At 49.8% G+C, this 72,089-nt stretch overlaps 1 protein-coding gene and 2 pseudogenes across 1 annotated transcript; 2 read left to right on the top strand and 1 right to left on the bottom strand.

Moving 5' to 3' along the window:
* Positions 1 to 12,421: 12,421 nt before the first annotated feature.
* Positions 12,422 to 14,172, bottom strand: LOC136546631 (3-ketoacyl-CoA synthase 4-like). Its single transcript, XM_066538595.1, has one exon. It carries the CDS (start codon positions 14,012 to 14,014, stop codon positions 12,554 to 12,556), a length of 1,461 nt encoding a protein of 486 aa, XP_066394692.1. The 5' UTR covers positions 14,015 to 14,172; the 3' UTR covers positions 12,422 to 12,553.
* An 18,827-nt stretch (positions 14,173 to 32,999) lies between these two features.
* LOC136546630 (protein ALP1-like) lies at positions 33,000 to 34,338 on the top strand (annotated as a pseudogene).
* A 16,133-nt stretch (positions 34,339 to 50,471) lies between these two features.
* LOC136546629 (uncharacterized) lies at positions 50,472 to 53,181 on the top strand (annotated as a pseudogene).
* Positions 53,182 to 72,089: the final 18,908 nt, after the last annotated feature.

The following is a 72,089-nucleotide window of genomic DNA, read 5'->3' as shown; positions in this document are numbered from 1 at the left end:
GCGACTCCTCACATGCCTCTAGGCATCAAACAGTATTTGCAGGTACCGACGTCCACTATCCCTAAAAAAGGCAGCGCGACCTCCCGTGTGCATCTGACATTCTACAGCAACAGCAACAATGTTGTAGGCGCCTACCACTATCTTGTACCCACCGGTGTGGGCAACAAGGCTCGGTAGGCGTGGACAACAAGGCTCGGCAACATACGTACCCTCACCCTCTCACTTGTAAAGCCACCCCCTTCCTCTATAAAAGGGGGTGCACTTCCTCCAACAAAGAAGACCGAATGATCCAAGCTCAGTTCCTTTAGATTCATTAGTCCAATAGCTCACAACCACAGAACCGCCAGGTTCAGACCTCAAGCACACGCTTGAACACTTAGCTCATAGCGGAGTCCCCGTCGCTCTCGGCCCTTCCGACCGGAGCCAACCGGGCCTCTTGTACACCCCATCTTTCTCCTTCTCGTTTGTAACTCTACAGCAAACTTTGAGCACCTGGGCTCGGGAATAAAAGTCACCGACCGACCCCGACTGGACGTAGGTCATGTTGCCCGAACCAGTATAAATCCTGTGTCATTGAGTGCTAGGCCACCTCCAATCATAACGTACAACAAAACTACAAATATTCACTAGTTGGTCACTTTCTGTACCGACAAGTTCACTATAACTCCTATACCAGTTTTTGAACTATTTCTTCCCCTAATGCCACTTACAATTTGAAACAGGGGAGTAGTTTACTAATTTAAGTGTCATTTTTTCAAATTAGTTAGGATGTTACTTTGTTTCAATTCTTTTGGCGCAAACATGCATAATTAATTTAATTTATTAGTGTAGGTTACCTCTATGGTAGGCACTGTACTTCGCTAATCTACATTCCCGGTTGAATTCTTTGGACAGTCAAATTTTGTCCAGCCAACATAAAAGTCCACATCAAGAATCATCACATGTTGAAGAAACTAGTTACAGATACTATTATTGGACCAAATATTTCAGAACAATAATTCACGCTATAGCTTGCTAAAACTAAAAGCAAATAGAGACAACTCTCGAGACATAACTACTACCTTAAATTTCTGAGATAACACTGACAAAGACATGACAAACTACTGACTGATTCTTCCTTGATGATGGATTCCTTTGCCCCCCCCCCCCCCCCCCCCCCCCCCCCCTATGCAAGTTAACTTGGGGGAACATTTTTACAAATTATGCAGTGACAACGGCCCTTGATCCCTCCTTTCACACACTTATGTTCCTTGACTGTTTCTGGACGTACATTCTTTTGAAACCAGCATGCTGACTTGCACATCCATTTTTTACAAAATGGAATATTCAAAGTTACATTGATGCAGATCTCTGCAAATAAATAAATAAACATGTACATGTCCACATGTTATTTGTGATCTTGATCACATGACAATATTCAACACAACTTTAGAAAAAAAGGAAGGTTTACTAATGTGAGTTTGTCCATATATGTAAAAAGATTAGAAGACCATTTTACTCGAGTAGAAAAAAGAACAGAGAATAAGATAAGTGAAAACAAGAAACGGAATTGCACTCCTATCCTGGATCATATCATCATCGAATGAATAAACTAGAACACAACAGAAAAGAGATATATGAAGAACACAAACCAGCAGCCGAGGTTTAATCTGCGTGTAGCATGAGTGTCACTAAAAGAAGGCAGCAAAGAGTAGCTTGTTTGAGATTCATCTTGGCCTGTAACGTGTATCTTTAGCTGACAGTATAGTAGTAATATATATATATAGGCTAATCAAAGAGATAAAAAGCGAACCTTATCCATCTTAACGGACCATGAGTCAAATTTGTAGCTGCTTTTGTGTATGCATCCCTGATTCTTTTTTAGAAAAGGGTATGCATCCCTGATTTACCGAGTCATAGTGACTGCATCTGATCTTTTCGTGGCCCTATATCCCAGCAAACTGAAATCTAGATGCTTTGACGGGGTTCATGCATGGAAACATGCAGGATCATGAGTTGCTCTCTCTCACCGGTCGCCACTCGCCATAGCAATAGCTGTATAAGGAAGGAGGAAATTAGTTAACGTATCATGGAGTTTTTATGTAAACGGATTCACGCATCTTTAACACTACACCACAACACTAAATCACGATAGAGGGCCCCATCATATCATACGAACAATCAGTTGAGCAAATCCAGTTCCTCGCTTTGGTTACAGGCCACAACTCACCGAAATTCAATGGATCGGTTCAGAATGGGTGCTGATGCCCTTTGTCCGCACATAAAGTTTGAATTCAAATTTAACTTGTGCGTGACGAGGTAAAAAAACAAAAAAAAAATCACTCCGGCTTTTTTTTTTGTTGAGAAATCACAAATCACTCCGGCTGTGCTCTTCTCCCGGAAGCGCTTGGACATCTACTGCTGGGTTGCGCCGCCTACAGTCCACAGTCCAGTGGCGATTTTTTTCCTGCGAAAGGACGACAAAAGCTTTGCCACGGGTTTTATTAGACGATATAAAAAGAAAAAGAGCAATTATAACTCCCTAATTACACCCAGTAGCAAACAGTAGAAAAAACAACTGCTCGCAAGAAATAGGTAAAAAGACTGAGACTAGGAAACACGCCGAAAACAAGAACCCTGACCCAACTGGAGAAGAAACCCAAACTAACAGAGGTCTACTGCTAGTTTGTCGTATTATGAATTGGAGCCGTCGCTAAAGAAAACTGACTTATATCATCTTTGCACAAACTTGCGACTTGTCTTGGGCTCGAAATTTTTTGTTGGAAAGTTCGCCTATTCCTCTCTTTCCAGATGTTCCACCAAAAATAGATTATGATCCTGTCAAAGCGTCATCTTTGATTTTTGTCAACTTTTCTCCTACATCTTCGCCAGTAATTATGAAGCGACCCAGTTGTGTTTATGGAGCTGAGGTCAGTTAAACCGAATGTAATACCCCATGTTTTAAGGGCTATTTGCCGTGCTACTAAGTGATGGGGTTAACTAAATAAATCATAGTTAATGTACTAAACTAGTATATAATATATGAGCTTTCTCATAAAAGGAAAAAAATAAAGAAAATGTATAACCTAAGTTTAACTTTCTATGTCATGAATATACCTAGTGAAATATTACCGAATATTTTATAGCTCATAGTACACGTATTTTAATTTGTTTGTGTGTACGTGCACTAAGACCATGCATGCCTGGTAGCTTAAGCACGTCGTATAAGTATATGCATGTACGTGTGAGCATGCATCTTCGTATAGCATGGACGATTGGCTAATAAACTAGTTATTGGGCAGGCGCAAAAAAAAAAAACTAGTTATTGGGCCCAGCTGTCATAGAGGCCCATTGATTAAATATTGTATCAGCATATTGACGAGGGAGTAGCTGGGAGCTGTTGCGTTAGAAATAACCCAAATAAAATATATTTAGGGTGAATAGAAGCTAGGCGAAGGAGGTAAGATCACCGGAGCCTACTGCCGCCTTAAAATATCACGTCCACAGAAGCTACCGATGAGACCGGTTTCATTGTCCCGGCAATAGGAGGTCATCGTGTACGTGTTCTCTTCCCATTCGTGGATGGATCTGTTAGAATATTTAACCGGCCGTTCTTATCCCCTTTCAGCTGTGCGTAAACCGGCTCTCTAGGTGGCCAAACGGGGCGGCATGACACGGGCACGGATACGGGCACATGCACGACGAGGCACGGCACTACGTGGGTGATAGGTTAGCCTTGCCATGTCGTGTAGTGTGGTCATGTCTAAGTGCTGGTATAGGCACGATACTAACGGCCCTTAGACGTTCTGTGCCATGTCACATGGCACGGCGACTTTACATTGCCCGTGTCGGTCCGGACACTACATGTGCCTAACCCTTTATTCAACTTAGAATCACAAGCATACTTTAAAAAATAAAAATGACAAGCCACTTAGATATATTCATTGAATTGAGATAACAAAATAACTCAAAGTCTTAAACACAGGTAGAGATAACAAAATAATATTTTATTGAGAGCTTTAGTGCAATGGCAGCCTCATTAAAAATCTATCTAGGTAAAACTCACCCTTATAACAAACCCTAGATAGAAAAAAGAGTACAGCTCAGCTCCAATTATAAAGTTCATCAAAGTCCAGTTCATAGTCCATAATATTACAGTCCTATTACATAAATGATTACTAATCTAGATAAAGTTCTTCAAATACTTCTTCAAGCTCCTTGTCCTCCACCATGTGTTGCAGCCGAGCTTCAGCAGCCTTCCAATCTTTGATGCAGGTCAGCATCTCCACCATTTCAGGCTTTAGCTTCCTCCGTCGCTCCTCGATGATCCTACCAGTCATACTAAAAGTGGATTCTGAATATATGGTTGAAACAGGAACAATTAAAATATCTTTAGCCATGATTGATAGCACTGGACATGTGAGTTTGTGCTGATGCCACTAGTCCAAAATGTTAAAATCATCATCTGAATGGTTCACAGTGTCACAGTCCAAGTAAGAAACAAGTTCAGAAACATTAGAACCTAAAGAACTTGCAGCCTGTGGCAGGTCAGTTGCAGATCTATCTCTAGCCATGATTAAAGTAGCAGATACAGTATACATACCACCAGCACCACCAACATCACTATCATCATCATAAATTTTATCCTAAGCAGACCTTTTTTACCAGATAGGTTAGGAGGGGCAATCCTCCTCAACCTAACGCCTCTATATTTTTTCTCATACTTATTGTAGACATCAGTAAGTCGAGCTCTAGTGTCAACCTGATAAGCACTATAATATGTACTAGTAAGGGTACACAACCTCCTAAGCACTCTCTTGAAACCTTTCATTTTAGCTCTGGAGTCCATAATGAATGCAAAAGAATAAAACAAAGCTATGTCCCTCCAGTATTTATTATATTTGTCTATCATAGGTTGAACCCACAGGTCTGATGTGAGTATCATTAGCATAATTCTTTAGGTGCATAGCAATCTTAACAAGATAATAAATCATAAGTGGAGATATAGGATAGTACACACCAGACAATACAACTGTAGCATCATAAAACAGTTCAAGAAATTTAAGCATTTTTTTGCCATAGCCTAATGGTCATCAGTTAAAAGTAACTGACCACCTTCAGCCCTAGAATATTGAGCATGGATGAAAGTAGTGAATGAGACCTTATGTGGAAACAAATGCTTAAGCATTAAGTATGTAGAATTTCACCTAACTTTCATGTCTAGTTAAAACTTTCTAGGCCTAACACAGGTGGCAATGCAATAACTTTTATATGCTGTAATTCTCTGGTTAGATGAGTTTAAGAAAGATATTGCAATTCTAAAATTTTCAATCAAAGGCTTAAGAGCAGTTAGGGCCTCCTTAACAATCAGATTGATAATGTGACATGCACTACAATTAACTGCATTGTCTAAATCATCACTGTCATTAGATGATGCATTATCCACAACTTCAATACCAAGATATTTAGAAAGAACATGTCTAAATTTTTGCATGGCTGATACATTAGATGATGCATTGTCTAAAGTAACATCAAATACTTTTCTAGTCAAACCATAATCAGCAAGCATAAATACACATAAGATCAACAATGTTTTATCCATTGTGGGAACAATCAATAAGCCTAAGACCAAGCACTCTCTTCTCTAGTTGCCAATCAGAGTTTATGCAGTGAGCAACAACACTAAGGTAGTTCTCTTTGGCATTACTAGACCAAATATCAGAGGTTAACACTAGCAGAACTAACAGTCTCAACAAGCTTAGCCTTCTAATTAGTGAAGTATTTAAGCATGTCTCTAGTGGTAGTTTGCCTAGAGACTGAAACAAATTTAGGATTATGAGCAGTTCTAATGTTTCTTCAAATGCATATGATTCTTTCAAAGAGATAGGAACATCAAGCCTAGCAAGCAATCGAACCAGTTGAGTACGAGCAACACTAGGACAGTACTCCCAATTGCGCATACTACCATCAGGATTAAAAGAGATCTGTGACTGAGACATGCAAGTTTTTTCATGTCTCCTAGGGCATTTATCCCTATGCCGGGTGAGGTGACCAGTGCCACCACTAGAGTGCCCAGAGTATTCCTTAGAGCAATGGATGCACTTAGCTCCATACATGACCTTCTTACCATTCTCTATTTTGAAGAGTTTCTTGAAATCAAGCCACACTGCCGAGGTAGAGGGACGTGACCGCTTGTTGTTATTCTCTTCCTCGTCCACTGCTTGATCATCGCAGGGCTCGAGAATGATGGGAGCTTGAACGTTACGACCGAATAGCTCCACGGCATCCTCGCGTACGTCGTCCTCATCATCATCTCTGGCCAACCCGCACAACCGTCTCTCTTGGTTGGAACCGACCTCAACCGTCTCGTCGTCGGATCCAGCCATCGCCACTCGTCGCCGCCCCGGTCCCTCAATGGCTTCAGACAAAATAGAGCAAGGGTTAGTAGAGATCGAGGGTTAGGGTTAGGGATTGAGCAAGGGTTAGGTCGACGGCGACTTACCTTCAAAGCCAGAGTAACAGAGTCACCGGCGAGGTCGACGAGGCACGGATCCGGCGAGGTCGACGACAAGGGACGGAACCGGCGAGGTCGACGAGGCATGGATCTGGCGAAGTACACAACGGGTCCGCATGAGGAAACCGACGGATCCGGTGAGGAAACCGACGGATCCGACGAGGTCGACGATGGATCCGGTGAGGACGAAGCGAGATCAAGGGTTAGGGTTAGGGATTGAGTGTGGGTTAGGGTTAAGGATTGTACCAGTGCCGGCCAGCGGTGGCTCCAGAGGCCACCGGAGAGCGAGAAGAAGTCGGAGGCGAGAGAGCAGAGCGAGTCGCCGACGCGGCGACGCTGACTCCCTGAGAGAGGTGAGCGAGGCGAGAGAGGAGCGGGCGAGACGACGCTACGGGGGAGAGCTGAGAGCAAATGAATTTGGGCGACGGAGCGAGATGCTGCCGGCCGGCCGGGGCGGGTTTTATACCCCCTATTCCAATGGCCGGATCCAACGGTCCAATGAGAGCGAGGCCGGAGATCCAATGGTGTCAGGCCATACTGCTGCCGGACCGGCCCATATAGCGTGCCATGCCCGTGCCGGCACTACAGGCCAGAATGGTGGCCCAGACACAGCACTAAGACCGGGCCGTGCCAGGCACCGGCACGAAGGCCGTTGGGCCGGGCCGTTCCTGGGCCGTGCTACTTAGTGCTATACTTGGGCTGGCCCATAGTGTCCGGGCCAAATGGCCAGCTATATGGCTCCCTGCCACTATAAATAGCGAGGTGTCCTGCGATTCTCAGCACACCAGCAGCCTCAGAACGCAGTGGCTACCAGCTGAGATCACCGGCTCGAGCGGATGATGGAGCCACTTCTTCTGTAGAAAAGAAGTGCTGTAGAGATAGCCGGTTAAAGTAGTTAACAGGAGGTAGTAGCAGTAGCTGGTGTTGCTATACCAGTGGCTCATGCTGCTAATTTTGTCTGGCAGCAAAGGTGCTGCCGAAATACCGCTAGAGAGCAGTAAAAGATTATTTTATATATCGGTGTTGTGATAAGGCAAGCAGCCTACGTGTTATTAATCTCTACTGTATCTATTTTTCTGCACTGACCAACAAGGCAACTAACATACTAACACTCCGCTAGCTTTTACTTTTAAAGTTATTTACTTTTCGTGTGCGTTTTATCGTTACAGTTGTGGTGGTGTTCTACATTTCGCGTGAGTTTTATATTTCCGTTGTGGCACTGTCTTTACATTCTATTCTATTTATTTTCTGTTTATTTTACTTTACGCGTGCCACGTGCCATTTATATTTCGTGATCTTATGTTCGTTTATGCCGTTGTGATGCTCAAAGTTTCCATGCACTTCAATTTTATGCCATTATGCTGCTGAAATTTCTTTTTATAAAGCTGGTGTTGCAACGGCAATCGTATTGTACCGGTCATGGTGCAGGAATGGGACTGTCTGAGTTCTTCAATAGGGATGGCTCTTGCTCCGAACAGGGTACTTGGTGATGAATCCGTAGGAGCGACCATGCACTGGTAAGTCAAGAGATACGATTCCTAGAGGGCCAAAGAGCTCTGCTCTTCTAGAACATGCATGTACTCATGGTGTTCTGGTAGAGGTCATCGATGTATGTGTACCCCTCTATAGTGTATAAAAGCGTGAAATTTTACCCCTGTGACTCCTGTGTTAGGAAGCTTGCGGTCATGTGTGGCACTAGTTTAAACTATTGATTTTATTAATACCATGTATCTGTTTGCTGAGTATGATTTATCGTACTCACTCTTGCTTGTAACTATGTTTTTGCAACTTATGACTGTGGACTAAGCTAGGCGGGAAGGGCAACGACTAGATATAGTTTTAGCAGTAGTGGAATACTTGTTACTTTTAATCATTTAAATTGTACTAGAAATATGGATAAATAAACAAGAATGGTTTTTGATCCACTCGTCGTTTATGTTTATTATACGCCTTGCAGGGTTATAAATTATCTTTTATAACCGTGCGGTGGCTGTCCCATCTAAGCCCTAGTTGGGGGTGTGACACCGAACCATGTCTTGATCAACTCCCACACTTGGTTAGTGAAAGGGCAATCTTTTCACAAGTGTGTTGGTGTCTCTTGATCATTTGCACAGAGTTTACATATGGGGTCATCCGTCTATCATCGCTTCATCAAGTTGTCTGTGGTCAGAATTTTTTTGTGCATTAGTGTCCATGCGAAGAGTCTGCATCTCGGTTCCGTCTTCCAAATTGGCATAATTCTGAGTTTGGAAAAGGTCCCCTGGAACTGAATTTCATAAGCGCTTTTTGTTGTGTACTCTCCACTTTCTGTCCAACGCCGTCTTATCTCGTCTTCCACATTGTTGATCAACTGCATATCCTTGATGGCTTCCCAGTGGTCGACAAACTCAGAGACCTCTAACTGTGAATTCGGAGGATATATGTGGTCAATCCACCTGTTATTTTCTAGAGCCTTTTGCATTGAAATCTTCTTCCTGCACGTCTTCTAAAAGAAGCTAGGAGCGATTGTTTTTGCCAAAGCGTTGTTAATCCATGAGGAAGTCCAGAATCAGCGATTGGTTCCATCAGGCTTTTTCTGAAGTTCCACGGAGGATTGGTTCCATCAGAATCGGCAAGTCCAAAGTAGAGAAGCAGTGCGCAAGCACCAGACTTATTTGATTTTCATTCATTGGCCATATTCACCGTTTGGCCTGACTTGAAGCGAACTAAATGCAGAAATAAATGCCTTCAGCCGTTCTGCAGATCATTCGTCCATGTCTATTACTCTGTTTCTGATCGGTATGCTACCATCCAATATCACTTTCTAAATTTATTGGGAGAGATGTTACAACAGAAAACCAATAATCTCCGCCAATAATGGAACCCACTTGTCAGAAAGTATTTTTTATTTTTTCCTTTACTTCTATCTCCCACACGGTGTCTTCTTCCCTGTCTCGCTGAACCAAATCTCGGTCCTAGCCATGGCGCCCTCTCCACTCCTGGTTGTGGCACTGAAGCCAAGCATGGAGCTCCTCGGCCTCTCTGTCGGAGCTGGCGGAGACTGCCGACCATGGTCATGACTCGTGCCGGCCCCTTCGGCCGCGCCCACTGCCGCGCGACCTGGCCCTGGCCCCGACCGCCGCCATGTCCACTGCTGCGCACCCAGACCCACCCCTGGCTAGCGTCGCCCCATCCCCGCGCCGGCCAGCGCCGTGCCCAGCTCCAGCCATAGCCATGGCGGACGGAGATGGAGATGGAGGTGTCGTGTGGGCCCAGTGCGTCACCTCCTCCAGACTGCCGCCGCGTCCATCCACGACCCCCGCCGCCGCCGTGCCGTGGGGGCTCTGTTGGTCGGGGTGTCTTCCATGGGTAGGAGATGACAGTTAGGTGGGCCCCACTATTTTGGGGAGATGCAACTCGCCCTCTATTTGAGGGGAAATGAGGTGTTTTTTTGTGGCCATAAAAAAAGGGACCAGCAGAAAATTTAACTTATCTCCCCAGTACGACAGTTTTATGGGATTGGGGGTCCTATTGGGGAACCACTGGAGATGTTCTAACCCCCTTCCCCAAATGGACGAGGACTTGAATCTTCGAGATTATATGAAAATCAAAATTAAAAATTATGTTCAGCATCTTTTCCTTGGATTCGAAAAGTTTTGCTACTACCGGGTACAATGCCTAGACATCAAGGCAGGGAAAATTCAGCGGAACATACTTCTAAGACAGTACCGTAGGTCGTAGGATTACAAGTTATGAAGAAATATAACAAATTTTATTGTAATCTAAAGTATAATAAAATAGCACAATGCAGTGATGTATAAAGCCGAACGTGTAAATCAGTGTCCATCCAGTTAAAGATTCTGCAAAATCCACGAGTCTATAATATATTGGTAGTCTAGGATTGGGTATGGCCAATATCTAGCCTATCTAAAGGGACCTTCACGTGCAATCGAGAACTTATGGTGTTTTGTGGCAACTGCATGGGAAGCAGTATGAGAATTAGCGGTGAGAGTTGATAGAGAAAATTAAGGTGGGGATTTGACTTTTAGTTCTAATTCCTTGTTTGATTTGTGGAGGGAAACAAGAAGAGAAGTTAAAGAGAGGATTCATATCCCTTGGTAAGTGGGTTTTAGTACGAAATTATATAACAAGTCATGGTCATGATGAATGGTGATGATGCACTCATCTTTCATTAAAAATGATGTCCCCACCTATTAACCATCCCCTAGGGAATTGATTACTAGAAGTTCCCTCTCCAAACTCATATTCCCCTTCCAACCAAAACGCTCGCTCCCACTAAACAAACACAAGATTTCTGAACTCCTAACTCTAAACTTCCAGTCCTTACTTTCAGTTACCTTCAACCAAAACGTGCCGGAGATCAGGTTCAGATCAATGTAAAAAATATCGTTTTTTAGAAGGGATGATTCCATACATTCATCCTCGTAACGAGTAGTACAAAGTAAACTAGAAAAACTGAAAGTAAACGAGTAGTAAAAATATTCACTAGTTGGTCACCTTTTGTACCGACAGTTAACTGTCGATACAGAAAGTGACCAACTAGTAAATATTTGTAGTTTTGCTGTATATCGTGATCGGAGGTGGCCTAGCACTCAATGACACAAGATTTATACTAGTTCGGACTACGTGCCCTATGTCCAGTGGGGGTCGGTCGGTGACTTTTATTCCCGAGCCTAGGTGCTCGAAGTTTGCTGTGGGGTTACAAACGAGAAGGAGAAAGATGGGGTGTACAAGAGGCCCGGTTGGCTCCGGTCGAAAGGGCCGAGAGCGACGGGGACTCCGCTATGAGCTAAGTGTTCAAACGTGTGCTTGAGGTCTAAACCTGGCGGTTCTTTGGTTGTGAGCTATTGGACTAATGAATCTAAAGGAACTAAGCTTGGATCATTCGGTCTTCTTTGTTGGAGGAAGCGCACCCCTTTTATAGATGAAGGGGATGGCTTTACAAGTGAGAGGGTGAGGGTACGTATGCTGCCGAGCCTTGTTGTCCACGCCTACCGAGCCTTGTTGCCCACACCGGTGGGTACACGATAGTGGTAGGCGCCTACAACACTGTTGCTGTTGCTGTAGAATGTCAGATGCACACGGGAGGTCGCGCTGCCTTTTTCAGGGATGGTGGACGTCGGTACCTGCAAATACTGTTTGATGCCTAGAGGCATATGAGGAGTCGCGCTATGTTCACCCGGTACGGTAAATCCTGGTGCCCATACCGATATCGATGTCCAGAGACACGTGGGGGGTCTTACCGTATGGGAGTTTTAGCGGCCCCTACAATACTGTAGAGGGAGATGTCGGCGCCTACAATACTGTTTATGTCAGGTGGCTGCAGAGTACTGTTCCGTGCAGGGTATGGTCCCTGATACAGTGGTTTTGACTTGTGAGCCTTGCCTTGTGTTTCTCCGCACGTCTTCTAGTTCCTACCGAGCGGGCGTCCGCGGTCAGATGGCTCCAGTCGGAGAAGAGCGGTGAGCAGGGTTCCTACGAGCCCCGATCAGAGGGACGCGGGGTCGGAGTCGGAAGTAGGGCTCGGGGCAGGCCTTCCGATCGGAGAGGCCGTCCAGAGACGGCTGGAGCCCGAATTCAGTGCTCCGGTCGGACAGGTGGGCCGAAGTAGCTGACGAGAGGGCGTTGTTCTTCTTGGGCCTGGCCTTCCGGTCGGTTGCGGGACCGCTCCTTTGCCTTTTTGTTTTTAGACTCTTGGGCCGAGCCTTGGCGCAGAAGCCGATTCCCGAGGGACCCTGGATTTATGAACCTGAACTTTTCAATATCGACTGTGTTTTTTAATAGGAGTTATAATGAACTTTTCAATGCCGACCGTCTTTTTGAATGACACACAAGGAATTGTTTCATCATTTTTCCTTTACTGTCGATCATTATCATCAACGCCTATCAGTGAAAAGGATTAAATCGATGCACTAAAGCAACATCTATACTCATACTCAGGTGCAGATGTTAAAATGGAGTAGCTTATGTTATGACATAAATGTCAATCTCACGCGGCCGCAAATATCCGTGAATTTTAGACAATTCTGAAGGCTGAACACTGGCAAATGGGCAACGCTGCTAGGATTCTCCGACGGGGAAGCGGTCCATGCAGTCGCCCCAGGGGCCATTGTCCGTGGCCGCGGGCTCTGGGTCTCCGCTGATGCGCTCCCACACCACGCTGTTGGCCTTCGGCCCGCTCCCCATGCCGAGCTGCCACACCCGATCGCCGCGCCGGACCCGCCCCGTCGCCTCGTGGTACGCGAGCTGGTACCACAGCGACGCTGCCGACTGGTTGCCGAACCGGTGGAACGTCATCAGGGCCGCCTCCGCCTCCCGCTCACCAAGCCCGAGCCCCTCCGCCAGCCTCCGGATCATCGGCTTCCCCGACGATGGCAGGCAGAAGTGGCTCGCCGCGGTTAGAAAGTTCGGTTTCGGGCCGTCGGTGTTCCCGTTGCCGTCGTCCTGGAGCTTCTTGAACTTCCTCTGCCCACGTCGGAACAGCAGCAGCGCCGCCGCGTACCGCAGCTTTTCCTGCCACGGGAGGATGGCGGGGCCGAGCGCGAGGAGGTGGGCGCGCAGGAGGTCGCGCGCCACGCCGCCGAGCCCGCGGCCGATGGAGAACCCCGTGATGCCCTCGCCGTCCTCCTCCCGCACCGCGGACGCGTAGCTGCGGTCGTCGGCCGTCCGGTTCGTGCGCGCCAGCGTGACGAGACGGTACTTGCAATTGGGCGGCACCGAGATGGCGGAGGTGCTCGTCAGCAGCGCGGCGGCGCACCCGGTGCGGAAGAAGCAGTTGAGGAGGAGCTTGCAGCGGTCCCTGCCGCTGTACCACCCGACCGTGACGATCTCTGCGCTGACGACCAGGGCGTACCTGACGGCGGCGTGCGCGCTCAGCACGCCCCGCGCGACGTCCACGCCGACGACGCCCGCTGCGCAACCCATGCCGGAGAGGTTGAACGTCCTGACGTCGGCGCGCATGCGGTAGTGCCCCGCGATCAGGGCCGCGAGCGACGGGGCCGGGCAGAAGCCGCTGCAGTTGACGACGAGCGCGCCCACGGCGGACGGCGGCACGCCCGTCCTGGCGAAGAGCGCGTCGAGCGTGGGGAGGTACATGCCGCGCGCCTCGGCCACGGCGTCGGCGTGCGTCGCCGACGGCGGGATGTAGTGCAGCGACGGCGGGAAGTAGGTCTCATCGCCCATCCCGCACTCCTCGATGACCCGGGACATGAACTCCACGCTGCCGTCGTCGAAGCAGCCGATGAGGCGGAGGTGCTCGAGAAGCCCCGGGATCGGGATCCGCAACCGCCGGGGCGGCCTCAGGCACGAGAAGTCGACGAGGCCAACGTCCGCCGCCGCCGCCGCGGCGCGCCTGTTGAAGCGCCACAGCAGCAGCATCGCGCTGGCCGGGACGAGGTGCAGCGCCGCGTGGCGCCTGAACGCGAAGACGAGAAGCTCGGCGAGGAGGCAGAGGAGGAGCACCGCGACGCCAAGGACGCGGCGCGCCGCGGCGAGGAGGTGATCCTTGTGCTCCACGTCCATGCTCACCCGGGTCTCTCTTTAGTCTCCTTGCTAGCGACTTCTCCGGTAGCCAGTGTGGGTGTGGCGCCGACGAGAGGGCAGTGTGGTTTATAGGGGGTTTAGGAGGATGCCCGGGGGAAATAGAAGACGATCGCCCTGCGCGGTCAGCATTGCCGCCGGCCGCCGGCTGGTAGGACGCATCCTAACACGACGATCGACACTGACAGTGACATAGGTGCACGCGAGTCCTACTCGAACTACGCAGTAACGCTGCACGTACTTGCTAGGACTTTGAGTAATGAGAAGCATTGGCGATTGGTTGGTGAAAGAGTTAAAAGCTTGGCCACCTTCTGGTTCTGGGCACTGGGCGATCGATCAATCGACCGATAGTCCGATACAGAGCGGGCAGCCTGAGCCCTGAGACGACGTTCAGCTGCCAGACCGGCGACATGGCTAAACGGCAGGGAAAGGTGCAGGCTCATCGTACACGGCTCTCACGTTTCTCTGCTCCTGTGCAGAAGTGAGCGAACCGGGTATGCTGTACCCGTCCTGCAGCCGCATCAATTCTTTGCTTGCTCATTTTCTAGCAGCGATGGCATTTGTAGCCTGCACGGTTGCAGTTACAGAAATTACTACGGGTCGAGGGGGATGGCCAATTGGCCATCAAACTAGTACGCAGTAGCTAGCCTGCTCCATTAATCTTCAATGATCACCTGCCATGCAAGATAGCATCCCATCGTCGATCACATCCTTTCTTGCAACTGATAATCCATTCAATAATCCGTCCATAATGGCCACCGCCGGCAAGCAAGGAAGCAGTAGCCAGCCGCTTGCCACCGCGGCACCGCAGGAGCAGATCAGGACGGTCGAAGCAGACATCAAGGGCACGTTTGGGAGCGTGGCCCAAGAGCCCGGCTGCGCTGGTGGGCTGCAACTCCCGCGTGTTTAGGAGCCTTGGCCCGCTCAGCAGCCCGGCCTCCGGGGTGCAAAACACCCCCCTCCGCCTGGCTCCGGGGATGGTTTGTTTCCCCCTGGCGCGGCTGCGAGCAGTGCGAGGGCGGGCGATTTGGGGTGATTTCGGCGGTGGCGGCTGGCTAGCGCGGGAAGAGGGAATGGTCCGCGCGTGCTCTCCCCACCGGTGAAATCCTCCGTCTTTATAAGCGTCGCTTGCTGCTGCTTCTCCTTCCTTCCTCTCTATGCTCTTCGCCTTCCTCTAGCCACGTGAGTGTGAGCTGGTGTGCGTCGCGGCGGCGGCCTTCCCCGGTGTGCTTCGTCTCCGTTCCTCCGCCTTGGATCTGCTACGACGCGGCGCCGCTCCGTCGACCGCGGGGACTCCGTGGAGGCGGCCGTCTTCTTTCCTCTTCTTCTGTGGGTGTGGTGGTGGTGAAGCTCTTCTTCCGGCGCTGCGCCGCTCCTTTGCGCCGACGCCGACCCTGAGGTGAAATCAACCCCTAATCCTCCCTCCTTCACAGCGATGATGTTAGGGTTTCATATCCTAGTTGATGTTCATTATTGGTTCATCTGATTTGAGTACTACTTAGTGTTTCTCGATGGATTAGGGTTTACTATCATAGTTCAGTGATGGTTGTTTTTACAGTCTTTCTTGCTTGCTACTATGATTTGCTTGTTCCTTGATGAGCTCTGCATACCTGATGCGTTTCTTGCTGTTCATATGGTTTGTTTCTGGATTTTTTATTATACGGTCGATGATGTTGTCCTGAGCACCTGGAGGCATGTACCTAAATGCAGCCGTGCTTTATTTGCTTACTGAATCAGGTTGAGGCCAGACATGGTATGTGAAAGGTCCTAATATGGCTAGAGGGGGGGGGGTGAATAGCCTATTTAAAAATCTACAAACCGATTAGAGCTATTTGATTAGTATAACAAATAGCGAAATGCAAACTTGCTCTAGCTCTACAAGGGTTGCAAGCCACCTATCCAACAATTCTAGTTGTTATGATCACTAGGCACACAATTTACTAGGTCACTACTCACTAAGAGCTCTCACAATTGCTACACTAAAGAGCTCCACTAGATGAACTTAATCCACAAAGCAAGCTCTCAATTCTAGCTACACTAAAAAGCTTGTTATAGCTAGTGTCGGATACCGTGAGAAGGGGTACCCTAAGCAAGAACCAAAAAACGACTACTTAGACTTCGTAAAAGTCGAAACCAGCTAAACACCGCTGGCCTCGGCCGATTCTCTGACTCGCCCGAGGCCCCCTCACCGCTGACCTCGGGCGATCCCCCACCAAAGGCCTCGGCCGACCCCCTCTCGTCGCAGGCCTCGGCCGGGCCGCCGACCCTCCGTCTCGCGCGAGGCGGGCTCGGCAGCACTCCGCTGCCTCTTCCTTCACCCATCCCTCTGACAAAACGTCATGTCGCATTAACTCAGCCAACTGCTGCCCCTGACGTCGGCCGCATGCTCGGCACAGTACAGCGGAATGGCCGACGGGACAGGAGGCAGGACTGGGCAGGGGTTACCCACCACTGTGCTAACCACTATGCACATGGTTGACGCCCATGCCTCACTGTGCTGCCAACTCCTGCTCCGAGAACAACGCAGTATGGGGAGCCACGTCTGGGATACTGTGGCCTCGGAATCAGTACCCAGGACCAATAATTCCCTCCAAGGCCTCGGCAGTTTGCTTCAGGGGCTCGGTAGCCTGAGGATCCATGTCCGTCGAGCCCCCCCACGATGGCTCGGCCTCGGCATCTGTAGAGCCATAGCTCCCTACGACGTCATCGCACGATGACCAGCACATCGCCCGCCATGTCCTGCATCAAGCTGTACTGGAGCCCCACGACGCACAAGATCAAGTATGACCGGCGCGTCACTTCTGCACGACAAGGACGGGGCCACTCCATCGACCATACCACAATAGTGGCCGGCTACAGGGCTCGGACACGCCACCCCCATTTATAGAGCGCTATGTATGGACGTCCCTAGTTCTCCCTTAGAGTATAAAGGGGAGGGACCGGGGCCATTTCTAGGGGAGGAGAGAAAAGACGAACACACCGATAGAACTACACACTTCTACGCTGCTTGAGAACAACGCCTCAAGCAGCCCACGCCACCCTCGCCGAGACCTGGGGCTAGCTCCCTCTCTCACCTAGCTTGTAACCCCCTACTACGAGCACTCCGGTGCAAGGAACAGAAGATCAATCTCTCAGACTAGACGTAGGGCCTCGATTGCCTGAACCAGTATAAACCTTGTGTCTCTTTGCATCACCATCCGGGATTAGGGGCACGCAGCACAAATTCACTCGTTGGTTGAAGGACCCCCGGTTCCAAAACACCGACAGTTGGCGCGCCAGGTAGGGGACGCTGCGTGTTAGCTTCATCGTCCCAGCAGGACCCGGATGGCAGACCCCATACGACCATTGCGTCTCGGCACCGTAGTTTGGTTCGGGAGCCTAGAGTTCATGTCTCTAGGGCATGAGTACGACATGGTGCTCCTCACCCCTCGAGCCCCACCGTCCGACGATGAAGTCATGCCCCGGCAGCCCAGGCGCAGGCGGCGCCCGGGCGGCCGCTCTCGCCGCGCTCGCCAGGCACGATGCGAGGAAGGCCACCCTGACGCTACGCGAACCCGGGGCGGCACGCCACTCCCCGCCGATATCCTACGACCAGCTGTTGGTACGGGGTCCCTGGCTGGGGACCTGTCTGGCCTGAGCATGGACAAAGGAAAATCGCCGGTGGCTCGCGGCGATGCCCAGTCGTCTAGCTCCACTCCACCACTCCCTGAAGAGTCGACCCCGGCGGGGCAGAATATGGAGACGGCACCGTCCCCATACCCCTTTGGGTTGAGGAATGCCGCCGCCTCTTATGCCTACGCCTACACTGCCACTCACGAGCACCCCTCGGAACGCCGCCAGCGCTTCGCTCTCGACCTGAGCACCCACTCCGACTCCTCAGACGAGGACGAGGCATGGCCCGGGGTGGATTTCTCCAAACTCCACAACCCTGGGGCTTTGCGCCAATTCTTGGCCGCAAGCGACTACTGCCTCGGCTATTCCGACTCCGACGACGAAGGGACTTACGATCCATCTCGTGAGTGCTTCCACGTCGGGCTCAGGATGCCAAGGGCGGGCGAAGAAGACGAGAGGACAGGCAACCATTCCCCGCCCCAGGCAAGGGTGGGCGATGCCACACCTCCACGTCTCATAGCCCCGGCGGCACGAAACGAGAATCCCGTCCGCGGGGGGCATCGACGCCCAGACCTAGAGTAGCTCCGCGAGCTTCAAGCCAAGGTCGAACAAGACCGACTCCTTCTGCAATAGCTTCGGGACACTCTCGAGCAGGAGCAGCAAGGGCGCGGTGAGGGCGGAGGAGCCCGAGGGAGGGCCCGCGATGTCCATCACCGCATCAACGACAACGAGGGTGGAGAGCCACCCCCAATCTTTAATCGGGCTAGCCAGAATGTCGCAGCGGCTGCGATGCTGGTCCGAGCAATGCCCGAGCCCTCCACCACCGAGGGGCGACGGGTCCGCGAAGAGCTCCGTGACCTCCTCGAGACCGCTGCGGTATAGCAGGCCGAAAGTTCCGCCTCCCGCCGGCGCGGAGGCACTTCAGAGCAACCCACGGCGCGACCTCGCCGGGGCCAGGATGCCTCGGTCCGTCCCGAGCCCGCTCGCGCGCCGATGGCCAACGGGGCCCCCTCGGTGCGCGATCGACCTGGAGACCAGCACGAGGCACAAGGCGACCACGAAGTAGTTGGCAGGCGACGGCGCCGCGGCGACGGAGCCACTCGGGGCTACCACCCACACCGAGGCGGTCGCTACGACAGTGAAGAGGACCGCAGTCCTTCTCCCGAGCCACCTGGCCCTCGGGTCTTTAGTAGAGCCATTCGCAACGCTCACTTCCCAGCCCGGTTTCGGCAACCTGCCAACCTCACAAAGTATAGCGGCGAGACGAACCCCGAGCTATGGCTAGCCGATTATCGCCTGGCTTGTCAGCTAGGCGGTGCGGAAGATGACCTGCTCATCATCCGCAACCTCCCTTTGTTCTTGTCAGACTCAGCACGAACCTAGCTCGAACACCTTCCTCCCGCACAGATCCACGACTGGCGCGACTTGGTGAGGGTCTTCGTCAGGAATTTCCAAGGCACCTATGTGCGCCCCGGGAACTCCTGGGACCTCAAAGGTTGCCGCCAGAAGCCGGACGAATCTCTTTGAGATTTCATCCGGCGCTTCTCCAAGAAATGCACCAAGTTGCCCCGCGTCGGTGACTCGGAAATTGTCCAAGCATTCCTCTCTGGCACCTCCTGCCGAGACCTGGTCCGAGAATTGGGCCGGAACGTACCAACCACGGCGGCCGCACTCCTCGACATCGCCACCAACTTCGCCTCGGGCGAAGAGGCGGTTGGGGCCATCTTCCCCAACAACGACGCCAAGGGGAAGCAGAAGGACGAGGCCCCCAAGGCCTCGCCCACCCGCGTCCCCAAGAGAAAGAAGAAGGGTCGCCCAGGGAAGCAGGAGGTCCTCGAGGCCATCCATGTCGCCACAGCAGATCGCAGGAATCCCCGAGGCCCCCGTGGCCCCAGGCTATTTGACGACATGCTGAAGAAGCCCTGTCCTTACCATCAAGGTCTGGTGAAGCATGCCCTTGAGGAGTGCACCATGCTCCGGCGTTACTACGCCAGGCTTGGGCTCCCCGACGATGATGAGGCCAGGAAAAGGGGCGCCGGCGAAAGGGACGGTGATAAAGATGATGGGTTCCCCAAGGTACGCAACGCCTTCATGATCTTTGGCGGACCCTCGGCATGCCTCATGGCGCGCCAGCAAAAGAGGGAACGCCGGGAGGTCTTCTCGGTCAAGGTGGCCACCCCCCGGTACCTCGATTGGTCTCGGGAGGCAATCACCTTTGATCGGGATGACCACCTCGATTATGTTCCAAACCTCGGGCAGTACCCGCTTGTCGTCGACCCGATCGTCGGCAACACCCGGCTCACCAAAGTGCTCATGGATGGAGGCAGCGGCCTCAACATCCTCTACGTCAACACTCTGGAGCTCCTGGAGCTCGACCAATCACGGCTCCGAGGCGGTTCCACACCCTTCCACAGCGTCGTGCTAGGAAAGCGCACACGACCCCTCGGGCGCATCGACTTACCCGTCTGCTTTGGCACTCCCTCCAACTACCACAAGGAGGTCCTCACCTTCGAGGTGGTTGGATTCAAGGGGGCTTACCACGCCATCTTGGGGCGCCCGTGCTACGCCAAGTTCATGGCGGTCCCCAACTACACCTACCTCAAGCTCAAGATGCCAGGCCCCAACGGCATCATCACCGTCGAGTCCACGTACGAACATGCATACGACTGTGACGTCGAGTGCATCGAATACGTCGAGGCCATCGTGGAGGCCGAGACCCTCATCGCCGATCTCGACCAGCTTGGTAGCGAGGTTCCCGACACCAAGCGGCGCGCCGGGACCTTCAAGCCCGCGGAGGCCATCAAGCTTGTCCCCGTCGATCCTGCCGTCCCCGATGGCCGAGGACGGAAGATCAGCGCCACCCTCGACAGCAAATAGGAGGCCGTGCTCGTCGACTTTCTCTGTGCGAACGTCGATATGTTTGCGTGGAGTCCCTCGGACATGCCGGGCATACCAAGGGAGGTCGCCGAGCATGCCTTAGATATCCGGGCAGGCTCCAGGCCGGCAAAGCAGCGCCTACACCGATTTGACGAGGAGAAGCGCAGGGCCATCGGCGAAGAAGTGCAGAATCTCATGGCAGCCGGGTTCATCAAGGAAGTATTCCATCTAGAGTGGTTGGCTAACCCTGTATTAGTCAGGAAGAAAAGTGGCAAGTGGAGGATGTGCATGGACTACACTGGTCTAAATAAAGCGTGCTCGAAAGTCCCATTCCCACTACCACGAATTGACCAAATCATCGACTCCACTGCAGGATGCGAAACCCTCTCCTTCCTTGATGCATATTCCGGTTACCACCAAATCAAGATGAAAGAGTCCGACCAGCTCGCGACTTCTTTCATCACTCCATTCGGCATGTACTGCTACATAACCATGCCGTTCGGCCTCAGAAACGCAGGGGCTACTTACCAACGGTGCATGATCCAAGTCTTTGGCGAACACATCGGGCGAACCATCGAGGCCTACGTGGATGACATTGTAGTCAAGTCTAGGAAGGCCGGTGATCTCGTCGGCGACTTGGAGGTTGCCTTCACATGTCTCAGAGAGAAGGGCATCAAGCTCAACCCCAAGAAGTGTGTCTTCGGGGTTCCCCGAGGCATGCTCTTGGGATTCATAGTCTCGAAACGTGGAATCGAGGCCAACCCGGAGAAGGTCTCGGCCGTGACCAACATGGGCCCGATCCGAGACCTCAAAGGGGTGCAGAGGGTCATGGGATGCCTTGCGGCCCTAAGCCACTTCATCTCACGCCTCGGCGAAAAAGGCCTGCCCCTGTACCGCCTCTTGAGAAAGTCCGAGCGCTTTTCTTGGACCACCGAGGCCGAGGAAGCCCTCGCCAGGCTCAAAGCACTGCTCACCAACCCCCCCGTCCTGGTTCCGTCCACCGAGGGCAAGCACCTCTTACTCTACGTCACCATGACGACCCAAGTGGTCAGCGCGGCCGTAGTAGTCGAGAGGCAGGAGAAGGGACATGCTCTACCCGTCCAACGACCTATTTACTTCATCAGCGAAGTGCTCTCCGAGAATAAGACGCGTTACCCCCACATCCAGAAGCTGGTTTACACCATAGTCTTGGCTCGACGCAAGCTGCGTCACTACTTCGAGTCCCACCCGGTGACTATGGTGTCGTCTTTTCCTCTGGGAGAGATAATCCAAAACCGGGAGGCCTCGGGTAGAATAGCCAAGTGGGCTGTCGAACTCATGGGGGAAACCTTGTCTTTCATGCCTCAGAAAGCGATCAAATCACAGGTCCTGTCCGACTTTGTAGCTGAATGGACCGACACACAGCTACCACCCGTTCAGATCCAATCAGAATGCTGGACCATGTACTTTGACGGGTCTCTGATGAAGACTGGGGCTGGCGCGGGCCTGCTCCTGGTCTCGCCCCTCAGAGTACACATGCGCTACATGATCCGACTTCACTTCGCCGCCTCCAACAATGTCGCCGAATACGAGGCCCTCGTCAATGGCCTGCAAATCGCCATCGAACTTGGAGTACGACGTCTCGACGTACAGGGTGATTCCCAGCTCGTCGTCGATCAGGTGATGAAAGAGTCAAGCTGCCATGACCCCAAAATGAAGGCGTACTGCGCGATAGTATGTCGCCTGGAGAACAAGTTTGATGGTCTCGAACTCAACCACGTTGTGTGAAAGTTCAACGAGGCCGCGGACGAACTGGCAAAGATGGCGTCGGCATGGGCCCCGGTCCCCCCGAACGTCTTCGCCAGAGACCTCCACAAGCCATCCGTTGACTACGCCTCGGCGACAGAAGAGGGCATATCGGCCGAGCCCAACGCAGGGCCCGAGGCCCCCTCTGCCACCGAGACCCCGCCAGTCGAGCCCGAGGCCATGGCAATTGACGCAGAGCCTCCCAAGGCCGACCAAGGAACGGACTGGTGAGTCCCTTTCCTTGATCGCCTCGTTCGAGGAGAGCTTCCTGTGGACAGAACCGAGGCCCAGCGGCTTGCGCGACAAGCCAAGACTTACGTCCTCTGCAACGGCGAGTTGTATAGGCGTAGCCCATCGGGTATTCTCCAACAATGCATCACCACCGAGGCTGGCCACTCCCTACTTTGGGACTTGCACGCAGGAGTCTGCGGGCACCACGTGGCGCCTCGAGCGCTCGTGGGTAATGCCTTCCGCTAAGGTTTCTATTGGCCAACGGCGGTGGCCGACGCCACGAAGCTAGTACGCTCCTGCGAGGGATGCCAGTACTACGCTCGACAGACGCACCTCCCGGCCCAAGCCCTCCAAACCATCCCCATCACATGGCCATTCGCTGTGTGGGGGCTGGACATGGTTGGGCCTCTGCAGAAGGCACCCGGGGGCTATACCCATCTGCTGGTAGCCATCGACAAATTCTCCAAATGGATCGAGGCTCGTCCGATCACTCAGATCAAATCCGAGCAAGCGGTGCTGTTCTTTACGGACATCATCCACAGGTTCGGGGTTCCTAACACCATCATCACTAACAATGGGACACAATTCACCGGTCGCAAGTTCCTAACGTTCTGCGATGACCACCACATCCAGGTGGCCTGGTCGGCCGTAGGACACCCAAGGACAAACGGCCAAGTAGAGCATGCCAACGGCATGATCCTACAAGGCCTTAAGCCAAGAATATTCAACCGGTTGAAGAAGTTTGGCAAGAAATGGCTTGACGAACTCCCGTCAGTCATCTGGAGCCTACGAAACACCCCGAGCCGAGCCACGGGATTCACACCGTTCTTCCTGGTCTATGGAGCCGAGGCCATCCTCCCCACTGACTTAGAATACGGTTCCCCGAGGCTATAGGCGTACAACGAGCAAAGCAACCGCACCGCCCGTGAAGACGCCCTTGACCAACTGGAGGAAGCCTGAGACGTCGCGCTGCTACACTCAGCCAGGTACCAGCAAGCCCTACGACGCTACCAAGCCCGGTGCATCCAAAGCCGAGACCTAAAGGTGGCCGACCTGGTGCTGAGACTGAGACAGAGCAACAAGGGCCGCCAGAAGCTGACCCCACCCTGGGAAGGGCCATACATCGTCGCTCAAGTGCTGAAGCCCGGGACCTACAAGTTAGCCAACGAGAAGGGCGAAATCTTCACCAATGCTTGGAACATAGAACAGCTACGTCGTTTCTACCCTTAAATTTCCAAACGTCGTTTACATTGTTTCTCGAAATACAATAAAGAAGCGTTCTTAGTTGTCATAATCTTTCGAGGAACCCCCTTATAGACAAGTCGATTGTATAGAACCTAAGGACAGTACGATCGTCTCAAAGGCGAAAAGGCCGGCCGAGCCATGAGAATGGCCTACGCCTCTGGGCCACGGCAGCTCCCTCACCACCTTTTCACCCAAAGGACAACGTAGGCTCCAAGGAAGTTCTATACAGAGAGCTTGTCTATCAATAGGGGCTCGACGTCACAATAGTGCTATAAGGGAGACTCGGCTCTGCCTCTGCAAAGCCGAGCCTCCCTCGGGGGCTAAAAAGGGGGAACCCCCTAAGTCCCGAACACCGTTTGTTAATGGTCTTTCAAAAAATTTCTACGCCAAACTCTCTCGCGCTCCGACAGGACCTTCACAAGAAACCCAAAGACCAAAAGCTTGTCTCGAGGCCAAAGGGCTGGTCGAGTCGTGAGAACGGCCTACGCCTCTGGGCTACGGCAGCTCCCTCACCACCCTTCGCCGAAGGACGGCTTAGGTTCCGAGGGATTTCTTTGCGGGTTCCCAAGATCGAGACAGAGGGCACAGGCTTGGAAGTAGAACAGAAAACGGTTAAAAGACCCACGTATGCAAATACTTTAAAGGCCTCGACGGCCACAAAAACGTCACGATACGGCAACTAACTCAATCCGGTTACATGGCCCCTTTTGGCCCAGGTCAAAGCTCAAGGATCGGCGGCCGGCGCGGGAGGGACCACCTCTTCTTCAAATAGACCAGCCAGCGCTGTGCCAGGTGCCTCGACCGCCTCCAACAGCTTCATGACCTCTGCATCAGCTTCCTCGTCATCTTCTGGCAACACGTAGCCGTCGCTGACAGCCTCGAGGTTGATAGCGTAGTGCGAGGAAACGACGGCCAGGGCACGCTTGACGCCCGTGTGCAACGCCCCTCGGAGCCTCTCGTGGACGCGGCCGCTCAACGCAATCAGGTGGCTCCCAAGGGAGCTGGCCGATTGGACTCCCTCGACGTCCAGGGCCTCGCAGGTGGTACGGACTGCACTGCACAGTGCCTCGTGCTCCCGGACCTCAACATCCAGCGCCGCTTGCACTGTGACGGAGGCCTCAGCCGCCTGGGAGGCCTCTTTCTCCAGATCTACGTCGCAACGAGGGGTCAGGAGTCAAACGCGAACCAGAACAAAAAGAACAAGGAGCACGGTTCGGCGGAACTTACCCTCGGCCTTGCTCTTCCAGTCTAAGGCCTTGACCCGAGAGGCCTCGGCCGCCTTGGTAGCCTCAGCCAAGGCGACTTTCGTCAGCTGATGCTCGCTCTGCTCCACACCCAGCTACCCGGCTATGGCCTTGGCAGAGGCCGTCGCTTCTTGGGCACGAGACCTGGAGGCGTCTCGCTCCTCCTCCAGTTCCTTGACCTTCGCTACCAGAGGGGCAGACTGCTCTTTAGCCGTGGCCAACTCGGCCTGAATGTCAGCACAACGAAGGCGGAGGTCCTCCACTTCCGCACTCCGCGCCGACAAAAGCCCCTGAGCATCAGCGAGCAGGCCCTTCTACCGCCGGAGCTGGTCCCAGATATCCCTCTCCCTTCGTAGGAATACCGATTTCCCAAGGGATCGGGTCTCGAGCTCCTAAAGAGGCAAAACAAAAAACGCATGTCAAACATTGCGAGGGGGCTCGGAGAGAAAACAACGCGGCACGGGAGAGAAAAGTACTTACCTGGGTGACACCGGGCAAGCCCCCTCCCATAATAGTCATTGCTGTCTGCAGCGACCGCACTGCCAGTTGGTAGTACTGCTCGAGGGTATCCCACCACCCCCCCCTCTGCGATATCTTCAAGGGCGAACATAGGCTCCCCCTCGGGATCAGCCCGGTTCCGCTAGAAAACACGCGGGAAGTTCCACCCACGGGGCTCGGGCCGTAGCCGGGCAAGGGCCGAACTCCCCTCGGTGGGATCTAGGACTGGCTGCTCCGTGGTACTGGCCACCTCGACATCCACCGCCTCCTTCCCTTGGGAGGAATCATCAGACGAGATTGTCTGAACCAGGGGCGGCGCCAAAACTTGCTCTGTCTCCACCTCCATCGCCTCGGCCTCGATGGAACCAGGGGTTCTGGCCTCCGCCATCTCTACCTCGGTGGCCCCGGCGTCCACCGCCCTGACTTCAGAGGTCTTGGGGGCTCCGGCCTCACCCTCAATGGCCTCGGCAATGGTGGACGCCCCAGCCTCCTTTGCCCCAAGACTCACGACATTGCAAGGCGTGGGCTCCTCCTCCTCCACTCGCTCCACGGCCGCCTCGGCACCCTTTTCCTAGGCAGCCGCCTCCTCCAAAATGGCCCTGCCCGACGCCGCGCCATGCTGCACGCCAGCCTGCGCCTCCGCTGCCTGATGGGCAGAGGAGCTAACGTTCACCTTGAGCGCCTTACGGGGCGCCAAGGCAGGATCTTCCACCAGATGCTTCTAGCTGGAAGCAAAGACACTCCCAAGGTCAGCATGCGACCAAGGGGCAAACAAGAAGTACTACGGACTCCACCAGAAAAGACGCTTACCGCGAACGGGGATGTAGCCGCTTCGACACCGCCAGCCTCCTCTGCAACGGCGGCGGTGGTGGCAGCAGCGCGGCCTTGGTGTCCACCGGTGCCAGCTGGCCTCCGCCGAACCCTGGCACCTCCTCGACCCTTCACGGAGACAATGGGGTCGCCCCCACCGTTGCTCGCTCCACCTCCACCGTTGAACCCATCGGGCTGACGGCACGCTCCTTCGACACCCGCGCCTCGGGCGTGTCGGCCTCGGCCCCGGGACGGGCCGCCACCGGCCCCGGGACACCTCCTCCTCATAGGAGCGTCAGGCTCCTTGCCGGCGCCTCGGGCACCATCTCCCTAATGTCAGGGAGGTGTTCCAGGCAGGCCGTCCCCACCTCGCGCCCGCCGCCGTCGCCCAAAGAATCCGACACCGACGACGAGGGAGACGGCTCCAACGGGAGACCGTCGAGCTTCTGACGCCGGCGACGGGCGTCCAGCTTTTCGCGCACGAGGAGCTTCTTTGTGCGCTTCGCCTCCTTGGCATCTTTCTTCTTCTTCTCCTCCTCGGCGCGTGCCCTGTTCATGGCTCGCCGCCGGGCGTCCTTGGGAACGGGCGGTGGGGAGTCTCACACGTCTCTTATCCCCTATGGGAACGACGAAGTAAGACAACAGACAAAAAAGGCAGAAAACAAGAAGGCCGCAAAAGCGTCGGCAACATCCAACTCACCAGTGAAATGTGCCCCCGCGACGGGCGCATCGGGAACGGCATCAAATCGTTGATCTTCGGCTTCCCGTCTACCGCCTCTCTCACCCGACGCAGGGTCTCGTCGTCGGTAAGGGTGAAGGCGGACATCTTGATACCGGCAATCGGGTCGCTCCGGGTCATCTCGAACAGCCGCCGCCGCCGGGCCATCAGCGGCAACACCCTCCGGTGGTGAAAGGCCGCCACGACCACGGCCGCCGAAAGGCCATGGTCACGCAGCTTCCCCAAGGCCCGCAAGAGCGGCTCCAGCCTAGGCTGATCAACCTTGATAACGCCGTATCCCCATTTCTCTGGTTGACTCTCTACAACCCGCCCGGTATAAGGAGGAAGTCCTCCGTCGTCATTGCGGAGGTAGAACCAGCTGTCGTACCAATGACGGTTGGACGATGACAGCTGGGCCGGGATGTAGAGGGACTGCCGGTCTTGGCACACGTGAAGGGTGCAGCCGCCGGCCCTCTGCACCTTCCGAGCCCCCCTCGTTCCCCCCGGCTTGGTGGTGAACGTCGCTCAGAACAAGTGGAGCCACAACTCCCAGTGGGGAGCGATCCCCAAGTACCCCTCACAGACGGCGACGAAGATGGCCGCCTGCGCGATGGAGTTGGGGCTGAAATTGTGAAGCTCCACGCCATAGTAGTGCGGGAGCGCCCGCATGAACTTATCCACCGGCGACCCGAGGCCTCACTCGTGGAAGACGACGAAGCTCACCACGTAGCTGTAGCGCGGCCTCGGCTCCGACTCGTTCCCCAGAGCAATCCACTCCGGCTCGTCAGGGTCGGTGATCGGGCGAAGAAGACCGGCCTCCATGAGCGACTGTAGCTTCTCCTCGGTGACGTCAGACCGCTCCCAGGGATCCGCCGGGAGGATGACGGGACCACCAGCCATTGCGCGGTGGAGGTCGCTGCTACGGCGGTAATCTCTCTCTCTCTTTCTTTCAGTCTCTCGCTCTCGCCCTTCTCCTCCCCGGTGCTCTATGCTCTCAGCAATGGCACAGAGGCAGCGAAAGCGAATGCGGAAAAGGTAAGAAGGGGGAGGGTGAGGCTCTTTGCGTATTTATGCAGGGACGAGACGAAACCACCGGGCGACGAAATCGGGGAAGTTTCCCCCAAAAAATCCGGCGCGGTTATCCAGATCCGGTCTTACCGCCCACGCGCCCACTCCCTCCTCATTAATCGTGCATGCAGATATGTCCCATCGACTGATGCCACATTGCGTCCAACCACAGCAGCAGCAGGTGCCGTTTCGCCTCCCCGAAAAAGCCGCCTCAAAAGACGCGCCTGCCGTTATTAGCCGTAGGGAGAGAAATAACCCCCCCGATTCCTTTCAGGCAAAGGAACTGGGCACCGAGCCCGCTATGGTCCAGGGGTTCGAAGGCTGGGCCCTTAGGGGTTTCGACAGCCGCCCCAAGGCAACAGAGTTAGGGGCGACTACGGGCGAGCCTATACGAGGCCAAGGCCCAAGCAAGCGAAACGCTTGGGACGCCCTGTGTCGTGTCCGAGACCGGTAGGGAGGTCTCCGAATGGGATCCCACTATAGGGAGGCACCGAGCCACCGAGGCCCAGCGAACGGCCTCGGCACCCACTAGAGAAACCCTCCGGTACTCTTGGAGCGTGTCTCCGGACCGCTAGCCGACCCCTAGCGAATGGGGTACGGGCCTCCACTCGGACTTACCCGATAACAGCTCACCGGAAATGCCATCGCTCGCGCCCACCGAGGGTAGCGCGGCATCTTCCACCCCTCCTTTCGAGCGAAAAGGAAGCGCGAGGGTCGAATAAAAAGTCAGGAGAATCCCCGATGGCCCTCTTGCTCCACGCAGAGGCTAAGGGACTCTTCCTGCAAACCATTGCCGAGGCCCAGCGACTTGGGCTCGCACACGAGGGGGCTCGGCAAAACAAACCCTCCTTCCGAGCAAAAAGGAAGCGCGAGGGTCGTTCAAAAAGCCAGAAGATCTCCTGACGGCCCTCTTGCTCCGTGCAGAGGCTAGGGAGCTCCTTCTGCAAAAGACGCTGAGACCCCACGACCTAGGCTCGCACCCGAGGGGGGCTCGGCAGACAGACCCTCACGCGCGAGGGGTGAACCAAAAGCTAGGGGGACCTCTGACCGCTCTCTCGCTCCGTGCGAGAGACTCGGGGGCTCCTCCTACAACTTTGCCGAGACCCAGCGGCTCAGGCTCGCACACGAGTGGGCTCGGCAAACAGCTCCCCGTCCGAGCGAAAAGGACGTGCGGGGGACAGACAAAAAAGTCAGGAGGACCCCTGACCACCCTCTCGCTCCGTGCGAAGGCTCGGGGGCTCTTCCTGCACCCAAGATAAAGACAAGCGACCTGAGCCCGTTACGGTCCAGGGGTTCGAAGGCTGGGCCCCCAGGGGTTTCGACAGCTGCCCCAGGGCAAAAGAGTCAGGGACAACTATGGGTGAGCCTGTACGAGCGCGTCCTGTGTCGTGTCCGAGACCGGTAGGGAGGTCTCCGAATGGGATCCCACCGTAGGGAGGCACCGAGCCACCGAGGCCCAGCGAACGGCCTCGGCACCCACTAGAGAAACCCGTTGGTACTCTTGGAGCGCGTCTCCGGACCGCTAGCCGACCCCCAGCGAACGGGGTACGGGCCTCCACTCGGACTTACCCGATAACAGCTCACCGGAAATGCCGTCGCTCACACCCACCGAGGGTAGCATGGCATCTTCCACCCCTCCTTCCGAGCGAAAAGGAAGCACGAGGGTCGTACAAAAAGCCAGGGGAACCCCTGATGGCCCTCTCGCTCCAGGCGGAGGCTAAGGGGCTCTTTCCGCAGCATCGTTGAGGCCCTGCGATCCAAACTCGCACCCACGGGCCCGGCAAACACAATGAAAACCCCTCACTCGAGAGAGAAAAAAGCCCCTGAAGAAGTGAAATCACTCCTCCAGGGCCTCGGGGGCTACACCCGGCGGGTGCTCTCGCGCGCACCCACCGAAACCTCGAGTACAAAACACCATCCCAACAGGAACTATCGAGAGCCAATTCTCGTCAGAACCTCAGGGGGAGTGCCTCCACTCCCCCCAAGGCTCGGGGGCTACTGTCGGATACCGTGAGAAGGGGTACCCTAAGCAAGAACCAAAAAACGACTACTTAGACTTCGTAAAAGTCAAAACCAGCTAAACACCGCTGGCCTCGGCCGATTCTCCGACTCGCCCGAGGCCCCCTCACCGCTGACCTCGGGTGATCCCCCACCAAAGGCCTCGGCCGACCCCCTCTCGTCGCAGGCCTCGGCCGGGCCGCCGACGCTCCATCTCGTGCAAGGCAGGCTCGGCAGCACTCCGCTGCCTCTTTCTTCACCCGTCCCTCTGACAAAACGTCGTGTCGCATTAACTCAGCCAACTGCTGCCCCTGATGTCGGCTGCATGCTCGGCACAGTACAGCGGAATGGCCGACGGGACAGGAGGCAGGACTGGGCAGGGGTTACCCACCACTATGCTAACCACTATGCACATGGTTGACGCCCATGCCTCACTATGCTGCCAACTCCTGCTCTGAGAACAACGCAGCGTGGGGAGCCACGTCTGGGATACTGTGGCCTCGGAATCAGTACCCAGGACCAATAATTCCCTCCAAGGCCTCGGTAGTTTGCTTCAGGGGCTCGGCAGCCTGAGGATCCATGTCCGCCGAGCCCCCCACGATGGCTCGGCCTCGACATCTGTAGAGCCACAGCTCCCTATGACATCATCGCACGATGACCAGCATGTCGCCCGCCATGTCCTGCATCAAGCTGTACTGGAGCCCCACGACGCACAAGATCAAGTATGACCGGCGCGTCACTTCTGCAAGACAAGGACGGGGCCACTCCATCGACCATACCACAACAGTGGCCGGCTACAGGGCTCGGACACGCCACCCCCATATATAGAGCGCTATGTATGGACGTCCCTGGTTCTCCCTTAGAGTATAAAGGGGAGGGACCGGGGCCATTTCTAGGGGAGGAGAGAAAAGACGAACACACCGATAGAACTACACACTTCTACGCTGCTTGAGAACAACTCCTCAAGCAGCCCGCGCCACCCTCGCCGAGACCTAGGGCTAGCTCCCTCTCTCACCTAGCTTGTAACCCCCTACTACGAGCACTCTGGTGCAAGGAACAGAAGATCGATCTCTCAGACTGGACGTAGGGCCTCGATTGCCTAAACCAGTATAAACCTTGTGTCTCTTTGCATCACCATCTGGGATTAAGGGCACACAGCACAAATTCACTCGTTGGTTGAGGGACCCCCGGTTCCAAAACACCGATAGCTAGTTTGCGGAAATGTAAATGAGTAAGTGAGGTGATTATACCACCGTGTAGAGGAGTGAACCAATCACAAGATGAATACTTTGTCAATCATTGGGAGAATACCAAAGGGCAAGAGACAATCAATTTTCTCCCGAGGTTCACGTGCTTGCCAACACGCTATGTCCACATTGTGTCAACCAACACTTGGTGGTTCGGTGGCTAAGAGGTGTTGCACGAACCTCGTCCACACAATTGGACACCGCAAGAACCTACCCACAAGTGAGGTAACTCAATGACACGAGCAATTCACTAGAGTTACCTTTCGGCGCTCCACCGGGGAAGGTACAAACCCCCTCACAATCACTGGAGATGGCCACGAATAATCACCAACTCGTGCCAATCCTCCTCCGCTGCTCCAAGCCGTCTAGGTGGTGGCAATGACCAAGAGCAACAAGCGAATCCCACAGCGAAACACAAACATCAAGTGCCTCTAAATGCAATCACTTAAGCAATGTACTTGGATTCTCTCCCAATCTCACAAAGATGATGAATCAATGATGGAGATAAGTGGGAGGGCTTTGGCTAAGCTCACAAGGTTGCTATGTCAATGCAAATGGCCAAGAGAGTGAGCTTGAGCCGGCCATGGGGCTTAAATAGAAGCCACCACAAAATAGAGTCGTTGGCTCCTCAGTCCACTGAAAAACGGGGCGACCGAACACGCCGGTCAGATCAACCGGACGCTGAACCCCAACATCTGGTCGCGCGATGTGTGCCACGTGTCCTTGCTTCAAACGCGGATCACCCGATCTTAACGGTCATCGGTACTTTTAAGTTGTGACCGGACGCGCTGCTTCGAAGTGACCGGACGTAGACCCCCAACGTCCGATCGTTTCCAGTAAGCATCCATTCGCAAAAATCCATGACCGGTCATGCTCGACCAGACACACCCAGCGTCCGGTCACTCAACCTCTCCCCTATGTGCTGCATATGTCATCATACGTCATACTGACCGGACTCAGGCCCTGAGCGTCCAGTCAAGAGACCGAGGGCGGACTTCACTGCGCCACTGACTGGACGTAGGACCCCAGTGTCTGGTCCCTACGCCACCAGCGTCCGATCACTCTGTGAACCCCTGTCTTTTCTATGTAGGGCACCGGTGAAGTTTCTAACCCTTGCTCAAATATGCCAACCACCAAGTGTATCACCTTGTGCACATGTGTGTTAGCATATTTTCACAAATATTTTCAAGGGTGTTAGCACTCCACTATATTCTAAATGCATATGCAATCAGTTAGAGCATCTAGTGACACTTCAATAACCACATTTCGATATGAGTTTCACCCCTCTTAAAAGTACGGCTATCGATCCTAAATGTGATCACACTCACTAAGTGTCTCGATCACTAAAACAAAATGACTCCTACTATTTATACCTTAGCCTTAAGCCTTTTGTTTTTCTCATTCTTCTTTTCCAAGTTCAAGGATTTGATCATCACCATCATCATGATCTTCACCATTGCTTCATCACTTGGATAAACTAGGTTAACACTTAGGGTTTCATCAATTAACCAAAACCAAACTAGAGCTTTCAGTATGATGATCTGAGTTTGTGTTACATTGTTATATGCATGTAGATGGATCCCTCTATGAGCCGTGAGATGATGTGTAGGCAAGCAACTGCCCTAGTTGTAGTCATGGTGTCCTTTGTTACTAGCAAGCTTAAAAGGAAAAGGGCTGATAGTGAACCTGACCCTCTACTGTATGCACTTAAGGATGAAGCTGACCAGCATAGGCAACAAACCCTTAACCTGATCTATAACTCTAATGATGGAGAGTGCCTATCCATGCTTAGGATGACCAGAGCACCTTTTTTTGCTTTTATGCAATCTGTTTAGAGCTAGGAGCCTAGTTTCTGATAGAGAGGGGGTCACAGTAGAGGAGCAGGTTGCAATGTTCCTCCATGTGGTTGGTCACAACCAAAGATTTAGAGTTGTTCACCAGTCTTTTAGGAGGTCCATTGAGACAGTGCACAAACACTTCCACCAGGTTTTGTATGCTGTTGGTGAGCTTAGAAATGAGATGATCAAGCCCCCTAGCACTGTCATTCACCTAAAGGTACTTGGAAGCCATAGATGTAATCCATTCTTGAAGGTAATTGTGAAGCACATGTTCCTTCATTTGGTAGATGTGCGTATTCACATGTACTGTTATCTCACTTCCATGGTTTTTAGGACTGCATTGGTGCCATTGATGGCACCCATGTGTAGGCAAGAGTGCCTAGATACATGCAGTCTGCTTTCAGGGGTAGAAAACACAACCCCACACAAAATATCATGGCTGCTGTGGACTTTGAACTCAAGTTCACATATGTCCTTGATGGCTGGGAGGGCTCTGCCCATGATACACTTATCCTGGCTTATGCCATAGAGAGGAATGATGGGTTCACTGTACCTGAAGGTAACTGCACTACCTAGTCAATGCACTTATGTCCTTAACAATGACACACACACTCATAGTAGATGTCCAATTGTAGGTAAATTCTACTAGGTAGATGCTGGCTATGCATGCTGCAGTGGCTTCCTACCCCCCTACAGGGGGTCAGTACCACTTGACCGAGTTTGGGAGCAGAAACCACCCAACCAATGCAAGTGAGCTTTTCAACCTAAGGCACTTATCACTAAGGGTCACTGTGGAGAGGGCTTTTGGTGCACTGAAGAACAGGTTTCGTATCCTAGATAACAAGCCCTTTCACCCATATAAGACTTAGGTCAAGCTTGTATTGGTCTACTATATTCTGCACAATTGGATCCTATGTTTTGGTATTGACCAAGTTGTGCCACCTGAGGAGGGTTTCACTAGCAGCCAACCTGACCCACTTGAGAACCTGCCCAATAATGACAACCAGTCCCAAGACTCCAATGCCATGGCACTTAGGAGGGATGCCATCTGTAATGCTATGTGGGAAGGGAGGGGTACCTCTAGGATCTGATCATGCAGTAACTTTGTTATTAAATTCAGTTTGTATACCCTCCTATGGAACTCATGTTTGTGTGATGTTTATGTAATAATTTGTTGGACAAGGCGAAGACCAAATATGTAATAATCTGTCACTGGTTCACTTGTTCTTTGGCCATGAAACTCAGCCATACAGTGGTGGTAGCATAGATCAATTATGATGTTCCTGTTGTATGGCTGTGTCCCATGGCCAAAGCTTATTTGTATTCATGATTGTGATGTTATTCTCCTACTTACTTTGAAATTGCAATACCAAATAGGATGGCTCCACTCCAGTTGATCTGCTTGGTGCCCATGGTAGATTTTGTGGCTACTTCTAATGTAGTAAATGGGCTACTAGGGGTGCTGTTGCTGCTACTGTTGCAACTAGTACTGGTGTAGCAGCTGTAGCTGGTATTGGTCCTGCTGGTGATGCACCAGTTGCACTAGCTGGTGCTAGTGGTGCTGCTGGTGCTAGTGCTACTATAGAGGGTCCTAGGGCCATGAGGTGGAACAACAACATCTCTGGCTTTGTCCTTAGGAGGATGGCACAACTTGTTAGTGATGATAGTAGACCTGACAAAGTCTTTAAGGATAAATATGTTAACCATGTTGCCAAAGCCCTTAAGGAGTATAGTGGGGAGGCAGTGAGCCCAACTCAGGTGTACAACCACCTGAGGAAGTGGAGGCAGTAGTGGTCTAGAGTATGTAAGCTCAAGGACCTGGGGTGGGGCACTTTGGGATAGTGACACCAATGATATCATGCTTGAGTAGGAGCACTACCTTGGCCACTACAAGGTAGAACTTTGTTTTCTTTCCTATGTGTCCTTGTACCTGTGTTTCCATTACTTGTCTAAAAATGTACCATTCCCCTATCTCCCCCTTACTGCAGGACCATCCTAAAGATGCAGAGTTTCTAAACTGCCCTATAAGGTTCTACACTGAGATGGAGTCCTTTGGCCATGCTATGGCCACTAGTAGGTTTGCACTTGATTCTAGTGAAGTCCTAGGGGCCAACAAGGCTGAGAGTGTTGCTGCTAAGGTAGAGGGTCCTTCCTCTACCCATGTTCCTGCTAAGAAGATCCACACTAATGTAGGATGTAGCAACAAGGCCATAGAGCTCCTCTCCTCAACTGTGGGTGCAAAGAGGAAGAGAGGCACCTTCAGTGAGGATGAGATGCTTATGTTGACCAACATGTCTGATGTTGTGAACAATGTTGCCAATGCTCTTAGGGAGACTAGACCAGCCCATGTTGATGCTGACCTCCATCTTGCTATGATGGAGATGCCTGGTTTTACTGAGGAGGCACTGATAGTGGCCTACATCTACCTACTAGACACAAGACCTAAGGCAGGGGCTTTGTTGGCATGAGTGATAGTCATAGGGACATTTGGCTAAGGAACTACCTAGCCAAGAACTACTACATGTAGTTCCTACACATGTTGGCAACCATGTGCATTGATGGGGTTGACTGTTGAGATGTATAGTTCCTCCACCTTCCTCACCCACTCTCTCTAATTTTGACTACAGTTGAGTTGTAGGTATTTTGTATAGGTTACTTGGCTGACCCACACCTATCCTTTTGGGTTCTTTCTTGGGAGGGTGGCTAACTATATGTGCTAGAGGGCACCATAGTAGGCATTTTAGCCCAGAACTATTGGGTAGAACAATCATGTTGTAAGGCACTATTTGTAGCCTATGTTGGCTACTTTATTTGAGATCAGTTGTTCCTTATTCTCTTACTTATGACCTATTGGTTTTGTTTCTTTTGATTGGTGGTAACTATGGAAAATCTATGAGGCCTATGATGCAAACAACATATTCATGAGGTGGCTGCCTTGTTTAATTGGTTCTTCATGTTTTTCATCACTGCCATGGAACCCTACGTGTGCCCATCCATTCACTTGTACCAATGACAGTGAAGGGATGTGCACAATAGGGTTTGATGGCAGTCATGACCCTAGATTTGCACTTGTTTGGTGCCTGCCCTGTTTACTTGATTATTGTGATTTGTCATGTATGTCATCAAATCCATGTGACACAACCATACCCTTGCAACAACCCCTTGTTTCTTGTGCTAATGGCAGTGTATGGATGTGCACATGGATTCCATGGCAGCCATGAGCTTGGATTTGCTGAACTACTGGTTTTTATTTTCTATGGCAGCCACCAATGATTTGAACTGAAAGAACACCACCACGTTCTAAAGCTGATGCCAACCTTTTATTACAATGCCTGTGATATCAATTCTATTACATATGAACTTGATGATGCTGGTCATCAGTGGGGGACTTAAGATCAACGATTTGGTTCACCGCAAACCATAGATCTTTAAGTTCCACACTCATGGCTAGTTTCATGCTTTATATTTGACTGAGGCTAAATCGCTATTTCATTTCACAGAAATGGTAGGGTACTTATGCTATTTTCAATGGGAAGGCTCCTGGGATTTACTAGAGTTGGCATGAGTGCAGTAAGCATGTTCTTGGGGTGAGAAATGTTATATACAAGAAGTATAGTAACTATGACAAGACTGTTAGAGATTTTTAGGTAGCTAAAAACTCTAGTTTGGTTTTGGTTAATTGATGAAACCCTAAGTGCTAACCTAGCATATTAAAGTGATTATGAGATAGGCAGCACTACTCTAAGTAATGAAGCAATGATGAAGAACATGATGATGGTGATGGCATGGTGATGATCAAATGCTTGAACTTGGAAAAGAAGAAAGAGAAAAACAAAAGGCTCAAGGCAAAGGTATAAATAGTAGGAGCCATTTTGTTTTAAGTGATCGAGCCACTTAACGAGTGTGATCACATTTAGGATCGATAGCCATACTATTAAGAGGGGTGAAACTCGTATCGAAATGCGGTTACCAAAGTGCCACTAGATGCTCTAACTCATTGCATATGCATTTATGATCTAGTGGAGTGCTAACACCCTTGAAAATGTTTGTGAAAATATGCTAACACATGTGCACAAGGTGATACACTTGGTGGTTGGTACATTTGAGCAAGGGTGAAGAAGATAGAGTTGAAAAGGAGTTAGTTGCGCTGGTCACAGAGTGATTGGACGTGTCCGGTATTAACAACGAACTCAGCGATCGGACGTGTCTGGTCGCCACACCAGACGCGTTTGGTGTCAATCAGCTAAGTCGTTGTTCGGTCAAATAGTTGATCGAACGCTGGCAGCGTCCGGTCCGAAGTGACCGAACACGTCCAATCGATCGTGGGTGCTTACTGGACTCAATCGGACGCTGAGGCTCAGTGTCTGGTTAGTTTCTAATAGACATGTCCGATCGGCCTCTGATACTCTCTGGACTCGGCCAGACACTATGGCTCAGCGTCCGATCATTTCTATTTTAGCATCCGGTCTGAGCGTCCGGTCACATGTAAGTATGAGCAGCAATGGCTACTTTGGTTTGAACTGGACATGTGGCGGTCTAGGAGCGATCGGACATGTCTGGTAGACCTACCGGATACGTCCGGTATTCACGAACGGTGCGTCCGGTGCACTCGAGCAGCGCATCCGGTCGATGCACAGTCTGCCCAATAATTGAGCCAACGGCTCTATTTCGTGGGGCTTCTATTTAAGCCCCATGGCCAGCTCAAGCTCATTCTCTTGGCCATTTGCATTGACATAGCGACCTTGTGAGCTTAGCTAAAGCCCTCCCACTCATCTCCATTATTGATTCATCATCTTTGTGAGATTGGGAGAGAATCCAAGTGCATTGCTTGAGTGATTGCATCTAGAGGCACTTGGTGTTCGTGTTTTTACTGTGGGATTCACTTGTTGCTCTTGGTGGTTGCCACCACCTAGACAGCTTGGAGCAACAGAGGAGGATTGGCATGAGTTAGCGATTGTTTATGGCCATCTCCGGTGATTGTGAGGAGATTTGTACCTTTTCCGGCGGAGTGCCGAAAGGTAACTCTAGTGGATTGCTCGTGTCTTTGAGTTATCTCACTTATGGGTAGGTTCTTGCGGTGTCCAATTGTGTGGACGAGATTCATGCAACACCTCTTACCCGCCAAACCACCAAGTATTGGTCGACACAACAGGGACGTAGCGTGTTGGCAAGCACGTGAACCTCGAGAGAAAATTGGTTGTCTCTTGTCCTTTGGTATTCTCCCGGTGATTGATAAAGTATTCATCTTGTGATTGGTTCACTCCTCTACGCGGCGGTATAATCACCTCACTTACTCATTTACATTCCCATAAACTAGCTATATCAAGCTCTTTAGTGTAGCTAGAATTGAGAGCTTGCTTTGTGAATTAAGTTCATCTAGTGGAGCTCTTTAGTGTAGCATTTGTAAGAGCTCTTAGTGAGTAGTGACCTAGTGGATTGTGTGCCTAGTGATCATAACAACTAGAATTATTGGATAGGTGGCTTGCAACCCTTGTAGAGCTAGAGTAAGTTTGCATTTCACTATTTGTTATACTAATCAAATTGCTCTAGTTTATTTATAGATTTTAAATAGGCTATTCACCCCCCTCTAGCCATATTAGGACCTTTCAAGTGGTATCGGAGCCGTGATCACCTTTTGATTAAAGGCTTAACAACCTCGGTGTCAAATTATGGCTCAAATTGTGTTCAACCATGTGGGGGACAAACCACCGTTCTTTGATGGCACATGCTATGATTATTGGAAGAGAAAGATGATGATGTATCTTGGTTCAATCAATGATCAAGTATGGGAGGTGACCGAGAATGACTATGCTATCATTGATCCCGACAATCCCACCAACTAAGACAAGACCAACAAGCAATGCAATACAATGGCTCTCAACACCATATACAATGCCATTGATTCCAAGGTGTTTAAGCAAATCAAGGATTGTGAAAGAGCTAATGAGGTGTGGAGAAGATTGGAGGAAACATATGAGGGCACACCGGCGGTAAAAAGAGCTAAGTTGTACATCCTCAAGGATAAGTTGACAAGCTTCAAGATGAAGGATGATCGAAGCATTCTGAAGATGTTCCATCGGTTGCAAGTAATTGTCAATGACTTGAAGGCTTTGAGAGAGAAGATCAAGGATGATGATATCTCTCATCGGTTCTTAATGTGCCTACCTTCAAGATTTGAGATGTTGTGCTTATCATAAGAGGAGAATTGAAGGAGATTACCCCTAACCAAGTACTAGGTGATGTCATGACATAAGAGACATACCGTGTGGAAAGGGAAGGGGTTGACAAGGATGACAAGAAGAAAGAAGAAGACAAGAAGAAGAAAAGTGTAGCATTCAAGGCTAGCTCATCATCCAAGAACAAGGGCAAGTCCAAGAAAGTATCAAGTGATGATGAGGATCTTAGTGACATTGATGATGAGGCCATGGCTCTATTTGTGCGCAAGATGGGCAAATTCATGAAGAAGGGGTATGGTGCAAGAAAGAGAAGAGATCACACTAAAAGCAAAGAATATGTGAGAAGATGCTATAATTGCAAGAGCCCCGATCATGTTGTAGTGGATTGTCCCTACAATAGTGACAATGATGAGGATGAGAAGAAGAAGCACAAGAAGGACAAGAAAGAAAAGAAGGAGAAGAAGGAGAAAAAGATGACCTTCCAAAAGAAGAAGGGTGGAGGCTATGTTGTCACTTGGGATAGTGATGGCTCTTTGGATAGTGATGACTCTAGTGATGATGGCAAGAAATCTATCAAGAAAGCACTAGCAAGCATCGCCATCAACAACAAGCCCTCCATCTTCGACACTTCATTAACATGCCTCATGGCAAAGCCTACCAAGGTAAAATATGATGTGAGTGATGATGATGAATGTGAAAGTGATGCTTGTAGGAGTGATGATGATGAAGAAGAGTACTCCAAGGAGGAGCTCATGGACATGTGTGAGCAAGTGCACACTTGCTTTGAGATGAAGAGAAAGGAGTGCAAAGAATTGAATAAGAAAGTCAAATTTCTTGAGCAATCTCTTGATGAGCTCAATACCACTCATGAGAGGCTAATGGAAGCCCATGAGAAGCTTGGCAAAGCTCACTCTAAGCTTGAAAAAGCTCACTCCTCTCTCATCGAGCAAGTCAAGAAGGAGGAGGCCAAGAAGGAGCAAGTGATCGTGTCTTGTGATGTGGGACTAACATATGATCTTATTGATGAAACTTTTTATAAGCCCATTGTAGTTGCTCCCACTAACACTTCTTGTAGCACTACTACTTCTACTTCACCTTTGAGTGATGGTCTCACTTGTGATGCCTCACTAATGGTAGAAAATGAGACTCTCAAGAAGGAGGTGAATGAGCTCACTCGTGCCTTAGACAATGCCTATGATGGAGATGCTCGCTTGCTAAAGTGCTTGGGTAGCCAAAAGTTTTCTCTCAATAAAGAGGGATTAGGCTATACCCCCAAGAAAGGTAAGGTGGCCTTTGTCACTCCCAAAGTTAGCTTTGTGAAGGGTAATGGCCGGTTTTGCAATAGATGCAAGCAAGTTGGGCATATAGAGCAATATTGCAAGACTAACAAGAACAAGCTACCTAATGTATCCTCAATTAAATTTGATTCTTGTTACATGCTTGTTAAGGGTGCCAATGGTGTGAAGGCTAAATTCATTGGTACACCAATTGTGGGCCCAAAGAAGAAGGCCATTTGGGTACCTAAGACTTTGGTAACTAACCTTCAAGGACCCAAGCAAGTTTGGGTACCTAAAAGGAATTGATTTTTCTTTTATAGGTCAATTATAAAGTTGGAGGAAGGCATTGGGTGCTTGATAGTGGGTGCACACAACACATGACCGGTGATCCAAGAATGTTCAATTCAATCAATGAAAACAAGAGCAATAGGATTGATAGTATCACATTTGGTGACAATGGCAAAGGCAAGGTCAAAGGGCTTGGTAAGATTACAATATCCAATGACTTGAGCATTTCCAATGTGCTACTAGTAGAGAGCTTGAACTTCAACCTATTATCGGTAGCTCAATTATGTGATCTTGGTTTCAAGTGCATATTTGGTGTGGATGATGTAGAGATCATAAGTGTAGATGGCTCTAACTTGATATTCAAAGGATTTAGATATGAAAATCTATACTTAGTTGATTTCAATGCTATAGAAGCTCAATTGTCAACATGTTTGATCACTAAGTATAGCATGGGTTAGTTATGGCATAGAAGGCTTGGTCATGTTGGAATAAAACAATTGAACAAGTTGATCAAGCATGACTTAGGCCCTGTTTGCACGGCTTCTGCCAGCTCCGGCTTATCTGACATCAACACTGTAGCAACACTGTAGCACAAAGCTAGTTTTCTCTCTCCTCCCCTCCCCCTCTCACTGACACATGCACTGTTCATCGAAGCCAGAGAAGCCATTTTTTTGGCTTGTCCCCGCGTGCTACAGTACGCGTGCTATAGTGAGACAGAAAAGTTGGAGAGAGAAAACCGGCTTTCGTGCTACAGTGTTGCTACAGTGTTGGTGTCGAATAAGCTAGAGCCGGCAGAAGCCATGCCAAACGGGGCCTTAGTTAGATGCTTGAAAGATGTCATATTTGAAAAGGATAAGCTATGTAGTGCATGTCAAGCCGGAAAGCAAGTTGGTAACACACATCCTAAGAAGAGCATGATGAGCACATCCAAGGCATTTGAGTTGATGCACATGGACTTGTTTGGACCAACCACATACACTAGCATTGATGGAAATAAATATGGATTTGTGATTGTGGATGATTTCACTAGATACACATGAGTTTACTTGTTGACAAGAGTGATATGTTTGCAACATTCAAATCATTTGTCAAGGGCATTCATAATGAGTTTGAAATAACTATCAAGAAAGTTAGAAGTGACAATGATAGTGAATTCAAGAACACTAGAATTGATGAGTTGTGTGATGAATTTGGAATTAGACATCAATTCTCGGCCAAGTACACTCCACAATCAAATGGCCTAGTTGAAAGAAAGAATAGAACTTTGATTGATATGGCAAAATCAATGTTGAGTGAGTATAATGTGAGTCATTCATTTTGGGCCAAAGCAATCAACACGGCTTGCTATTATAGCAACTGACTCTATTGTCACCCTATGATGGAGAAGACACCTTATGAGCTATTGAATGGAAGAAAGCTCAATATAGTATACTTTTGGGTCTTTGGTTGTAAATGCTACATATTGAAGAACGGCACTAGATTGAGCAAGTTTGAAAAAAAATATGATGAAGGTTTCTTGCTTGGTTACTCCACTACTAGCAAGGCTTATAGGGTTTGGAATTTAGCTAGTGGTACTCTTGAGGAGGTTCATGATATGGAGTTTGATGAAACAAATAGTTCCCAAGAGAAAGATGAGAATCTATATGATGTAAAAGGCACTCAATTGGTCAATACAATGAAGAACATGAACATTGGTGATATAAGGCCTAGAGAGGTGATTGATGTTGAAGATGACAAGAATCAAGTGCTCTCTAACTCAAATGTGCAAGCTAGTGGTTCTCATGATCAAGTTCAAGCAAGAACTAGTGATGACAAAGTGGAAGATCAACAACAAGTGGCTAGTTCATCATCTCAACCAAATGATCAATCAAATGCAAGCAATCAAGTGGAAGTGCTTCAACCAACCAATGTCATAAGAGATCATCCATTGGACACTATAATTGGTGATATTTCAAGAGGTGTACAAACTAGATCAAGATTGACTTCATTTTGTGAGCACTTCTTATTTGTGTCATCCATTGAACCTAAGAAGATAGATGAAGCTTTGAAGGATGTTGATTGGGTCAATGCTATGCATGAAGAGCTAAACAACTTCACAAGAAATTAAGTATGGGAGTTAGTTGAGAGGCCTAAGGATCATAATGTGATTGGAACCAAGTGGGTCTTTCGGAACAAGCAAGATCAAGATGGGATAATAATAAGGAACAAAGCAAGATTAGTGGCTCAAGGTTACACTCAAGTTGAAGGTCTTGACTTTAGAGAAATATATGCCCCGGTTGCAAGATTGGAAGTAATTATGATCTTGTTAGCCTATGCTTGTGCCCACAACATCAAGTTGTACCAAATGGATGTGAAGAGTGTATTTCTCAATGGGTACATCAATGAGCTTGTGTATGTTGAGCAACCTCCCGGTTTTGAAGATGAAAAGAAACCCAACCATGTTTACAAGTTGAGAAAGGCTTTGTATGGATTGAAATAAGCACCAAGAGCAAGTATGAGAGATTGAGGGATTTCCTACTCTCTAAGGGATTCAAAATAGGAAAGGTTGACACCACTCTCTTCACCAAGAAGCTTAGAATTGACTTATTTGTAATGCAAATCTATGTTGATGATATCATATTTAGGTCAACAAATCAAGATTTTTGTGAAGAGTTTGGCAAGATGATGGCAAGTGAGTTTGAGATGTCCATGTTTGGAGAGCTTAGTTACTTCCTTGGTCTTCAAATCAAGCAAATGAAGAATGGCACATTTGTAAGTCAAAGCAAGTACATCAAGGACATGCTCAAGATGTTTGGAATGGATGATGCTAAAGCTATTAGTACACCGATGGGAACAAGTGGAAGCTTGGATAGTGATGCTAGTGGCAATATGGTGGATCAAAAGATATATCAGTCTATGATTGGAAGCCTACTCTATGTGACCGTATCAAGGCCGGATGTGATGTTTAGTGTATATATGTGTGCTAGATTTCAAGCCTCACCAAGAGAAAGTCATTTGAAGGCAACAAAGAGAATATTGAGGTACTTGAAGCATACACAAAATGTTGGATTATGGTATCCCAAAGGAGCAAGATTTGAGTTGATTGGATATTCGGACTCCGATTATGCGGGATGCAAAGTTGAGAGAAAGAGCACATCAGGCACATGTCAACTATTGAAAAGATCACTTGTGTCTTGGTCATCAAAGAAGCAAAATAGTGTAGCACTTTCAACCACCGAAGCGGAGTATATTTCGGCTGGTAGTTGTTGTGCTCAACTACTTTGGATGAAGGCTACTTTGAATGACTTTGGAATTAAGTTCAAGAAAGTGCCATTGCTATGTAACAATGAGAGTGCCATAAAACTCACCAATAACCCGGTTCAACATTCAAGAACAAAGCACATTGATATCCACCATCATTTTATAAGAGATCACCAACAAAAAGGGGACATTTGCATCGAGAGTGTGGGCACCGAAGATCAACTTGCCGATATCTTCACCAAGCCACTTGATGAGAAGAGGTTTTGCAAGTTAAGGAATGAATTAAACATACTTGACTTCTCAAATATGTGTTGATGCGCCCCCCATTATATGACATGCCTCTCCTTCGAGCAAAGCAAGGTAAAGTTGATTAACATGTCATCCATCCATTGCTAAGGACTTGTTTAGCGCATCTAGTCATTCCTATCATATCCTAGGCTCATTCATGAAAATCAAATGAATTTGATGCTTGTATGGTACCACTATTGCTTGTATGTTTGAAATGATCTAGTGGTAGCATATGACATGTTTGTGGGCTTGTAAACCTAGTATTTGATCTAGAAAATAAGCTATAAGTGTTTAACTCAACATGGTATAAGATAACCCTTATTTAGAGGTGTGAAGAAGCTTGTCCTTGGATCAAATCGAGTTAAATATCTTTTGCAAGTGATCTAGATTGAACTAAATTGAGAAAATGATCCTTATTTTATATGGTTTCACCTCAACCTATCTATACTTTGAGCTCACGTTTTGTGCTAATTGTTGACATAGGGGGGGAGAGAAATTCACAAACATAGTAAGATAGGAGGAGCAAACAGATGAAAATAGATGAAATGACATTGTAAGGGGATCAATAAAAAAATGCACACAAGTAGGGGGAGCAAGCTCATAAACTTGTATGTTGTATTTGAATGCGCATTTCATATATTTGCTTGCATGACACAAGTTTTAAATTTCAATATCCATGTTTGTGTGGTGTATGCTAGTTATATGCTTGAATGGTTAAATGAAAAACTAGCACGCATAGGCTAAAGTAACTAGACTTATGTTCATTGTATGGAAACTAGACTCTTGCTTGTAATGTTGATCTCATGGGATATTCTAATCTTTGTGTATGTCTAGTTACTAATGGTGCTAAGGATGTTATATTGATGCACTCCGATTGGTATCACGCTTCAAATGTCCATCTCTCATACCTTAGCATCATTTGATAGAAATTGTCTCCTATATTTCCTATCTAAGCATATGTGCAAGCTATAATCCAAACTTGTAGCACATATATAGGGGGAGCAATTGCTACCAAATGAGATTCATGAAACTTGTCCATATCCTTTTACACATGGTAAATATGCCTGGGCAAGCAACGTGGATTTAATTTAATATCAAATTCATATCTTTGTGTAAGGGTTGTCATCAATTACCAAAAAGGGGGAGATTGAAAGCTCTAGTTTGATTTTGGTTAATTGATGAACCCCTAAGTGCTAACCTAGTATATCAAAGTGATTATGAGATAGGTAGCACTACTCCATGTAATGAAGCAATGGTGAAGATCATGATGATGGTGATGGCATGGTGATGATCAAATGCTTGAACTTGGAAAAGAAGAAAGAGAAAAACAAAAGGCTCAAGGCAAAGGTATAAATAGTAGGAGCTATTTTGTTTTAAGTGATCGAGACACTTAGTGAGTGTGATCACATTTAGAATCGATAGCCGAACTATTAAGAGGGGTGAAGCTCGTATCAAAATATGGTTATCAAAGTGCCACTAGATGCTCTAACTCATTGCATATGCATTTAGGATCTAGTGGAGTGCTAACACCCTTGAAAATGTTTGTGAAAATATGCTAACACATGTGCACAAGGTGATACACTTGGTGGTTGGCATATTTGAGCAAGGGTGAAGAAGATAGAGTTGAAAAGGAGTTAGTCGCGCTGGTCACAGAGTGATCGGACGCGTCCGGTATGGTGACCGGACACGTCCGGTATTAACGACGAACTCAGTGACCGAACACGTCCGGTCGCCACACCGGACACGTCTGGTGTGAATTAGCTAAGTCGTTGTTCGGTGAAACAGTTGATCGGACGCTGGCAGCGTTCGGTCCGGAGTGACCGGACACGTCCGGTCGACTGTGGGTGCTTACTAGCCTCGACCGGACATTGAGGCTCAACATTCGGCCAGTTTCTAATAGACGCGTCCGATCGGCCTCGGGTACTCTCTAGACTTGGCCGGACACTACGGCTCAGCATCCGGTCATTTCTATTTTAGCATCCGATCTGAGCATCTGGTCACATGTAAGTATAAGCAGCAACGGCTACTTTGGTTTGAACTGGACACGTGGTGGTCTGGGAGCGACCGGACGTGTCCGGTAGACCTACCGGACACGTCCGGTATTCCCGAACGGTGTGTCCGGTGCAGCGTCCAGTGCACTCGAGCAGCGCGTCCGGTCGATGCGCAGTCTGCCCAATAATTGAGCCAACGGCTCTATTTCGTGGGGGCTTCTATTTAAGCCCTATGGCTGGCTCAAGCTCATTCTTTTGGCCATTTGCATTGACATAGCGACCTTGTGAGCTTAGCCAAAGCCCTCCCACTTATCTCCATCATTGATTCATCATCTTTGTGAGATTGGGAGAGAATCCAAGTACATTGCTTGAGTGATTGCATCTAGAGGCACTTGGTGTTTGTGTTTTTGCTGCGGGATTCGCTTGTTGCTCTTGGTGGTTGCCACCACCTAGACGGCTTGAAGCAGCAGAGGAGGATTGACACGAGTTGGTGTTTGTTCGTGTCCATCTCTAGTGATTGTGAGGGGATTTATACCTTCTCCGGTGGAGCGCCGAAAGGTAACTCTAGTGGATTGCTTATGTCTTTGAGTTACCCACTTGTGGGTAGGTTCATGCGGTGTCCAATTGTGTATACGAGGTTCGTGCAACACCAACAGCATACAAAACCTAGTGGAAGTGTGTGTGCACTGTGTCAATGGACCTCCTAAAAGACTGGTGAACAACTCTAAACTTTGGTTGTGACCAACCACATGGAGGAACATTGCAACCTGCTCCTCTACTGTGACCCCCTCTCTATCAGAAACTAGGCTCCTAGCTCTAAACAGATTGCATAAAAGCAAAAAAAGGTGCTCTGGTCATCCTAAGCATGGATAGGCACTCTCCATCATTAGAGTTATAGATCAGGTTAAGGGTCTATTGCCTATGCTGGTCAGCTTCATCCCTAAGTGCATATAGTAGAGGGTCAGGTTCACTATCAGCCCTTTTCCTTTTAAGCTTGCTAGTAACAAAGGACATCATGACTACCACTAGGGCAGCTGCTTGCCTACACATCATCTCACAACTCATAGAGAGATCCATCTACATGCATATAACAATGTAACACAAACTCAGATCATCATACTGAAAGCTCTAGTTTGGTTTTGGTTAATTGATGAAACCCTAAGTGTTAACCTAGTTTATCCAAATGATGAAGTAATGGTGAAGATCATGATGATCGTGATGATCAAATCCTTGAACTTAGAAAAGAAGAATGAGAAAAACAAAAGGCTCAAGGCTAAGGTATAAATAGTAGGAGTCATTTTGTTTTAGTGATCGAGACACTTAGTGAGTGTGATTACATTTAGGATCGATAGCCGTACTATTAAGAGGGGTGAAACTCATATCAAAATGTGGTTATCGAAGTGTCACTAGATGCTCTAACTGATTGCATATGCATTTAGAATATAGTGGAGTGCTAACACCCTTGAAAATATGTTGTGAAAATATGCTAACACACATATGCACAAGGTGATACACTTGGTGGTTGGCACATTTGAGCAAAGGTTAGAAACTTCACCGGTGCTCTACATAGAAAAGATAGGGGTTCACAGAGTGATCGGACGCTGGTGGCGTAGGGACCGGACACTGGGGTCCTACGTCCGATCAGTGGCGCAGTGAAGTCCGCCCTCGGTCTCTTGACCGGACGCTCAGGGACTGAGTTCGGTCAGTATGACGTATGATGACATATGCAGCGCACAGGGGAGACGTTGAGTGACCGGATGCTGGGTGTGTCTGGTCGAGCATGACCAGTCATGGATTTTCGCGAATGGATGCTTACTAGAAATGACCGGACGCTGGGGTCTGCATCCGATCACTTCGATGCAGCGCGTCCGGTCACAACTTAAAAGTACCAACGACCGTTAAGATCTGGTGATCCGCGTTTGAAGCAGGGACACGTGGCACACATCGCGCGACCAGACGTTGGGGTTCAGCGTCCGGTCGATCTGATCGGTGTGTTCGGTCGCCCCGTTTTTCAGTGGACTGAGGAGCCAACAGCTCTATTTCGTGGTGGCTTCTATCTAAGCCCCATGGCCGGCTCAAGCTCACTCTCTTGGCCATTTGCATTGACATAGCAACCTTGTGAGCTTAGCCAAAGCCCTCCCACTCATCTTCATCATTGATTCATCATCTTTGTGAGATTGGGAGAGAATCCAAGTGCATTGCTTGAGTGATTGCATTTAGAGGCACTTGATGTTTGTGTTTCGCTGTGGGATTCACTTGTTGCTCTTGGTGGTTGCCACCACCTAGACGGCTTGGAGCAGCGGAGGAGGATTGGCACGAGTTGGTGATTGTTCGTGGCCATCTCTGGTGATTGTGAGGGGGTTTGTACCTTCCCCGACGAAACGCCGAAAGGTAACTCTAGTGAATTGCTCGTGTCATTGAGTTACCTCACTTGTGGGTAGGTTCTTGCGGTGTCCAATTGTGTGGACGAGGTTCGTGCAACACCTCTTAGCCGCCGAACCACCAAGTGTTGGTCGACATAACGGGGACGTAGCGTGTTGGCAAGCACGTGAACCTCGAGAGAAAATTAATTGTCTCTTGCCCTTTGGTATTCTCCCGGTGATTGATAAAGTATTCATCTTGTGATTGGTTCACTCCTCCATGCTGCGGTATAATCACCTCACTTACTCATTTACATTCCCGCAAACTAGTTATATCAAGCTCTTTAGTGTAGCTAGAATTGAGAGCTTGCTTTGTGAATTAAGTTCATCTAGTGGAGCTCTTTAGTGTAGTATTTGTGAGAGCTCTTAGTGAGTAGTGACCTAGTGGATTGTGTGCCTAGTGATCATAACAACTAGAATTATTGGATAGCTGGCTTGCAACCCTTGTAGAGCTAGAGCAAGTTTGTATTTCGCTATTTATTATACTAAACAAATTGCTTTAGTTGATTTATAGATTTTAAATAGGCTATTCACCCACTCTCTAACCATATTAGGACCTTTCAGCAGTCATGAGAGATGTCCATCCATCTCTTGGAGCAGCACCTCCCCTTTCCTATGATCCTGTCCCTCATGATGCTTTTGCTCCAATCATTCCTCCTTCTGATGGTAATGGTAAGGCTGGTTGGTGGAAGAAGGTGTTAATCACCTCACTTGTTATCTTGTTGTTTGGTATATGGATGAAGAGGAACAATACTGACTGCAATGACTTCCCAACTTAGGCCTGTGATGGGTGCATGATGGATGAGCTGCTGCTATGTCTTACTAATTTCTATCATCCATTTCTATTTTCTATGTCCTATGTGTTGTTTAAGGTCTGCTGCTTACTGATTAGGCTGTTGATGTTGTTAGTTTGCCTTACTTTATTGGTACTTTTGTAACTGTGAGAATTAGGCCGATGATGACAAAATGGATGGGTGCATTAGCTGGCTACATGTGCTTTTTGTTTGTGTAATCCATTTATGTGATCTTCTACCTGTGCTGGGCTTCACAGACTTGTCTTCGGTGGCTGACTATGCTGCAAATGGACATGTTCTTTCTTGCTTACTTTTTTAATTGTATCGTGTAGCCAGCTATGTTATGGATTGATCAACTGTTAATTTGTCTGAGGCCTAGTGATGTTAGCAGCACTAATTGTATGGTTTACTTGATCAAAACTGTTATAATGGATCTCCAACTCTTGCTCATTCCATTGCTATAACTGTATTTGTGCATCCTGACTATGGGCCTGGCCGAGGCAGTCAACAACCAAACATAATCTCGGTTTGGTAGTTGAAGTTAGTTGGTTGCTCAGCCAGGCTGCATGTGTACAAACAAACACAATCTCAAATGAACTTAGCCTGTTTCACACTGAATACCAAACCAGAGCTGTTGCACCACTTGAGGCAGGCCTGGGCTGACCTGGGCCAGGCGGGCGGGCCAAAGCGGCCTCAGCCACCCTTCCAAACAGACGGCAAGTCGGCAGACCGCGGGGCGCGGGTAATTAAGCGCCCTCGGGTGTTGCAGTTTTAGGCTCGGGCCGGACCAAAACGTGGCGGACTCGAGCCGGGCCGGCCTCAATTCACTTGGGTTCGTTGCATGAGACGCGGACTCTCACCTTTTCTCTCCCTCCCGTCGGCGGTCAGCCAGCAGCAGGGCTCTTGGGCGCAGGCGTCGAGCGCGCGGGCGGGGTGCACGGGGCGCCGGGTGCCTGTAAGCTTCAACGTTGCCTTGTCTTCTTACGTCACTCCCAGCGTGCGCGCAACCCCACGTACACCCACAGACGACTGGGCCGGCCGTCGCTGCTACTTCGGCCCCTTCGCCGGCGACGAGCACCAAACCCTAACTTACTATTCGTATTCAGATCTGACTCTAATTATTATGTACATGTGTATACTAACTTCGGGTGTTATTCTAGAGCTCACAAACAAACTCTTGAGGGTCGTAGCGTTGGGTGTTTGGAAGAATAAAATTGTGGCCCTCGAGGATTCCGGAGTTCACAAACAAACTCTTGAGGGTCGTGGCTTCGGTCTTCAGGTGCTCTGAAAGCCAGACAAATTATTCATCATGGAGCTAAATAATGGATATATTCAGGTAAGTCATTGACATTCTTTTTGTGCTATTAATTATCACCAGTAGCCTGGTAGGTCTACAAAGGCTCAATCTGTTTGTTTCTTTTCTTTTCTTTTTCAGAAATCGGATGATGAAGATAGGCTCAGCATGCTGACTGATGATGTATTATTCTCAATTCTGGAGAGAGTTGACATAACTACGGCCACAAGGACAAGCGTCTTATCCACGCGGTGGAAACACCTGCCGTGGGTTGCTCCGTGAGCTCACAATTGATGTCAGAGAATTCTTATCTGTTCCGCCCCCAAACCCCATTGAAGTTGGGCATATGGACGAAGCAATGGCTTCCCTAACCAAAGCAGCCATTAGCTTCTTGGCTACTCCCCGGAGCGAAGCCACCATCACAAGGCTGCAGTTCAAGCCCTATCTGGTGAACACTTACTCTGATGTCATTGGCCCTCTAGTTAGTCAGGCAACTGAGACTGGGACTCTAGAAGATTTAGACCTGGCCATTGTGGACGAGAAGGAGGCAGATGACTGTTACGAAGAGGAAATGCGCCAGCAAACTCGTGCTGTGGACGGCTTCTTCAGTGCCTATCCTAGTGTGCTCCATTGCCTCTCGAAACTTGAACTATACAATGTTTGTTTTGCTGAATGGGATCTGCATCACCTTTTATTTGACTGTTGCAAGCAGTTGCAGCATCTCTCTCTATGCAACTGTGATGCAGGGGGGCTCTCGCCTTGGAAGATACAAGCACCGGATTCGAAGCTTAGGCTTCTTGAACTTGACTTCTGCTGCTTGGGGAAGCTTGAGGTGCTCTGTCTTCCAAAACTAGAGAAGCTTCGTTGGGATACTTGGATGTTTCCACTGACACCCCTGTCATTTGGTGTTGCCCCATTCCTTAAGGAATTGAACCTCATATGTGGTGTGACAGATCATCAAGGGTTTGATTTGAGTAAGGTTCTGAGGGATACAACAGCTATACATAACTTAACATCAAATTTCAGAGGAGAAAAGGTAAACTCACACTCATTTTCGTGCACTGTTGTCTGGGTGTATTTAGCTGATTTAACAAATAAAAAATATCAAACGGTTGACATATTTGAGCATGATATGGAAAACATATTAACCAACTAATTATTCATGTTGTTTTCTGCATCTATGTTTCTTCAGCTTTGGATAAAACCGGAAGGGAAGCTGCTCTGCACTGCATCCAAGAAGCTAAGGAAGTTATCTCTACATGGTATTTTTGTTGAATTCGATTTGTTATGGGTGATGATTCTCCTTGAAGCCGTGCCATCAGTTGAGATATTTGATATTGAGGTAGTTGCCTGTTTTCTATTTATTAAATGTTTTTCCTTTACAAGATAAGGTTGGTTCAAACCTTTCTGTATTTGGAGGGCAGTGTGGTGGTTTTGTTATAACCAAAGTTCCACAATTATTTTCTTTTCTTAAAAGAATTTACTCTTTTTTTATGTATCATTCTGTACAGATATGGGAACATCCATGTGTAGTAGACACAGAAGGTAGAAGGAAAACTTATGGTGAAAGAACAAATCCATCATGGAACGTAGCTGAGTTCAAAAGCTGTAAGGAATGACTATTGAAAGAGGTGCAGGTTATTGGCTTTAGCCCAATGGAGCAACAATTAGCACTTATATGGGCTGTGATGCAGCGAGCTTCCAACCTACAAACCATTGTCCTAAAAGATTACCAGCCTTGTGATTACTGTGACGAGATAGGTGCACTTCCTCGTTGTGAAAGATTACCGCCAGAACAGGTGTTTCCAAAGGGAAAGGGCGAGCAGGACGCTGCAGTTGAGCAGCTGATTAGAGACATGCCTGACTGCAATGTTCAGATAATTTTTGGGAACTAAAAAGTCATAGAACATGTGGTGTGTCTTATTCGGTGATGAATAGTATCAAATGTTTTTTTTTTTGTTTGGAATTTAAACGTTGAGGAACCTGTATTATTATGTCTTTTCAAAAAGTATGCTGAACTTAATTATTCTTGGCGGCAGTCTTAATTGTGGAACCCTTACACTCCTCCGCTGGTTGATTTTCCATTGTTTTGATATAATTTCTTGGCGAAACATGGTTTGGACAGAATGTAGCAAGGGATATCCATACCCTTTTTTTGTGAATTGGGATATCCATACCCTTTTGAAACTAATGTTGGATTGTTATGTGACAGTTTGTATAGTCCATATGTATTAGGGGACCATCATAAATTCTTAATCATATATCGTGACAATGCAACGTATGGGTTAATGGTTGTCAATGCAATGCTTATGGTACTGTCCATGTCTTCATATTTAAATTTGAATTTTAATTTTGCATTTGGTTTCAAATACAAATTGTGTGTAAAATGCTGATTTGCTATGATAAAATATTTCCCTAGAGACTCGAATCTTAGGAAACACATTTTCCATATAGGATCCGTGAGCTAATTTTCCTTACTCAATTCCTAATGAATGAAATCTAGCACTTTTCTAGGAAAAATGCATGTTTTTTCCCCTATATATGGGATCCGTGAGCTACTTTTCCAAACTCATTTGCTAAGAAAGAAATCTGGCACTTTTCTATTCCTGGTGAAAGTACGTGTTCTTTTTGAGGGAACAGGAGGGGCTTGAGCCCCTACTCAAATTTATTGAAAGGGCAAAAAAGGAGACAAACAAGATAAGGTCAATTACAATCTTTGCTCTAACCATGAACTAATTCCGATAAGGTATTTTTTCTTCGCACGTAGTGTAATTAGGCTGAAGATGTTCTTGAAGATGCACTTGCATCGATCTCTTGTAGCTTCCTCACACCTGAAAATGAGGTTGTTTCTAGTCGTCCAGATACTCCAACAGAGAATTATGATGACCAACAAGATTCCAACATCCGAACAGGTGTTCCACCGTCTCCTCCACCGATCCATTGCTGAGAACGCAATTGAAAGATTGCGGATGCATGTTCTTCCTTCATAGGATATTACGCGTACTGAGTCTATCATGAGCAAGGAGCCAGAAAAAACCTTGTGCTTGTGCTTGTTCTGACAAGAAGACTTCCAAATCCATCCGAAGGCGGGATGCACCAAACGCGAGCCAGTGAGCTGCTTATAGGCTTTGCCAGTGAGCCTGCAGGGTATATTTGTTGAATTCGGCCTATTGCGGACAATAGCGTTTCTTGAAGCTTCACCGTACCTCGAGAAACTACATGTTCAGGTACTTTTTATTTTTTTCTTTATTTATTATTATTATTTTAGCCGATGCTTTTTAAAATTTAAAATGCCCTGGTGTTCTCTCTTTGGTTCTGACAGCTTTGTTTTTGGATTAGTCTGAGTGATTCCTGTGCTGGAAAAGCACACTTAACAAAATTGGCAGGGTTCACCTTCAACCAATCATAGCCAATGGCAATGGAGTAACGTGATTCTGAAGCGAGGCGCCACTGGGAACCCTCCGCGACCTGCGCCGCCGCCTCCACGCCGACGGACGCGGCGCCACCGCCGCGCACACCAGCAGCTCGCCAGCAACGAGCGCCCAGAAGTGCCCAGCGAAGGTCCGCGCTAGCTCCTCGGAGTTCCTTCAGAGCTGGAGGTGGCTTCTGTACAGCTTGCACACAAGCTGCTCGATGATTTGCGGCAACCAGTGAGTGGCAAACGGAACTGCAGCCATGGGTGTCTCCGGGCGTTCTCTGCAGCACCCTCCCTCCCCCGTCGCCGGTGCGATCACCACCATCGCCGGTGAAACATCCCCCTACTGCTGATCGCCTGCCCCTGCGCCCACATGGGGTCACCCTCCGACCTCGCTTCTCGTCTGGACTTCTCCATCGGGCGCAAGTTCGGGGAGGACGTGGATCGTCGCTTTGGTACCTTGGTACACCATTCTCCCCCCGCGGCTGATGGATCTTTCTTCCTGCTGGCCACTTTTCGCCGTTTCCTGTTTCGGTTGACCGAGGATTCCGTCTCCTTGGCTCTTCAATCTTGTTTGGGTGGTCGTGCGGCTGCTTTTCATGTTCAATTCTTAAGCACCAACCACTTTCGGTTCTCTGTTTCCTGCAAACAAGTTGGGTTCCATGTGTATCGTCTCCGTCGTGTGATTACATCTCAGTTTGATATCTATTTTCATTTATGGAGCAATGGCACGCCCAATTGGGAAAGAGAAAAACGTCTCTGGGAGGAGGAACAAGAAAGAGAGTGGTCTACTGTTCTCTATAAGAGCACCAAGAAATCGATCAAAAAGGCGAACAATAAGCGTGTTTCTTTTGCAAAAAATCTGGTCCAGAAGCCTCCGAGACAACCTGCTCAGCCTCCTGGTGTGATCCAATTTGGTTCTTTTTTTTTCCTCTCCCAAAGGCTCATACGGAATTGGATTTGCTACCTCTTGCCTTCGTTGGGGACAAATTTGATTTTCATCTTGCTCGCGGCCGTGTTCTTCGCGACAGTTCGCAGCTGCATGCCCGTTCACCCGATGCTAAGCATGCGGCGGACCCTCTGGAGGACAACAGTTCCATTTCAAATTTCAATCTGGGCTGTAGCCGTTGTCTGGGTATTGGCCATGCGCGTGCCTCATGTCCCAACAAAATCAGATGCCTGGCCTGTTTCAACTATGGTCACGTTCAGAGGAGATGTCTCACCATGGCCCGTCCCAAACTAGTCTGGATTCGGAAGGCAACTCCATCAGATCGTTTTGATTGCCAAAATCCCCTCGATTCGTGCACCGTCGATGCTAAGAAACCGGACTCGGCACCAACTGTTGAGGGAGTTGATCAGAACCAGCCAGAAGCGCCTCCTGAAGTTGAACAACAGGCAGTCCTGCAGCACACAGTTTTACCACAGAATCTCATGGATGTTGAGCACTCTGGATCCTTCATGAAATTTCTCAGAGCCAGTGGTCCTGTAATTCCGGTCGATCAAGTGATTGAACTCTCAGATGGTGACAGCTCTTCATCCAGTGATGCAACATCACCCCTAGTTGATGAGGAGGCTCTTAAATTCATGGTGGCCAACAAGCTTTGTGCAGATCAACTGTTCTGTAGTAGTAATGGACTGCTAGATGGCTTCACCATGAGTGCCACCTACCCTCTGCTCCTAAATGGTCCCAATGCTATCTCAGTTCAGTTGCCAGCTACAGCGAGTACAATTGTGCTTGACAAAAGTATATTCAGCACACAGAGATCAGATGAGGCTTTTGTTCCTAATGGCTTCGATTTGGTGCCCTGGAGACCAGTGGTTCATGCTGTCATGCTCAAGGTTCTAGCAGAAAACCTGCAGCGCAGGGAGGTCTCCACCGTCATCCCCACTGTGCAGACTGCAACACATCTCCAAAACGATGGGCTGAATGCTATATCTTTTAACTTGGGAGATGGAGCCCAAGGTCCAGGGTCTTCTGGCCTAGCTGCATTTCAAATGGACCAGTTTCAACCCAGCCCACCAGCTCTTAGGGGCCAAAACGAGATGTCGGTCAGAGCACAAAATGTCGTCTCTTTGCCAACAACAGTCTCAAATCCATCTAGCCCACTGGTTGAGGGAAATGTCAATGATGGTTTCTGCCCAGTAAGACTGAGCAAAGTACAAATCTGGCCAGCAGTTGTGGCAGCATGGCGCAAACCTCGTCAGCATGTTGCTCCGGTGCCAACCCCTCCTCTGATCCTTGATGAAGGAGGAATCGTCCACAGTGTCCAATCTGGCCCATCAAACTTGAAATTTCAAACTGAGGAGATAAGGCCCAGCCCAGTTGCAGCAAGGGGCCGAATGACAAGTGATGTCAGGCAGAAAAGAAAAAACATGTGTCTCCCTGAGGTGGCTTCAAGCAGTGATGCTCGCACCCCACTAGCTCAGAAAAGTGTTCGTCGTAGCCTGAGACGTGCTAACAGTGAAGGTTTTTGTGAAGTCCGAATTGACAAAGAGCCCTCCAAGAGATGCAAGAATTGGCTCGTTCAGATTGATGAGGCTACTGGGCAGTCTGGCCCGCTCTCTATTTCAGTTCTGCAAGGTTGGGGGGTGAAGTGCGGTGTGGATCCTAGCGATCTCACCGAGGATGCGCTGCTACAAGCGCCTTCTCTGCAGGTTCCAAATGAAGAAAATGAATGAGCTTCTCTCTGCAGCACCTGGGGTGCTGTTTGTCTTTTGTTTCTCTCTGCAGCACCTACCATCGAACTATATTTCTATGTGTGCCATGATCAGCTCTGTTTTTCTATCTGTCATCATGTGTACTTCTTGTCTGATGATCCTGGTGACATCGGAACCTCTCTCCCCTCAATCCGTTTATCCCAATGAGTACACATAATTGGCATATACTTTGTTGGAATATTCGTGGGATCAATGCATCGGAAAAGTGGGATGCGGTTAGGGAAAAGATAGAGGAAAGCTCGTACTCGGTTATCTGCCTTCAAGAAACGAAGCATGAGCACTTTGATGCTTCTTATATCAGAAAATTTGCACCGAGACGCTTTGATAGTTTTGATTTCATCCCCTCAGTTGGTGCTTCGGGAGGTATTTTGGTGGTCTGGAGCAGTGCAGTCTTCAGGGGAAACGTGCTGGACAAGCAACGTTTTGGCATAACACTATCCTTCACCTCCATGCAAAACAATGATGTCTGGAAGCTAACCACGGTCTATGGACCTTGTGACGAGCCTGCACGTTCTGAATTCATTTCTTGGTTTCGGGGACATGCCATTCTTGATTCTGATAATTGGATCTTCCTGGGAGATTTTAATTTCTATAGAACATTGAATAATCGCAACAGGCCTGGAGGTAACTTAGCTGACACTCTTATTTTCAACGATGCAATTGGTCATTTGGGGCTTGTTGAATTACCTTTGAAAGGCCGAGCCTACACCTGGAGCAACATGCAGTTAGAGCCACTTTTGGAACAGCTAGATTGGTTCTTTACTTCACCAAATTGGACGGTTGAATTTCCAAATACTGAGGTTCTTCCCCTTGGGCGAATCACCTCTGATCATGTCCCCTGTCAGATTGTAATTAGCACCAGTATTCCCCGAGCAAATATTTTTCGTTTTGAGACCTTTTGGGCAGAGCAACATGATTTTGTTGACACGGTGAATGAATGTTGGAACTCGGTTGCTCATATATCAGATGCTGCCAGGGCAATATCTAGTAAATTCAAAGCCCTCAGATCAAGACTGAGGGAGTGGAGCAAGCACCTTTCCAACCTTAGGCTCTACATTGATAATTGCAATACAGTCATCAGCTTTTTGGATCTATTAGAGGAAAGAAGGGGCCTGTATAACCCAGAAGCAAATCTCAAGGCCATTGTCAAAAAGCAGCTCAAAACTTGGCTCCATTACAAGAATCTATACTAGAGGAAAAGATATACTGTCAATAGAATCAAATTTGGTGATGAATGTACAAAATTCTTTCATGGTATGGCAACAATATCTTATCGAAGAAACTCCATCTCACAGCTGAGGAATGAGCATGGTATCTGGATTCAAAACCATGAGGGGAAAGCTGGACTGTTATGGTCGTCATTTAGGAACCGTATGGGTATGACCTCATCTCCTGTTATGCTTTTTGACCTGGCAAGTCTCATTACCCCAGTTGATGATTTAGAAAGCTTGGTTCCCACCTTTTGCACTACTGAAATCGACACCATAGTCAAGCACATGCCATCAGATAAAGCGCCCGGGCCGGACGGTTTTAACAGCCTCTTCCTCAAAAAATGTTGGCAACATATCAAAGGTGATTTTTATAAACTCTGTTCAGATTTTTATCACGGTCAGGCCAACCTTGAGTGCATCAACACTTCCTACATCACCTTGGTTCCCAAACAGGATGGTCCAGAGACTGTAAATGACTTCCGACCTATCTCTTTGATGAACATTTCTCTCAAGCTCATAACAAAAATTTTAGCAGACCGTCTGCAAATTGTGATCCTCAGATTGGTTCATCAGAATCAGTACGGTTTCATCCGCACTCGCACAATACAAGATTGCCTTGCTTGGAGCTATGAATATATCCATCAGTGCCATCAGAGTAAGAAGGAAATAATCATTCTCAAGTTGGATTTTGAGAAGGCTTTCGACACAGTTGAACACTCCACCATCATACAAGTTATGACACACCTGGGCCTACCCAACAAGTGGATTCAATGGGTGCATGCCATCCTATCCTCGGGATCTTCAGCAGTCTTACTAAACGGGGCACCGGGAAAATTCTTCAAGTGCAAGAGAGGGGTACGTCAAGGGGACCCACTATCCCCACTCCTCTTCGTGCTGGCAGCTGAGCTCTTACAGATTTTGATCAACAGAGCCTCAAGCATTGACTTGCTAAGAAAACCAATCCCACAGCCAACAGATGATTTTCCCATAGTGCAATACGCTGACGACACACTGTTACTTCTCCAAGCGGATGCTAGGCAACTTGTCTTTCTCAAGTCACTTTTGCACAGCTTTGCTGAGTCTACAGGCCTGCGAGTAAACTATAGAAAATCACAGATGTATCCTATCAATGTGTCTCAGGAGAAGTTGGTCATTCTTGCTAGTACTTTTGGTTGTGATATAGGTTCCATGCCTTTTACTTATCTCGGACTGCCTATGGGGACCACCAAGCCCAAAATTGATGATCTTGTGCCTCTGATGGATAGAGTGGAACGCAGGCTATCAGCATGTTCAGTTTGGTTATCCTATAGTGGAAGGCTAGAAATGATCAATTCAGCAATTACACCTATTACAACCTATGCTATGTGCACGATCAAGCTGCCGAAGGGTGTGATAGAGAACATTGATAGGGCGAGAAAACAGTGCTTGTGGAGAGGTAATTCTGCAAATAAAAAGGGTGGAAATCTTGTGGCTTGGCCTGTGGTCATGCAGCCAAAAGAAAAAGGAGGTTTAGGGATTATAAACCTTCGACTTCAAAATGATGCTCTGCTTATGAAGCACCTGAGCAAGTTCTACAACAAAGAAAACATCCCATGGGTATGCCTCATTTGGAGTAAATATTACAGTAACCGAGTTCCTCATGCAACTAGAGAGGTGGGCTCTTTCTGGTGGAAAGATGTCCTCCGTCTCAATGTTCTCTTCAGACAAGTTACTAGATGTGAACTAGGAGATGGATCTTCTGTCTGCTTTTGGGATGACTTTTGGCTTGATGGGATTCTTGCACACAAATATCCACGGCTTGCTTCATTTGCCCGAAATGATGGTATTTCAGTTCTTGAGACCATGCAAGCTGAGGATTTGGACACTATATTCTTTCTACCTTTGTCTGATCAAGCCCTGCAAGAACTTGAATCCCTTCAAGAACAGTTGCAAAGTCTCACATATGACCATGATAGTGCTGATCGGTGGATCCCAATTTGGGGCAGCAGGTACACCTCACGCCGCTACTATGCCCATATTTTTAGTGCTGTGGATGCCCATCCAGTATTCAAGATGGTGTGGAAATCAAGATGCACTCCTAGAATCAAGTTTTTTGCTTGGCTTGTCCTTGTTGATCGCCTCAACACCAAGACAATGCTGCAGCGACGTCACATGAACGTGCAAGATGGCACTGTGTGTATCATGTGCACCACTGGTGAGCAGGAAACCATTGAACATCTCTTTTTTGATTGCCCTTTAGCTCAGAGCTGCTGGGCAAGGATAGGGGTCAACTGGGACTCAACTATACAACTGCTTGATAGATTAACACAGGCAAGAACCTCACATACTATTCCATGCTTCGCGGAGACAGTTTTGATTGCGGCTTGGGAATTATGGAAGGTGCGCAATGACAAAGTTTTCCAAAGGCATGATCCAGCTTTGCCTAGGTGGCTTGGAAACTTTAAAAGTCAATGTTTACTTCAGTCGGTTAGGTTTAAAGTTGACATGCGGTCATCTTTTTGTGTTTGGCTTGATGCTTTCAGTTAATTCCCTGTATGTATAAACCTCTCTCTCTTTTAAATTAATGAAAATGGCTCTCACTGTGGGGATCTCCCTCACAGTTCTTTATTGTCAAAAAAACCAATCATAGCCAGGTTTAGTTGAAAACCTTAGTATCTTCCATCCTTTTTTTTATTTAAAGTTATATTCTAGGAGTGGTGAGCACAACCCAGCTCCAAATAGAATCTGTAGTTTGTAGGCTAAAATAAAGTGACTATCTTGCTCCAACAATCTTCCAAACAGGCTTGTAAAATTCTTCATATGGTTTAAACTTTAAACTACAACCAATATTTATAGGTCTGACAATGTGCTATAACGATTTACTATGTGAAATCTTGAACATGTTTTGAAGTTTTATTTTCCTTGATTGAAGTAAAAGCTCCGCCTATGTTGTCTCAACATAGCAGGTCTCAAGCCCTGGTAAAGAAGGAGGGTTGTAATAGGCATGGCGAGCCAACGTTAAATCTAGCCATTCTAATGGAGATGTTGTTGTTGTTGTTGTGAAGTAAAGGCTCCCTCATGTAGATACCCTTGATATGCAAGCAGTTAAAATCAACTTCCTTTGTGAAATATAAAATTGAATAAGGTTCAAGAAACAGATAGACACTGACATCATGTAAGGTTGAATTGGTATTTGAAGTTCAACATCCTTTTCTTCTGCGCTCAATACTCAATCGCATGCATGCATATAAAGTGTGTGGTGCTCATTGCAGTTATTCCCTGAATATAAAGAACTATGACTATTTTATGTTATTTCATTTTTTCCTTCATAATAACATGTTCATTTTTTGTTTGTGCAGCTGTTTGACCATATTCGCATTCGTGAGGAGGAAAGGAATGAGATATATGGAGAACGAACTAATGCACCATGGGAAGTGTGTGTGCGCGCGCGCGCGCGGACTTGTCCAAGCGTTTGTCTGTGAAAGTACTTCGGCTTGATGGTTTCAGTGCTACTGAAGATCATATCACATTTTTAGGAGCCGTGATGGAGCGAGCTTCCAACCTGCAGTCAGTTGTTCTGGAAGAACAATATTGTAACTTTGAAAGAAGTGCATTGCGATTTGCATTCCTACTACTAAAAGCAAATGTAAATTTCCAAAGCGAGATGAACAAGAGATGGTAGCAGATAATTTTAGAAGCTGGTTCTCCTCCCGTGCGCAAATAATTTTCAACGAGTACAAAATTTCTAGCGATTAGGGTGTTATATATTCATTTGTGCTGAATAGTTTCTGTGTGCTATCATAAGAAAAGAGAACTTCATGGAAAGGCGTGGTTTACCTAGCACAAGTAGTTGGATTCTTTTGTTCTCACTTTTTTTTTGATAAATAACAGGACACCAAAGAACTGGCTTTTCTAGAGATTGTGATATAACTCGTAAAAGCTTTATTACAAAAGTTGGTGCTGGGCTAGATTGATGCTTTTGGATGTTATAACTATCTATATAACCCATCTAGGCACCTAGCTAGCTCTAAGCATATTGGTGCCAGGGTTGGCTGGAGTCGGCCGGGGGGGGGGGGGGGGGGGGGGGGGGGTGTTTGGCCTCGTCGGGCGGGCACGGCCTCGCCAGAGTGGAGCCATGGTGGCGGCGAGGTGTGGCTATGGCGCAAGGTCAGTGTCGCAGGGTCAAAACCGCGGCAAGCATTGTTATTCGAGTCGGTGTCAGAGTACAGGTCTCCGGTGGCTCGGGTGGACTCAAGAACATAAGAATCACAGAGAGGACGCAATGGTTTATCCTGGTTCGGGCCAATCGGTGCCCTACGTCCAGCAGCTGATGATCCTTATACTCAAAAGCACCCAAAATCGGGGGGTTACAACAGGGTTGTAGAGAGATTTGGTAGAGGGTTATCTCGATGCTAATCCTAAGGTTGCCTCGCCGCCAGTGGAGCCTTCCTCTCATCGAAGAGGAGAAAGACGATGGGATGCGGTGGAGGAGCTCTCGGTGCTCCTCTCTGGGTTGCCTTGCTCTTGATGCTGAGCAGAGGCCAAGGAATGGAATGATCTTCTGATGATCGTCCTCCCCCTCTCTAGGTCCGACCTTATCCCTTATATAACGAGATAGGTCGGGTACATGGCGGTTTGGGGGAATGAGTCTACAGTCTACATGCGCCGGAGTCTAGGAGGGCCTTGTAGCGACACGCTGTGGACCGTGGCGAAGAAGCCTTGGGCATCGTCCGGCTGCTCTAGTCTGACACTCTACGTGTCAGGATGTGTTGGCTTGGACCGGCCTCCCCCAGGTGGACCTTCTGGAGTCTTCTTGGCAGTGAAGGAGGTCGGCTCTAGGGGCTGACGCGCGGGCCTAGGAGCCTCCAAGCCCATGGAGCTCGTGGAGAAGCTTTGTCTTCTTGTATCACGCCCCGTGCGTGACCTTGTCGGAAAGTGGCCGGTAATGCCGTGCCCAAGGGGCAGCGCCGGGGAGCCCCCTAGCCTTGGTAGCTCAGGGCATGTCTTCTTGCGCCTGGGCCTTGGCTGGCGTTGTTGGCCGGGCAGGAACCAAGGGTCGGGCTAGAGTGCTAGCATAGATTGGGTGCCTCTAGGCTCGGGCAAGCCCCCGAGACCCACGCGGAGGTCGCGACATAGTCAGGCTCGACAGGGTTTCTCCTCCAGAGGGTGCGCGTGAGCGTATCCGATGGGTATAGCCCCTAAGCCCCTGGTGATCTTAGAGGGGTCGGTCAGGGGGTCTTCTTCGTTCGGGAACCATTGGACCCAAGGCTTAACATATCCATATATTAGGATCTCATCAGGAGCCCTTGATCCCTTCGTGGCCTCACTTAGCGTGATGGCGACGAAGGGCTGAATTCGATCTTCTGGTGACCGAACCCTCCTTGGCGGGGATGGCTTCCGCTGACAAGAGCATTGTGCCCTGCTTGGGGCCTTCTTCTCCGATGTGATGGGCGTTGCTTGGCTGTCAAGGTGGAGTGGTGATGGTGCTAACCCCCTTTGTGAGCCTATGTCACGCAAGTCTTTGACTCGAGTGAGGGCTCAACGAGCTCGTCTGGGAGTTGTCGACCTTGGGCCCGAGGGCGCCCTCCTTTTTTATCGGAGCCTACCATGGGTCGGGTAATAAAGAGCATCTGGGCTCTGGCTTGGGGCCATCTGATCACCCAGAACACCACACCCTTCTGAGGGCTGCGGTAGCAGGTCCCGATCCTCTCCAGCCGGCCTTCTAGGGCTGACCTTCTATGGCCATAGATCGGGGTGCGGGGAGTATGTGGAGGCTTGGATGGAGGTCCTCGTTGGGCCCACTGCTCAGCAGCTCCCGCCCCAACTCCAGGGAGTTGGTTGGTTTTTGGGGGTGCGTCACCCGAGCGCCCATCGATCGGGGGTTAGGTTGCTCCGTCTGGGGAGCTAGCGTAGCCCCTGAGGTTGTCGTGGGGCATCCCTGTCAGCGGGAGTGGTGACTTCTGGGCATGTCCCTTCCACTGACGTCTTGCGTAGGTGGTTGATGGCGTCTAGGCTATCGTGCCTGGTGGAGGAGTTATGGCGTGCACCCCTGTGCTGTCCCACTTTGTCTGGGAGATGGGATGTTGGGGCCACGTAGAGTAGATCTAGCGGAGAAGGAGCCATGGCACTTGATGCATGTGGATCTAGTCCGTCGATGATAGTCGGTGGGCCCGAGGGGAGTCAGATCCCCTCAAGTCCTGTGAGGAGGCATGCGCGGAGTGGGCGGTGCACATGGTGGAAAGTGGAGCAGGGACTTGACTCGTTGACAGTGGTTCCCTAACTCCACCTTTATTGCATGGCCGTCATCATGCATCTACCCTAAGGCGCGCTGCGAGGATTGAAAAGGCGCCTAGCCAGTTCCCTAGGGCCCCTTCAAGCCATTGATGGCTGATCAGAGCGTCCGAAGCCGCTCACAGTGCACCATCTAGGCTATAAAGGGGAGCCTCGGGGGACGTGGCATGTTTGATTCCCTTCCTTCGGCCCCTTCTCTTCTTCTTCTCAGATCCATCTCTTTGGCGGCAATGGCGACGATGAACTGTGACGCTTCCCTCTGGGTGAGCCTATCTTGGTCCACCGGGTGATTGCTTCTTTGAGGGTGGAAAGACTCTAGCGAGGGGAAGGCCACGGTGCCGCGCGAAGGGGAGTGAGGTCGGTGCCGAGGGACACTATCCTTTCCTCATGCGCTGCCACCCTTAGTACTTCCCTGGCCACGTGCACCGCCACACTTCTTCCCCGCCATCTTCCTCTAGAGGGTCATAGTACCCCAGCGATGTGGATCGCTAGGGCTTCCCTCTTTTATCAAAGGAAGAGCACCTTGTCTACCATGGGGTCGCCGACCGACATAGAGCTGGAGCCCAGTGGGAGAGAGGACGCGTCTGGGGTCTAGCTCTCCTCCCCTCCTTTGCCCCTCGTCGTTGTTACTACTGTGGAGCCGCTCTAGCCTCTAGGGTCAGGGGAACACCATTCTGGTCTTCCCACACTTGTCAGTGAACTGCACACCCCTAGCCTAGGGGTTAGGTAGGCTGGCGTGGCTGCTACCGTCATGTGGGTGGTTCTTAGAGCAGTGGTTTTTGCCGCCGTATATTGTAATCGGGTCATTCCCAATTAATGAAATGAAATTACTTTCATTTGTAATCCCATTGCTCTTGAGTCATGCTCAGAGACTTAGTCCCTCGTTGGGATGGGCTATTACGACAATGGCCTCGTTGGCCAAGATCGCCATGCTCATGCTACTAGCGGGTAAGTCCATGAGAACCCCATGTTTACGGTCATTCCGTGCCCTGGTGATGTCCCCTAGAGGGGAGATCCTTGGCTTCCTGATCGAGCCACTCATATAGTTCCTGAGCCCATCTATCGGTACTCAGGGGCTCTCTACCTCCCTCGATGGGTCACCATGAGTGGCTCAAGATCGATATTCGGACATCGCTCATCTAGACAGTCAAGACGCTTCTGGGCATCCCAGTTGTAGCTGCGTGGGCTCATCTCCCAAGCATCCCTCACACTTTAGGTGCTTTAGGTGGCCTTGAAGCCTGGTGGGCTGGCCTTACAACCCTCAGCGATGCCCTTTCTAGGGCCCCTAGATTGTCATGCGACGGGGTGGCATGATCTAATGAAGGATCGGGAGACAGGCGGATACTTGCAATGAAAATAGATTGGACACAAGAAAAGGGGAAGATGACATAGCTAGTAACGTGGCAGTCGGGGCCATTCCATTAGCGCCTTGCTGATCCCTCATCTGGTCCTCTCGCTCTATCCATCCCATCCTCACCTTGCTCGGGGGCCTTCTACAATAGTCCTACTTTAGAAAGGTCAGTAGGTGGTTAGCTCTGTCGATCCTCTAGTGCAGCTGAGCTACCGCTTGGGTGGCTTGGGTTAAAGGAGACAATTATAGAGACAAGTGAAGCAAGAGGATCGAGAGGATGGGACTTATCTTAGTTTTTGTTGTTGGAGAGGTAGGCTAGTGAAGGAGGTCGGTAGGCGGGTCATGGCTTGGGAGACGACACTCCTGGAAGGATGGCCCAGTGTTGGCCTTCCCTCATGAGGAAAACTCAGAACTTACCTTGATCGGATTGACCCCTTCTGAGGACCGAGCACTTGGATGGAGGGGCTAGCCGAGCCATCACTGCCACTAGGAGCCTTGGCCGCCTTGCCGATGCTTGGTTAGTCGAGCGTCGTTGCTACCTTGGTTGCCTCCTCTGTCGGCACCCTCCTTGCATCATGGTCAAAGCCATCGGGAACACAGGGGGCGACGAGTGCGGCCTCTTGGGTGACGTAGTCCTACTCATAGTAGTAGGCTTGCTCAAAGCTACCTTCGACAGTGATGACCCCCTTAGGGCCAGGCATCTTAAGCTTTAGGTAGGCATAGTTGGGGCCGACCATGAACTTGGCGTGCACGGTCGACCGAGGAGGACGTGGTAGACGCTGGGGAAATCAACCACCTCAAAGGTGAGTGGCTCCTTATGGAAGTTGTTTGGCTAGCTGAAGGTGACACTGAGCCAGATGCGCTCGAGGGGCACGGCTTCCTTCCCTGGCATGATCTCATAGAACAGCGCCTTGCTAGGGCGCAACTTGCTTTAGGGAATGCCCATCTTGTTGAGAGTGCTAGCATAGAGTATGTTGAGGCCGCTCCCCCATCCATCAGCACCTTGGTGATGTGCGTGGTGCCCATGTTTGGGCAGACCACGAGCAGGTAGTGCCTCAGAGGAGGGACACGATCGGGGTGGTCTTCCTAGTTGAAGGTGATGGCCGTTTGGGACCATTGGAGCTGCATTGAGGCAGTGAGGGTGTGAATGACGTTCACCTCCTATTTGGTGATGCAGCGCTGCCGATGGGATTTGTTGGCATGGGAGCTCCTAAAGATCATGAGGCAGCGCTCGGCCTCGAGGAACTCAATGTCCTCTGCCTAGGCACCTCCCACTGGGTTGCCAGCCTTTTAGGGTGGGCTTCTAGGCCTTGCCTTGCTGGCCGAGGGTGCCATAGATGTAGCCCCTCATGTTAGCGTAGTCTTTGAGGAGGTGCTTTGCCTGCCCCCTATGGAATAGGTAGGGGGCCTTGAGTGCCTTCTTGAAGTGTTCTAGGTGTGCACCTCACTCATGGGGCTAAGGTCTGGCGACATAGTCGGCCGTGCCCACCATCTCCTCCCCATGGTGGTTTTGGTCCTTATTCCTCCTATCGCGACATTGCTAGGACGAGGCAGGGTCATCATCGCCATCTCCTCCATTGAGGTGTTCGGTGGCCTTAGCTTTGCCATTGAAGTTGGCCTAGACTGCCTCCTTATCGATGGCATACTGGGTGGTGATATCCAGGAGCTCTAGCGTCATGTGCTTGGTCTCGTGGCCGAGCATGTGGACGAGTGCCTCACATATCATGCCGCAGATGAAGGTGTTGATGACATCGATGTCGGTGATGTTGGGGAGCTCGTTGCGCTTCTTGGAGAAACACTAGATGTACTCCTAGAAGGTCTCGTCGAACCTCTGCCTACTGTTGCGAAGGTCCGACAAGTTCCTAGATTGAGTGTACATGCCTTGGAAGTGGGCGATGAAGACTGAACGGAGATCGCCCTAGTAGCGGATGCTGCTAGTCTTGAGCTGTTCGAGCTAAGCTTTGGTCAACCTTGACAGAAGTAAGGGATGATACTAGATGACGAAGTCATTGTCGGACCCCTCGGCCTTCATGGCGAGGCAATAGTCCTCTAGCCAGTGATCTAGGTTTGTCTCACCGTCCTACTTGGAGATGTGCGTCGGTAGATGGAAATGCCTAGGGTAAGGAGACACCTAGATCATTGCCCTGAACACCAGGGGGTGAAGTGATCTAGGGTGGAGGCCCCGCCCTACCGCTCAGGGGTATAGTACTGTGCCTGAGCATGGCACCTTCACTGCTACCGAGGCTTGGCACCCTAGGTCCGTGGCTTGTCGGAGCTGTTGCCGGAGGTGTCGCCGTTGCTCGCCCCTGCTTATGGGGTGTGCATGTCAAAGCGGTCCTCATTAGGAGTGGCCGTCGTCTGGGATAGGCGGGAGAGTGTGACGCGGCACTAGGATGCCAAGCTCTTGCCCTATAGCTCAAGAGCGACATGAAGGAGCCACATTGCCTCGTTCTCGTTGGTCTTCAGGTCCGACGTGTCGGAGATGTCTTCTAGGTGGCAGGCAGCGGTTGCCATGTTGTATGCTGCATGGGGAAAATGAAGGCTGCTGGGAGCCCTCATGTGGGCATCATCGTCGTCGTCGAGAGGGTGCGAGGCTTGTTGCCACGCAAGGTCCTACCCTTGGCGCTTGAGCTCTGCCTCAGTGGCCTCTAGGTCCACCTACTGAGCCCACAGGCAATCTTCCTCCTAGAGGTAGGCCGCATGGCTGCAGGGACTCTAGACTAGCGGTGTGAGCCTAGGTGCCTCCTTGGAAAGAACCTCACCATTGATGTGGTAGCACATCTAGGGTGGTGCATAGCAATCGATGTCGTTAGAGTCGTACTCTGGGCCATTCCCCAAAAGGATCTCGAGGAAGGTGTGCAACAATGGGATGTCAGTCCCTGCTACACTAGAGAGGATGGTGCTGTATGGTGCCTCATGATTGATGAGGTGCTCTAGCTCCATCTAGAAGGACACCGTCGTGTTCTAGATCCCAAAAGGTTGTCTAGGAGGTAGTACCAGAAGCGGTCATGCGGTGGGAGCACCTCACTGGTGGCAATCTGGTGGTGGATGTTGGCTAGCATATGGAACATCTGGTGGTGGTCTAACATAGTGGGGTTCGGGCCCAAGCCGCACTGGATTTGTCGGGCTATGACCTCGAGATCTACTCCTAGAAGTCCTAGTTGAGGGGGCGACACCGGGGCCTCGATGCCCACCGGCGTAGCCCCATGGAGTGGATGAAGCTCTCCATAGGAGTCCATGACATTGGTTGGGCTCCCAAAGTCGATGACCTAGCATGGAGCGAAAGCACCGGCCACAACAAAGAACTCGTTAGGGAAGCGAACACCGCCGTCTAGGGCTGTGCTGCTTGCTCCAGCGACAAGGCAGGTGGCTCCAGCCATCGTAGAGCCAGAATCGCACTTGATGCTGTCCCCTACCTAGCATGTCAGCTGTTGTGGGGTCAGAACCATGTCAAGCATTGTTGTTCAAGTCGATGTTAGAGTACAGGTCTCTGGTGGCTTGGATGGACTCAAGAACATAAGAATCACAGAGAGGACGTAATGATTTATCCTAGTTCAGGCCAATCAATGCCCTATGTCCAACAACTGATGATCCTTATACTCAAAAGCACTCAAAATGGGGGTTACAATAGGGTTGTAGAGAGATTTGGTAGGGGGTTAGATCAATGCTGATCTTAAGGTTGCCTCGTTGCCGGTAGAGCCTTCTCCTCGTCTGAGAGGATGAAGACGATGGGATGCGGTGGAAGAGCTCTCAATGCCCTTCTTTGGGTTGCCTTGCTCTCGATGCTGAGTAGAGGCCAAGGAATGGAATGATCTTCTGAAGATCATCCTTTCCCTCTCTAGGTCTAACCTTATCCCTTATATAACTAGATAGGTCAGGTACATGGTGGTTTGGGGGAATGAGTCTATGGTCTACATGAAGTAGAGTCTAGGAGGGCCTTGCAGTGACGTGCTATGGACCGTGGCGGTGTCTTGGAGCCAAAGAAGCCTTGGGTGTCGTCCAGCTACTCTATTCTAATACTCTGCATGTCAGGCTATGTCGGCTTGGACCGGCCTCCCTGAGGTGGACCTTATGGAGTCTTCTTAGTGGTGAAGGAGGTCGGCTCTATGGGCTGATGCATGGGCCCGAGAGCCTCTGAGCCCCCGAAGGCCATGGGGAATCTTTGTCTTCTTGTGTCACACCCCATGCATGACCTTATTGGGAATGTGGCTGGCAATGTCATGCCCAAGGGGTAGCGCTAGGGAGCCCCCAAGCCATGGTAGCTCATGGCATGTCTCTTGTGCCCAGGCCTTTGCTGGCGTCGTTGGCTGGGTAGGAGCCAAGGGCCAAGCTAGAGTCCTAGCATAGATTGGGAGCCTCTAGGCTTGGGCAAGCCCCCGACCCCATGCGGAGGTCATGACGTAGTCTGGCTCGATAGGGTTTCTCCTTTAGAGGGTGCACATGAGCGTACCCGATGGGTATAGTCCTTGAGCCCCCGAGCGATCCTGGACGGGTTGGTCGGGGGGTCTTCTTCATTCAAGAACCATTAGACCTAAGGCATAACATACACATATGTTAGGATCTTGTTTGTTGAACTCGGGAAGGCGTGGCCCAAAAGCATGGGAAAGAAGGTGTCAGGTATCAGTATTAGGGATACTCGAAGACGAGATCTGAGGACCATGGATAATGACTCACCTAGATAATCAAGGACGTATTTTAGTCTCAACCGACCCTAAAGGGACGGTCTCCATCTCACTCGACCCCTTGGGCATGCGCCCATGTCGCTTGACCCTAAGGGGACAGTCTCTGTCTCACCTAACCCCTTGGGCATAGGCCCCATGTCGCCCAACCCTAAGGGTATGGGAGCCATCTCGCCTGACCCTAAGGGTATGGGAGTCATCTCGCCTGACGCCTTGGGCACGGGCCCCATGTCGCCTGACCCCAAGGGTACGGGAGCCATCTCGCCCGACCCTGAGGGCAGGGGCTCTGTCTCACCTGACCCCTAGGGCGTAGGCTCCATCTTGCCCGACGGGGACCCGTACCACCTCCAACCACTTGGGTCTAAGGGTACAACCCCGTGGTCAAACTTCTAACACCAGGAGAGAAGCAGGCACATCTCAACATGACCTATGGCCACGTTAGGCCATGACCAGGGGTTCACATCGCCAACAGTGATAGGTGCATGGTCGCTGTGCTGCCTACTCCCCATACGGCTGCTGACAGGCTTGTCAGTTCGCCATGCCGTCTGCCGGGATGGGATGGGACACCACGACCAACTGATGATGTTGGGACATGGCACCAGTGGTGAACAGGAGCCCGACATGAGGCTATCCCCATCACCATCTATAGCATTGGTGGGACTCGCATGAAGGAAAAGAAGGACCCGGTGGCCCTAGAGGCCTTCTTCTCCACCTCTTTTCTCATTCTTTCTCTTTATAACCTGCGCCTTCCCCTTCACCTATAAAGGGGAAGTAGAACACCCCAAGAAGGGGTGAATGAGCAGATGGCGAATGAACACACAGCTAAACGAGCTTAGCAAGACTCGACTCCATTCAATCTTTTCACCAGAGATTTGGGAACTTCTCCCTCTCTTGCCTGTTTGTAACACCTACTACAAACTAGTGCCGGTAACACAAACAGTAGCAGACTGGACATAGAGACATTCCACCTAAACTAGTATAAATCCTTGTGTCCTCTGAGCACACCATCAAGGCCAGATGCTTAGATACAAATTTACTAGCCGGTGATCTAAAACAACGATAGTTGGCACACTAGGTAGGGGCTTTTTACATGTCTTGATGTCCACATCAGACCTCAAATGGCTAGTCACAGCGTCAGCTAGGTCTCAAGCACGCACATGCACTTTGGGAACCTAGATTTCATTGTCATGACAGAGGGAGAGTTGGCGTAGGCTCCCACTGTTGTCTAGCCTCTCCACTCCACTGGCCTTGATGCGATCATTGAGGCACTCGAGGAGCTGTAGCTACAAGCGCTAGAGGCCCGCACCCCTAGGAGTGACCAGCTCATCAGCTTCGATTATGGGAGGCTAAAGCGCTAGCTTGATGCCTTCCTAGGACCCCGACCATTCTGGGAGGACCTACGTTGCCTCACCTTCTCGTTTGCCAACATCATGACATAGCTTGCTGGTGGAGAACCACTCTCCCCAGAATACCT

Source organism: Miscanthus floridulus, chromosome 3 (genome assembly GCF_019320115.1).
Source record: "Miscanthus floridulus cultivar M001 chromosome 3, ASM1932011v1, whole genome shotgun sequence".
NCBI classification, from domain to species: domain Eukaryota; kingdom Viridiplantae; phylum Streptophyta; class Magnoliopsida; order Poales; family Poaceae; genus Miscanthus; species Miscanthus floridulus.
Note: the sequence above shows the minus strand (reverse complement) of the source record. Positions and strands in the feature narration are given on the sequence as shown.

What these genes read in the sequence shown, in the direction of transcription:
- LOC136546631 (XM_066538595.1), bottom strand. Translation starts at nt 14,014, where the DNA reads ATGGACGTGGAGCACAAGGATCACCTCCTCGCCGCGGCGCGCCGCGTC.